The sequence below is a fragment of the Microtus oregoni genome, unplaced genomic scaffold, assembly GCF_018167655.1.
Source record: "Microtus oregoni isolate MIOR12 unplaced genomic scaffold, Mior012 000067F_ref0000223, whole genome shotgun sequence".
NCBI classification, from domain to species: domain Eukaryota; kingdom Metazoa; phylum Chordata; class Mammalia; order Rodentia; family Cricetidae; genus Microtus; species Microtus oregoni.
The window spans coordinates 756,533-828,621 of record NW_024543974.1 but is presented as its reverse complement, the minus strand read 5'-3'; the positions used below and the strand labels follow the sequence as shown (position 1 = coordinate 828,621).

The following is a 72,089-nucleotide window of genomic DNA, read 5'->3' as shown; positions in this document are numbered from 1 at the left end:
CCTGTCCACATACCTTTTTGTCAAATGAGTACTGGATGATGAAGTCGGGTTTTCACCTCATGCAGAAAGCACTTTCCATTCTCAGCCATCTTCCCCTCCCCGGAGACTTCTTACTGTAAATGAGACATTTGCTATTTGTGGGCTGACTTTTTGCAGAAAACATCAGTATCCCAGCTTTTCTCACATTTCAGAGATCAGAGACTTCTGCTGTTTGCAGGAAAGTAGGGGACCTGTCATCCCTTGGAGTCACTGACATCTGTGATGTACTGATGAGGGGCAGCCCTGCCATACCTCCCTGAAGCTCCTGTTTTCTTGTCTGGAATCACAGTCCATGACATATTTTTGTGACTGTGCACCGAATTGGTGCCTCAGTGGGCTCTCAAGTGCAACCTTACACAAGCCCGGTCTTCTTTCTCAGTCTCTGTTCTTGTCTGAATCTCTGTGAAATGTCCTGTGTCCTCCAGCCTGTGCCTCTAGATTCACAGTACCGTTTGCCTCGTATGGGAGAATGCTCAGCGTTAGTCCTTGCTGCTAATTCCTGGATTTCCTTTCTGCACAATGTGGGCTCTTACCCAGGTTAAGAAGATCACACATAGTGTGCATGCTTGTATTTTCAGTAGTGGGACTGCAAAGATAAGAACCCTGGTGCTTGCTGACCAGCCAGTATGGCTGGATTTGCAAGTACTGAGTTCTATGAGGAGACCCTGTCTAAAAAATGAACATGAAGAATAGATGAGGCAGACACGTCTTGTCAGCTTCTGGATTCCACACTCAGAAGTTCACAACAATGAACATGTACAGAAGATTTTTAAATGGATCCACATTTTCCCTCTGTGTTATGAGCTGTTTCTCTGTAAAAGCCATCAACAGTGTAACTCAATCCTTCTTACCTTTAAGAATGGAAAAATCTCTGGACCTCCCTTCTTCCTGCTTTTGACTCCATCTAGAGGAGGAAATAGCAATTTCAATGTGTTACTTTCTTTTCTAAGAGAAGATCATGTCTAAGGCCATTGTGTTCTACTTAGCCATGCACATGGCAGTGCAATGCTCAGAGCCTGCATGTCAGAAATATTCTTACCTGCATATTCAGCCTCTCCTCTGACTTTAACTGCCACTGCCCCTGTACGTTAAGTTCTGAGAACAAAACCCTGTCTCCTCGCCTACCATTCATGGGGCTATATGTCCCAGTAATGCCGTTTTCCTTGCCTACACCATCCTCTTCCAGAGGTTGAAGCCCAACGATGGGGACATGTCATTGCTTGACCTCACTGACACCTGACGAGTACTGATGAGAGGCAGCCTTTTTATGCCTCCCAGAAGCTCCTGTTTACTTCTCTTTTCATTTGTGTCCTTGAGTTTTCTTGGGGACATGCGACTGCAGGTTTCTCACTGTAGACTTTGAAGTGCTTGTCTGATCAATTCTCAAGTCATCTCTCCTGCTCCTTTGTCCTGATTCCTTCTGTAATTCTCATTTGTCTGTAGCCTTTGTTGGATTTATAAGTCCTCCTCCCTGTTTGTTTTATGGGAGAATATTGCACATCAGTGCTTTGGGCTAATTGGTGTGTGTGTGTGTGTCTGTTTTCCTATACACTGAGTTGTCACACACATCATACTTTCTTTTTTATCTTTGGAGTATGGAAGTTATAAAGTACATCCTTGAGCAAGGAGCAGAAGAATACATATGATGCCTTCTGGTGTCTGTCTTTTTATCTGTGTTCTCTGTCTCCTGGTACACTCCTTTGCGTGTGTGCGTGCGTGTGTGTGAGCGTACGTGCACATGCAACAGTAGCACTGCAGTGTATAATGCAGATGAAGCACATGAGGAAGAGCAGGAACGGTGGAGGCAGTTGCAGTCAAGAAGTGCAAGATATAATATCACAAACATGAGAATGTACAAAGTGTTATAATAAAGTACATCATTTTATAAACTAAAACAAATAATTGAAAAAACAGAAGTAGGGAGCAATACATGGAAAAAATTTCCCTTGAAAGTGTGGACCAGGCAGCATTGTGCAGTGGTTACTTCCACTAACACAGTTAAAGCAACCTGCCTGCCTATGGGAACCTCCTCACAAAAGGCCAAATTAATTGCCTTTACTAGAGCACTCCAGATAGCCAACGGCCAAAGGGCTAATATTTATACAGACTCTAAATATGCCTTCTTAATAGCCCATGCCCATTCTACACTCTGGAAGGAAAGGGGCTTCCTTACTATCAAGGGCACTCCCTTAGTTAATGGACCCCTTATAGCCAATCCCTTGGAGGCCCTCCAGGTCCTTGTGGAAGTAGCCATAAATTACTGTCAGGGACACCAATCCTCCAAGGACCCAGTGACCTTAGGCAATGCCAAGGCAGACTCAGTAGCCCTGGGGGCTGGCTTCAAGCTCCTTTGATTCCACAGGACATATTTTGTTCTTAACTCCCTCCTATCAACCTTGTTACAAACCAGAACGTAGGGATGAGCTCATAAAAAGGGGGCCACAAAAACAAAGGGTGGCTGGTTCAATTTAAATATCTGTCTCATTCTTCTTCAAGACCATAGTCGATCATTTCAGACATCCACCACACCTTACACATAGGCCCCAAAGCTTTGTTCCATTTCTAGAGCCACTGTTTGACCCCACCCATCTCCAAGATCATATTTCACAGGTTCACCCCTCCTGCCTGACATGTGCCCAGGCCAGTCCACAAGGGGTCTCCATATATGTCAGTCTCTGCATCAGCTTCATGGGCATCAACCAGGCAAAGGTTGACAGGTTGATTTGTCCCATATGCCTACTTAAAAAAAAACTTTGTTATCTCTTAACACTTGTAGACACTTTTACAGGGTGGATAGAAATGTTTCCAGCCTCCATGGAAACAGCAGATGTGGTGGCTGAGGTGCTCCTGGACCATATAATTCCTCGGTTTGGCATCCCATGGACCATCGAGACGGACAATGGGCCAGCCTTCACTTCCAGGGTCATGGAGCTCGGGTCAGAAGCTCTCAACATCTCCTGGAAATTCCACACCCCCTACCATCCACAATCCTCGGGAAAGGTGGAGAGGGCCAATGGACTCATCAAACAACAACAAACCAAGCTCTCCATTGAAGTCAGGTCATCTTGGCCCTCATTTCTCCCCAATGCCCTTACCTGCCATTTGAGCTCCTTTATGGCAGGCCCTTTCTTGTTAATCACCACCTCCCAGTCCATACTCTTCCACTGGTGGTGCACCTTCCCTACCTCTCCTTTCTAAGTTCCCTCTTCCTTTCACATGCTGACAGCTGTCTCCCTGCCCCACACCAGTGGACCCAAATGCCCCTAAATATGCCCTGCTCTCCCCAGGGGCAGAGTATTCCTTAAACATCTAGCTCTGATGGAGGAGGGTCATCTGTCTATCTGTTGCTTTCATTGGTTAATTAATAAAGAAACTGCTTGGCCTGATAGGTCAGAACATGGGTGGGTGGAGTAGACAGAACAGAATGCTGGGAAGAAGGGAAGTGAGCCAGACGCCATGGAGCCAGCCGCCAGGTCAGACATGCTGAATCTTTCCCGGTAAGCCACCAGCTCGTGGTGCTACACACATTAATAGAAATGGGTTAATCAAGATGTAAGAATTAGCCTATAAGAGGCTAGAGCTAACTGGCCAGGCAATGTTTAAATGAATACAATTAGTATGTTGTTATTTCGGGTGTAAAGCTAGCTGTGCGGGAGCCGGGTGGGATGAAAAGCAGGCCGGTAGCTCCTTCTACATAGCTCCCAGTTCTCTTGGATGGACAGGACCTCACACGGTAATCCTCACCACCCCCTCAGCTGCCAAGCTTCTGAGACACCCATGCTGGTACCATCTCTCCAGACCCAAGCGGGCACCTATTGTGGATACTTGATCTGTCTAGAAGTTAGGACCTTCCACCCTCTGGTTTTCCAAGATGCCATAATAAAGATCCTATCTGCTCCTTGTCCTGGCACACTCATCGTTGTTGGTACAAACAAGACAGGTAATAACAATATTTTTTCTCCTAGCTACCTGCCTTCTTACCTCCCTCAAGAAACAGCTGCTGGAGGTCTCCAGGAAGGCAGTATACTGGATGCCTCTCCAGCCACATCTCTCTCTGAGTGTGAGCCCACCAACTCCCAACTCTCCCCTCTCCCACATCAACAATGCCCGCAGTAAGTAGCTAAACTTGAACCAGCAGCCCTTTAACCGAAAAGACTGTAATGTTTAGTTGGGGGCTTCACCCCAGCTCCCTGGCATTCATTTTGGAATGTTGAGCAGAAAACTCCATTTCAAGTCACCTCCCCTGGGAGTTGCCTCAATCCAAGTTCCACCTCCAAGACAACCTACCAAACAGTGACCCCTCCCCAGAGATGCTCGAGGCCACTCCCACAAGCTATTTACCCCCCACCCCCAAGGAACACCTGGTCTTCCCTTTTCCCTCTCTGGTGTTTATTCCGGTTCTCTTTTCTCCCTCTCCATGTTTTTCCTGGGTCCACCCAGTAACCCTGGCGTCCATTAAACCTGGTTATTTTTTTTAATTCGATCTGATTTGCTCTAATTTGGATTATTGTGTCGGCAGAGACTCTTATTGTGCTGCTGAAAAACAACAGCTTCTACTTTCCAGGTCGCTTTCAAACTGTGAAATTCCATATTCATCACTGCCCCCACAGAGTAAGCCTCTACAGAGATCAGTGGTATGGTTCTTGTCAAGCATGTAAGAAGGCCTAGGCTCCTGTCCTACCACTATCAAAAGTGTGGGCCATGTGCCTCATGTGCAAATATGTTCCTGGAGTTTCATATTCTGATTCTACATGCTGTGGACTTCTGATTCCTTCTGCAGCTCCTGTTCCTCATAGTTCCGAAAGAAAAGCATACTCCTCACTCACTGTCTAATATGTACCTTGAAGTGCTTTATTGCATCAGCCCAGGACTTGAAAAACAAAAAGGCCTACCCACAATTGTAAGCAGAGGTTGTGCTTACGTTTCCTGACTGCCCCGACCCGAATAATCACACAGAAACTATATTAATTACAACACTGTTTGGCCAATAGCTTATGTGTATTCTTATTTATCTCTTATGTCTTTCTTAAATTAACCCATTTCTGTTATTTTATATTTTACCCCATGGCTAGTGGTTTGTTAGTTGCTTGCTTCTTAGGCAGCTACATGGCCTCTGTCTTCTTTAGCAGCTACATGGTGTCTCTCTGACTCCGCCTACTCTCTCTAGATATCTCTTCCAGTCTGGCTATATTCTGCCCTGTCATAGGCCAAAGCAGCTTTATTCATTAGCCAATAAAAGCAACATATATCAAGGATATCCCACATCACCTCCCCTTTTCGATCTAAACAAAAAAGAAAGTTTTAACTTTAACACAGTAAAATTACATATAACAAGTATCAAGCAAGATTTACAGTGACAATATTTCTTTGTGAATCTAAAGTTTTATATCTAATTTATCTTTTATTATAATTAAGGAAAACTATATTCCTATTTATCTTCAATTCCAGCAAAGACCCCAGGAGGATATAAGTGAACAGGAAGTGCATTGTAAGCAACTTGCAATACTCTAGAGCTGACAGAGAGATCTCGCTGCCTGGACAGTCACCCAAAGTTCTTCTGTACCATTGGGGCATCCATCTTCAGTCTACAGGCCCCTAGTACAGACTTTTCCATGAAGCAAGAAATTTGAATATCTGTTCTGTCTTGTAAAGAGCATCAGTTGGTTTATTCTGTGTCCTGTAGAATGTCTGGCAGACTCTTTCATGAAGCAGAAACCCTGAAGGACTGCCTCACCTTCTTTAGTCAAGTTCAGCAATCATTTTTCTATGGGTCCTGCATGTCCAGTTCATACAGCATCCCATCAAGCAGTCCAGGCAAGAGCAGTTTCTTGCCCAAATGGCTAGCCTTGTCACATTGAAGGCAAATTCCATGATGAGTTCCTTCAATGCCTATCAATGTCTCTGAAGCAATTGGTGCTGACAGAAGCAGACATGTCTCACTAGTGAGAAAAGTCTAAGTTCTTAAAACATTTAAAATGTCATATTCTGTAGTCTTTAAAGTGTTGAAGATTATCTATCTAACTGAATTATATCTCTATATATCTAGAAAACCTGAATAACATGACTACCTGTTTGACTATTATAAAAGGCTAATAATCTGTAATTTTTAATTATACATTACTTTTTTAAATGAGCTGCACAAACACAATACCTTAAATAAGAGCAGAATTACATATATACACTGTAACAAAGTCGACCTTAAATATGTATCAATAGACCAAGGTCCCTACCAATGCAAAGTATTCATCTCTATATCATATCCCCCTTCAAATGAAAACAAACATTTATAAACCATCATTTTGGAAATTTGGGAGTTGTTTTCTCCAAATTGATTCCTGCTGTTTGTTGGGCAAAGTATTTTTAGGGTTTATGGAGACCTTTCAGGGGATCTATGTTCCATCATACTACATTAGCCTGGAAGGAACTTAAGGTTCTTATCTTCTGTGGGAACAAATGTAGAATCTCTTTTCCAAAGTAACATATCCTCAGACTCAAATTTGAGGTCAAAATACCTTTAAAATATATATGTTGCTTTAGCTTAGTAGCCCATACAATGAAATATCTCTCTGTTGTTAGTTTATTCACAGTCAAAAAATTTAAAGAAAACACAATAGTATACATAATTCAGACTCTCTGTGCATTTTCCAACCTCGTGTGGCTTTTTTACTCTTAGTTTTTAATATTTATTTAATTATCTTTTCTTCTTAAATCTATGACTGTCTGTACGTACTATTTATATTATTTTACTATCTATACTCTTTTCCCTCTCTTTCCCAAGCCTGTGTATGTTGTTAAACACGCTGTGGCCCATTCAGAGGTTCACTTTTGTCTGAGTCTGTCTTTATTGCATAGCTATTTTTGACAAGGAGTACCTTTTTAAAAAATGTTAAGTGGGCATGGCTAGGACCAACTCCATGGCTCTGCCCATTGGCTCTGCCCTATACAACATGGTGGAGGTATGTTCACTGCCTCTGCAAGCCATGCTCTCTACCCCAGCTCCAGGGATGCAGCAGGTTTATGTTGCCATTAAGCAATTTGTGGTACTCTGTTCACAAACCCCATTTAAGTGTTCCATAGCTGGACCTCCCAAAAGAGCCAGAGGCATTTGTGCAACCAGCACAAACCAGGAAGCTGGCTATTTTTTTTTTTTTTGATTTTTCGAGACGGGGGTTTCTCTGTAACTTTTTGGTTCCTGTCCTGGCACTAGCTTTTGTAGACCAGGCTGACCACGAACTCACAGAGGTCCACCTGCCTCTGCCTCCCGAGTTCTGGGATTAAAGGCGTGTGCCACCACTGCCCGGCTCTGTTGTGGTTTTTAATAGTAGCCATTCAACCCATCTGGGGAAGTCTCACATTGTGGTTTTGCTTTGCATTTCCTATTGACTAGTGATGTTGCGTACATTTTCATATACTTGTTGTCTATGGAGTTCTTTTGTCCATTTTTTAATCAAATTATTTGGGAGTTTTTGTTTGCTTGCTTTTTGCTATTGAGTTGTACTAATTCATTGATATTTGAGATATTAACCCCCATGAAGTTTATAATTCACAAATGTTTTCCCCCAATCCAAAGATGGTGATTTTGTTTGTTCGAATATTTCCTTTTGCTATGCATAACATTTATCGTTTGAGGAAATCTTTTATGCTTTTTCTGTCTAAAGTTTTAATGTGATAACTAAAAGTGCTCCAAGAACAAAGTGAGGGTCAAAATTCTTACTTCTACACATAGATGCATAGCTTTCTGAGTGCTATTTGCTGAAAAGACCATACTTTCCCCAGTTTTTTGTGGGTGTGGGGACTGGTTTCTTATATGTTTTCCCCATCCCATTGATACACACCTTGATGCCAATGCCATACTTTTGTTTGTTTGTTTGAGACAGAGTCATTCTATGTAGTCCTGGCTGTCTTGGAATTCACCATGTAGACCAGCTATGCCTTTAACTCAGAGATCTCCTGCCTCTGCCTCCCAACTCTGTGATTAAAAGCGTGTGGTACTCTTTTGATCATTATATCTGTGTAATATATTATGAAATCAGAAAATATAATGCCTCCAATTTTGGTTTTCTGTCTCAGGGGAGGGTTTTGGCTATTTGTGGCTCCATGGAAATTTTTTTTGGTTTTCTTTTTTCTATATTTTAGTAATCAAAAATGGCATTTAAAATCTGTGAGAACGCTTTCCTAACTGAAACACCCATCAGTCATGAACATTGGGTCCAAGGGCCTTGCTTACTGCTCCATAGCTTCACTTGAGCACATAACTGACGTATCCCTAACTCTTGTCATCCTGAAGTGCCTCCCCACTGAAACCAGATAGCCACTGCCCCCATACACATTGTCAGCCTGCTTTTACCAATTCAAGCCCCCCCCTGCCACCCCCACAGCCCTTCATGTTCTTGCCTTGTACATAAATCAATCTTGCTCCAGTCCAGTCCAAGCCAAGAAAAAGCAGGATGCAACTGTAACATCCGTGAAATTTATTGAACAGATACATTTACTGAAGTCATTGAAGGCGGGGGAATGACAGCACAGAACTTCCCCCAGCTGTTAGAGGCCACAGGTCCCACCTTTTCCTACTCTGTGATTCATTAGAAAGGATCTCATCTACTTGCCACACTGAGGCCTGCTTGCCTAAGCTTCTTCCTTCCAAGGGACCCCTGATACACCTCTTTGCAGAATAATGGCATCTGGAAGTGTTCTTTCTTTTGGGGGAACTCTCTAGAAGAATCACCCACTGTAGGGTGATCCTGAATTATTCTGGACACTGGAAAGCACTGAAAGGAACATCTTGCCAAACTGAAGAACTGTTGTCACAAGTAATAACAAAAGTAACAACAAGAGTGGAACATTGAATCTTGGTTCTCCGAGCCCATCCATCCTTAGTCCAGGTCTTCGTGCCCACCCCAGATTGTAATCAGTCACAAGATGAGCATCAGCCAGTTGCTGATTGCCATCACCCATACTGTTTTGCTGGTTCCAAGGGCTTGTCTTGGGATCTCTGTAGAGCACCTTCTCAGGTAAGAACACACACATCTGCAGGGAACAAGCAGCAAGTTGCTGGCCTGTAAGTATATCAAGAAAGCTGTCCAGGAATACACAACACGAGATAGGAGCAGAGCAAATAGGGCCTTGGCTGGCATGGAAGTTCGCAACACAAGCTGGGCTACGGTAGTAGCTAGCAGGGTAAGTCAGGGACTGATATACTTTGCTAGGGTGTGATGGATGGGAGAGCTAGTATTAAAGTGTGTACTCACTGAATACCTGGGCCACTGTGAGTAGAACAGATAAGGATGAGATTCCAAAGGCAGTGTCATAAACCTGCCTGGAGATGCTAACTGGGTAGAAGAGCCAGGCAGTCAGGACCCTTATAAGAGACTATTTCTCCCTAATCTCTCCCAGGCCAGGGGCTATAGCAGATATCTGCAGGCCCGCTCCTTTACTTTGGGGCTGACCCTTCAGCAATACTTCTAGACTGGGACAGGATGGGGTCTTCTGCCTTATGTTCTCCTGCCTAGGCAAGGCTGCCCAGCATGCAGCCGGGCCCTCCTGGGCACTCTCTAAGATTACTGCCCATCTGTGCTGGGGTGGGAGTCCCAGGGGGCTCATAGGGTCCTGTCTGGCTTGGGTCTACAGGGCCGTGGTCTGAGTTATGGCCTTATATCTCCTCCTCAACCTTGTCCTTTGCCTACTCCTCCACCTCATCTTCTGCCTTAGCACTGGCTCTTCCATCAGCCTGGACAGAAGCCAGATTGCCAGCTTCATCCTCCACCTGGACTACCATGTTGCTGGCTAGTCTTGCCTCCCATTCCTCAGATTCCCGTTTGAGGCCCAACAACTCCAGGAAAGTTGGAGATCTCCTGATCATTCTTAGCCTCCTCAGAGCTTCCTCCAGAGGCTCAGTCAGGTTAGCCCTGGTGAGCATCTGCCTCAGGCGCAAATCATCCGTAGAGGTTCTCTCGAGAGCCCCTTTCTAAATGGCTTTCTGCAGCAGAACTTCTAGCCTCAACACAAAGGCAGAGAGCTGCTCATCTGGCTGCTGTTTTGCAGTCAGACACTTGATTCGAATGGTGGCCTGAGACTCATTGTCTCCAAATACTCGACAGAGCCTCTAGGCACTCCTCTGCAGTCTTTGCCGGATTCTCTGCTAACAGCCCCTGTACAAGGTACAAAGCAGTTCCCCGCAAGCCCTCCAGCAACCGTCTCCTCTTCTCCCTTTCTGGGACCCTTTGCCACACCCAAAACATGTCAGTGGTGTGGTCTAGCCAGGCCTCAAAGGATTCCTCCCCAGGGGCTGGCTGAACGCTCCCAGAAAACATACCCAAACGCTGGTACCGCAAGGTATCCACCCAGGGCTGGATTGCCTGACTAACTGACTGGAGCCTGCACACTCTGTCCAGCTCCAGACCTGGGTCTCCAGGTACACTGTCCACTGTCTCCCCCGTTGCTCCAAGAAGTGGAAAACACGATCAAGAAGCTCCTCGCTGGAGCAACTGGGCACAAAGACCACGTTCCAGGGCCCCCCAGTGCCTAGGATTTCCCTTGGGACCAAAGCATAGTTGATTTCCTGGTCGAGCTCAACCAGGGCTGCAGTGGCATTATCCTCCTCATGAAACACTTTGCCAAGCACAGTAAAGTGGCCCATGGGCCACAGGGCAGCCTGCAGGGACCCTTGGAATTCAGCTTCACTGCAGTCCTCCAGGATGCCCAGGATAAGCAAGCCCCTACGAGCGCTGACACCCATCCACCTGCACCAGTCCTGGAGCATCTCCACCGCCATAATCTGAAAATTTAGCAAAGCTCACACTAGGGGCCGGAAACAGTTTCCCCAGAAGCACATCAGGTTGGGATAGGAGCCTAGGCTAGGACTCAGGAAGACCAGCCTAGCTCTCCACAGCCTGGAAACAAAAAACGGAAAGAGGAGGTTAATGTCTTCCCCACCCCAGCCCCTTCTCATCCACTAGCCCTAGAGCAGAGGTTCTCAACCCGTGCTTCGTGACCCTTCAGGGTCAAGCGACCTTTTCAAGGGGATCTCCAAAGACCGCTGGGAAACACAGGTATTTACCTTATGATTTGCAACAGTAGCAAAATTACAGGTATGAAGTAGCCATGGAAATAAGTTTTATGGTTGTGTGAGGGAGTCACCACAACACAAAGAACTGTATTAAAGGGTCGTAGCATTAGGGATATTGAGAACCACTGCCTTACATGATGCTTCTGCATCCCACTCTGTGCCTCAGACACAGGCCTTCCCCAGCACCTCCCTACAGTCCAACCCAGGCAGGCGTGCTGGTTGAGAGGGGGTTTGTCAGGGCCAGTAATACCCTCCCAGAATTTGGTACCTTCTAGGAGCAGAACCCTTTCTCCTTCAATCGCACAGCAAGGATTCCCCGGGCTGTTCTCCAGGTTCTCCCGCCAGCCAGCTCCCTTGCTCTCTCTAGCCTTATAGCTGCGCACTCACGCAGACCAGTGTACATATGCAAGCTTTTTTGTTTTGTTTTATTTATTTATTTATTTATTTATTTATTTAAGATTTCTGCCTCTTCCCCGCCACCGCCTCCCATTTCCCTCCCCTCCCCTGACCAAGTCCCCCTCCCTCATCAGCTCGAAGAGCAATCAGGGTTCCCTGACCTGTGGGAAGTCCAAGGACCACCCACCTCCATCCAGGTCTAGTAAGGTGAGCATCCAAACTGCCAAGGCTCCCCCAAAGCCAGTACGTGCAGTAGGATCAGAAACCCATTGCCATTGTTCTTGAGTTCTCAGTAGTCCTCATTGTCCACTATGTTCAGCAAGTTCGGTTTTATCCCATGCTTTTTCAGACCCAGGCCAGCTGGCCTTAGTGGGTTCCTGATAGAACATCCCCATTGTCTCAGTGTGTGGGTGCACAGCTCGCGGTCCTGAGTTCCTTGCTCGTGCTCTCTCTCCTTCTGCTCCTGATTTGGACCTTGAGATTTCAGTCCTGTGCTCCAATGTGGGTCTCTGTCTCTGTCTCCTTTCATCGCCTGATGAAGGTTAATATTCAGGAGGATGCCTATATTTATGTTTGTCTTTGGATTCACCTTCTTATTTAGCTTCTCTAGGATCGCAAATTATAGGCTCAGTGTCCTTTATTTATGGCTAAAAACCAAATATGAGTGAGTACATCCCATGTTCCTCTTTTTGGGTCTGGCTTACCTCACTCAGGATAGTGTTTTCTATTTCCATCCATTTGCATGCAAAATTCAAGAAGTCCTTGTATTTTACTGCTGAGTAGTACTCTAATATGTATATATTCCATACTTTCTTCATCCATTCTTCCATTGAAGGGCATCTAGGTTGTTTCCAGGTTCTGGCTATTACAAACAATGCTGCTATGAACATAGTTGAGCATATACTTTTGTTGTATGATAGGGCCTCTCTTGGGTATATTCCCAAGAGTGGTTTTCTCTTTCTATTTTTCTGCAGTGCTGGGAATAGAATCCAGGACCTCACAAACGGTGATGCGAGCTTAACGCTGCTCTCTGCAGTGCAGATTTAGCGCGGGGGTGTGGTGACGCCGGAGCATGGATCCTCTACCTCCTAGTCCTCCAGAAGCAGACTAGCCAGGCCATTGGTGCAGGAGGGTCAAGTGACAAGGCTGTCTCAGCCTGGGACCTCAGGTGACATCACCGGTCCAGTCACTGATGACGTCATCGGCTGCTGACCCCCACCACCACCACCACACATCTGTGCCCCTGGCACAGGGGACAGAGTGCTCAGGGGTCTCCACAGAAGGGCACCAAAAATCTGTGTTGCCCCCTCCAGCTCTGTTTCCTGATCAAGGCCAGGGAGCAGGGACTCTGAGGGTTTTTGCCCTGGTGAGTCCCTATCTGGACCTAGTCTAGTGACAGAGCTGGGCAAGCAACACCTATTCTAGGTAGAGTCCCTGGAATAGATAACACATGAGCCCATACACCCCATCCCATCACTCCCCATGAAGCGTGTACCATCTGGGTGATGCCCATCCCAGTGGAAGGGGCTGCAGGCACTTTCACCACTGTGGGCCTGCATGCCTTCCTGCCCTTGGTGCCAGTGGCCAGCTCACAGGAGGGTCCAGCACTGGCGGGCCTTTCCCGCTCTGCATGCTGTATATCCAGCTTCTTGAAAAGCTGCTTTTCAGATTTGAAGCCCAAACCCTTAGACTTGTATCTTACTGGCTGACTTTGGGCCAGTCCCTTCCACTTCTTGTCGCCGAAAAGTTTAGAGTTTCTGGGAATTCTGCCTAAATTCATATAGGAAGCACTGTGATGGTGGTGAGGTGTTCAACTTTTCCCTGCTTCCAGTGTTGATAGCCTTCCGGGCTCTGGGGCATGACTCTTTCAGTGTGAGGGTGGCATGGGTGGCCGAGATCCCAGAAGCCTCCCTATGGTTTTAACATCAGTTAGTCCCCACCCCCACCCTCCATATCTTCTGCTGCCTGGGCTAGACATCCACTCAGAGCTGTGCTATCCTGGCTCAAAACAGTTTCAGACCCTGCCAGTCTCATCACTCTGACTCTCTGCAGTCACCAAGAGTCCAGGGCCACATGCACAACATTTCTGCCAGTGAGAGAGAGGGCAAGCAGGTTCACAGAAGGTTATTATGCCTCTGTGTATTCTTTCTTGACCCCATTTTCTTTCTTTGGGCGTCATACTCTGGCCACTTGACTTTCACTACTGTAAAGGTTTCCCCAATGGTGTCCATCTCACTCACACTGCTTTGGTTTATTATCAGGGACTCTATTGAGGCTTTTGTCATGTTGGAATACTCCGTGTGCATCAGAGTGCCCATTTGAATGACCCTTACTACTGCCACCAGCATTCTACCTGCTTTCCTGAACCTCTGGCAGGAAGGAAGGCTTTGGGGCATTTGACCAAACATGATGTTGCTGAAACTTGAGCTGTATCCAAGTAGATATCCATTAATCTATTATCTGCCATGGGGGGGGGGCAACCCATGTCCTCTCCCATTAGCAGTGTGGGAGTGCTCATCTGTATCCTACATCCCAAGCAGCCTTTCAGCCTTGACCATCGAACACCCCAAGGGGAGAATTACTATCTCATGCATTGATAAGTGTTTGGTATTTCCTTAATAGGTTATGATATTGTGCATCCTCTTACAATTTCATCTTCCACTCCTGGTTCAGCTTCTGTGAATCTCCTTTGCCCCTTCCTCATGCCCAGCTCTGTCCTACAGATGGGTCTTTGGCCTGTTTTCAGGAGAAAGTTTCTAGTGTCAAACCTGAAGGTACTCTCATTGTGTACATGCAACCAATGCCCAAACAGGTTACTTGATCTCACACTTGGCCTTCAGTTTGTCGTGTGTGGTTCTCTTTCTTGCCCCTGGAATCTCTTCTATGATTATATACAGCCTGAAGTCAAGTGCTTTGGGAACAAGAAAAAATTTTAAATTTTCTGTTACAACCCAACTTTGTCAATTGGCCTAATCACTCCCTTACTCAGCTTCCAGGGCCCACACTGTCTGTTCTCATACAGGTCAGTAACTGCTGTTAATGTCTGATATGAGAATTTCCGTCTAATGAAATTCCCTGTTTGACCTGTCATGGATCATACAATGAATACCTTGTCTTCTTTCTTGGTTTGGAGGTAATTTTCCTGGGGTCTTTCCTCAGAGAAGGCTCTCCCTTGGGAACATAAATATGCAGGATGGTCTAGTGTTACCAGCTGGCCCAGTGGGCTTACAAACAGATAATCAACACATTTCCCAGTTTTTAGGCTGGTCGCTCCTTTCCCTCTTTCCTTCTCTCTGAGAGAGGACTTTGCTTCTTTATAGGGTCATTTTTCTCCCTCTGCTCTAGGACATTGGTAGTGACACCTCAGTTGTCTTCCTTTGTTTCTTCTTTGTATACAATGTCTCTATGTCTCAGCAGGTAGTAGCTTTTCCTTCTCTAATCTCTCCTTTCTTGGTTTCTGGGACACTCCTTCCTGCCTTTGAACTGACCTTCTGCCTCTTTTCCTGCTTCTCAGCTGAAGTTATTCTTCAAACCTCTCCGCCTCTTTTTTTTTCTCTTCCTGTTCCTTTGTTGGAGCTCAGTATAGTGTGGGTGATTTCCTAACTGTAGTTCAGAGATGTTCTATGCTGGTAGTGATCCCTCCTCCAGATCTGCCCATGTGCATCAGAATGTCCATTTGGATGCCCCTCAGGAATTTAACAATTGAGATGTTTCAACTAGGGTGCTTCAAGCACCTTTGCATACCTGTTCTTTCCCTGTGCTTCACCCACCTATACAGATGCCGTCTATCAGGTTACTTCAACAAAGGTGGCAAACATATTCCTTTCCTCTCCTCTCCTCTCCTCTCCTTTCGTTTGTTTTTCCCCTCCAAATACTATTTCACTCACTACCAAAGGTTATCAATTTTACAAACAAGGACAGCCCTTCTTTTCCATAGTTCCTAGCCCGGTGTCCTACTCTTCATGCCTGTACTCTGACCCCTCTACCTGCTCATCCTTCTTAGTAGCACTTCTTTCCATGTCACCACCAGATAAATTATGGAGAGCTCTCTGCTTTTGAGCATTGAGAACTCCCTCCTGGAAAGCAAGCAGGTGCCCTTACTAAAAGGAGCCTTTCCTGTCAAAAATCAGCTTCAAGAAAACTTGTACGTTCCAGGGTAGGAGCATGAGGATTAAAATTATTAGGCAAAAGGAACAGAGATATAGGAGAAATAAGAGACAGAAACAGAACAGCATCGGGAGGGACAGTCAGGGAATACTGAATCCACCTCACTTATTTTCCACAGGCTTATAATTTAGTCCAAAGGTGGAGAGGGGAGATAACAGACTATATTAGCATGACACAAGGAATAGACTTGAATTTTCTGACTTTGGTAGAGGTATCTACTTCAACACTCAAAATGCTAGTTAACCATACCATAGGTCAGCATGTCTCCTTTGTGGACACACCTGCTGTCAACAACTTTGAGAAAGCAAAAATAAGCTCAAACTCTCTGGCCTTCAGAAAAAGTGGAATGGGCTGACATCTATGTGTGCCCTGACATTTTCAGGATCACATTGCCTTGGATGGCAAGTGAGTCTGTCTTCTAGGTTGTAAGAGCCAGTGGCAAACAAACAAACAAACAAACAAACACACAGACACACACACACACACACACACAGAGAGAGAGAGAGAGAGAGAGAGAGAGAGAGAGAGAGAGAGAGAGTTGCTCTGAACATGGGACCCTCATGAGTTCCTAAGAACAAGGAAGTGGTTTCTGGTGGGCTTGCAGTAGAAAATCCTGAGAGCTAGGACATAATCACTAATCAAGGAGAGCACTATATAAGCTGCCCTGGAACATAATAAACTAGCATTCTTGTTTCAAGAGTGACCTACATCTCCATGTGTTCTTTACTCCCCAGACACTTGCCCGACTGCAGTTCTAAGTGCAGGCGTTATGGTGTGTGTGTGGGAACAGTGGGAAATGAAGACATGAGAGAGATAAAATGATGATACAATTTAGCTAGCTTCAAGCTCACTGGAAATCAGTGGTGGATTGATCTTGCCTTGAAGACCATCTGGCTAGTTTCTCAGCCTAGAGAGGGGTGAGTGACCCAACACCCAGAGATGTGAGAGGTAAATTTACAGTTTTCATGTAAGTTAGATCTGCCTTAGGCATTTTGTTACAGCAGCACAGATGGACACAGCAGCCTGATTGTCCAGCCTGGAGTTATGAATATGTAACCCAAGGGCACTTGTTCCTTCTAGCTCAAATTACCAGCCTACATGGTCTGCCTGGATTGCCCTTTTGTCTTGTGGGGTTCGGTGATAGCTACTTTAGGAGTCAACCAACATTCATGAACAAGTCAACATCTTGCAAGAAAGAGGTCTTTATTCAAATGCACTTTTGTGCTAGTCACCTCATGGAGACTCCAGGGACCTGGATTCCTGGGTGATGTGGATTCAATTTTCCACAAATCCACACTCATAAGAGGAAGGCTCTAGCTCTTGTTACCTCAGGATGTAACTTATTGGGAGAGGGTTGCTGGACACTTAATTTAGTTTTAGATAGTTTAGATGCGGTCCTACTGGAAGAAGTTGGGTACCAGAGCAGATAGGAATTTTGGTCTTGACACCTCACAGCAGCAGAGGCAGCTGTTGACCCAGAATAAGGACGGGAAAACCCTACGTGAGGGGAATGCACATCTTGTTGCTGCTTCAAAGGAAGCTGCGGACCCACAGGAGGGACCAGATTTGACACAGGGCAAGACCCAAAGGAACATCGATTCTAAAACCTACGGGAGTGTTCAGAGAAAGGCTAGACATAGAGCCTCTGGTCTAAATCCCCGTCATAGAGGAAAACAACACTGCAAAGTTATTATGACTGTAGTCCTCTTGTAAACATTGTAATTATTCCCAGTGAAAGAAGAAAGGAAATGAGAATTTAAAAAAGAAAAAAGAGAAACTCAGGAAACAAACCAAATCTAGATGTACAAGTCCAGCACAAAACCAAATAAATAACAACAACAAAAATAATATACTTTCTCCAAAAATTGCTGATCTCAGAGTAAAGTTTCTCATTAAGAACAATTTGCAAGCACTTATAGGCAAAGAATTAAAAACTATATTCAAATAACAGAAAGAAATTAATAATGTAAAATCTGCCTTCATCATCCAGTACTCATTTGAAAAAAGGTATGTGGACAGGTATGTTTAATCTCAGCACCAGGGAGACAGAGACAGGAGGATCAAAAGGAGCACACACATACACACTCACAAACATGCACGCGTGCAAGCGTGCTCACACACAGAGAGATAAAGAGAGGGATAGACAGAGAGAGACACACACAGAGAGACACACGCAGAGAGACACTCACACACAAAGACAGGGGGAGTCCTTTGAAATCAGGCTATTCCTAGGGTCACAACATTTCCAACCCCTTCTTTGGCTTCAAAGCACAGCCTCAAAGCACACATGCGTTCCTCTCCTTCAACGTGAGTGAGCCAAGAGGGAGGTAATGGAGAAAGCAATGGGACCTGCCCCATCCAAGGCACCCTAGAGAGGACAGGGAGTAAGGGGAAGAGTCAGAGACACATAGAGAGACACAGTGTCATCAGGAACCTGGTGTGCTGTCTGGGTGCATGGGGTCCGTGCAGAGAGGGCAAGTCTGCGCATAGCTAGCTAATACCCCACCCATAGCTGGTGACGGTCCAGAGAGGAGACCCCAAGGGACTTCTCCACGCTTGGGCACAGGCCACAGAGGGCTAGGCCCGGCCTGAAGCTAACAGGAATTGCCGAATCCATGTAGACAATCTGCAACGTCAAGCACGTTCGTGAACGTTTATTTTGGGGGTCAGGGGGTAGGGGTGGGGTCTGTGTGTGGAGAAACACGTATGCAGTGAGGAGCGGTCATAGCAAGCCCCACAGTCTCCCAGATGGTTCTCTTTTGGAGGTGGAGCTGCAGGGGGTGATGGCAGAAAGGAGGAGGCTCCCTTCTAAGGAGTGGGCGCAGGAGGGTCCCTGCCAGCCCCAATCCTGGCTGCTGACCTCTTCCGGGCCGCCTTTAGGATGGTCTTCTCAAAGAGCTCTTTTTCACGATAGTGCACAGGTGGGCCACGCAGGTACTTCTCTTCTGCCTCCTTGTAGCTGAGCTCATCCAGGGCAGCGATGGAGCAGATGATTGCCTCTGGAAGAAGAACCTCCATGGTGAGCCGGACTTGGTCTCCTCTTGCCAGCGAGAGCAGGGCCTGGTCTGCTTCCTTGGATATTTCTTGCAAATGTCTGGCCACGAGGTGCAACTGGTCTTCATCCTCCAGGTAGGTCTCAATGCAGAAGACTTCCCTCTTTGACTTCCAGAGGTCGTCCAGCCACCGGGACGGTTTCCTGCCCTTCACGATGTCCAGCAGGTGCTGGTCGGCCCCCTTTCTCTTCACGATGAAGTCTACGAGCTTCTGGTTGGCTCTGTCCCAAGCGGCTCTCATGCGGTCAGGCAGGAGTTTCTTGCGGGGCCTCTTCCCACCGGGGGCGGTCTCCTCCTCCCAGTCTTCCAAGTCGGCATAGCTCACCTTGGGGAAATCAATGCGCAGGTCGCCCTCTTGAATGGCTCTCCTCAGCGGGTAACTGGCTCGGGCGGTGTAGTAGTCCATAAAGGAGCCCCGGAAGGAGCCACAGGCGAGGTCCTCTCTGTAGCGGTCGATCACAGAGAGGCACCAGTTGATGCCCTGGCCGTACACTTTGCTGGCTCTCCGCAGGAGGGAGAATCTCTCCCCACAGTCCAGGAGCTTCAGCTTGCGGAGAGGGACGCGGACACCCCTGCGCTCAAACTGCATGTTGCCCTCGATCAGCAGCACCCTGGCCGTCTTGTCGTTCTTGCTGACACTCTTGACCACCGCCGGCCAGAAAGGATGGTCCTGGAATTTGAACCAGACCAGCATCCCTCGTTCGATGGTATTCGTCTCCTGGGCAGAAGCCACACTGGTGGCTTGGCAGTCTTCCTGAACTCCAGGGGCTCTCCTCTTGACCCTGGCCTTAGTCACCTTCGAGCGCACTCGAGTTTCCAGTCCCGAGAGCCCACAATGTGCACACAGCACATGGATCTTCCTTTTCCTGCCAGCAGTGCGGACTGATCTTCGCAGGCTCGGGACTGGAGGCGTGCAGGCTGCCGATGCCCCCTCTGAGTCTGGCCTCGGGGTCGGCGGACCGGGATCCTCCTTGTTCTCTGGGAGGGTGGTCTTCCTTTGGGCTCCAATGGCCTGGATCTCTAGGCCACCACACCCTACTTGCTGCTTGAGAGCTTTGGGCGAGGTAGAGGCGTGCCTCCTCGGTGGCCCAGAGGCAGGTCTATGCTCATTGTTAGCACGGGCACCCTCCCTAGAGGCCCGGGTGCTCAACTTTCTCTTGCCAGGATTATCACCAGCATTTCCTGTTGGCGTCTTGCAGGAACTTGGCCGAGCTCTGGTGCCCCTTAACATGTTCCCTTGCATTTCAGAGTAAGGGGACTCTACAGTGGCATGGGCCTGGGCTTCCCCCCCTTGCACTGCAGGATCATTCCCTGAGCCCATCAACACAGGTCCTGGGCGGCCTCGCTTCCCAGGACTCCTGTGGGAGAGCCCTTGGCCTCTCTGGTTGCGCCCTTGGGGGTGCTGGCGCTGGCGTGGGCTGGAGCTGGTCTCCTCTTTCGGAACCTTGGGAGCCACTGTGCTGGTTCTTCGGCCACCTGCCCTTTCTCCTTGATACAAGCGGGTTCCCTCGCCCAGAACATCCAGGGCCACCCTGAGGGCTCTTCTGTATGCCCTGGTCTGCCCTGGCGGGCCACTGCCCTGTGACTCCTTTCCGGCCAAGGAGGCGATGGTTACGATTTCAGACTTGGTTAGGGGCCTCGCCTCTGTGCTCCTCACTCTGGTCTTCTCACCAACAGAGAGAATTTGGACCTCCAGGAAAGAGGCCCCTCTCCTCTTACTATGGGCCGAGGTCCTGGGTCTGGTCAACACCCTTGCAGGCCACAGCTGGCCCTTCCAGCCACAGAGCACATACTCTGCAGAGTCCATGGCGATGGAACCCTGGGGCTGTTCTGATCAGGGCAGGGTGACCCCCTGCGTTGTGGTGGGCACTGCTCCCTGCTGGTCGTCTCTGTCTGGCCTGGCTCCCCTGCCTGCGGTGCTGTCCTCCCTCCAGAATCTGGTAGACAAGCTCAACCTGAGGGCCTCTCTCAGGGTGATGTGGGCCTGCCCTGTAAGTGTGGGAGAGGGAAGCAGAGCTGCGTTAGGACGGAATTAGCCTTTAGTGGATACTGAAGCAACAGCTCAGTGAGGTGAGGAGAGAGAAAGCAAGGGGGTGCCCAAAGTCTGTCGTTCCACAGGGATGAGGGTGTGTGCCTGAGAAGATATGGAAGGATCCAGAGCAGATGTGTGACACACGGTCACCCACCCTGAGGCTAGGGTGGTGAACTTCCTCCCGGAGAGGTGAGTGTCTTTACTTGGCTTGTGTATTTTCCTGCCCATCCAATGCCTTGGGGGCTCCCCGGGATTCCGTCCGGGTGGGGGGAGCCTCATTGCTTTCTTTCCTAGGGAGCTAACCCCCCCTGTGCCCCACCCCAGGAAGCCTGTGCACACCTAGTGCACCTTGCCTTCTGCACCAGTATGATACCAGGTTGAGGAACGGGGTGTGTGTGTGTGTGTGTGTGTGTGTGTGTGCGTGTGTGTGCGTGTGTGTGCGTGTGTGCGTGTGTGTGCGGAAATCTTCATGGCGATTTGCATAACATGGCAGGTAAGGATGGTTGCTGTCACTGTCATAGCTTCTGGCCTCCCTCCCCTTCCCCTGCCCCCTCATAGTTTGGTTCTGACCTCTTGCTCCCAACTCCGTGCTGGACCGACCTCGCTATGGGATCAAGTGCACGCGTGGCACAAAGGAGAGCCCCCCCAAGGAAAGCACTTCACCGTGGAGAAATGCTTTCTAATTGGCAGACTCAGTAGTGTCAGATGAGAGCAACAGGGTAAGTGTCGCCATTGGTATTGCCCACTCTCCTGCTGCTGCCTCAAGTCCATGGGCCCTGCACACCCATATCTGCTGGCGATGGGCACTGTTCTACCATCAGATCCCAGGCCACAGAACTCTCCTGCCCACAACCTCTGTGCCATAATGTTAATCCACAGGGTCGTCTTAGACAGACAGGAAATCAAAGCAGCTGTTTGATGCCCTGGATGGTCACTTGCCCATCCCTAAGTCCAGAAGGCATGCTTTGAATCTTAAGTGGTGTCCAATCTCATCTGTAGCGTAGCTCTCCCGTCCATGTCCCTCCATTCTCTGCCTCTCCACACAGGGCCTCCCCCGTGCTTCTCAGTGGAGTCTCGTCCCTTTCTGCTCACTGTGAGTGGGTGTGTGTCAGGGGTCTACTCCTTTCCTGACTGCTCTTACCTTGGGTCCGCGCTTTCCTATCAGCAGTGAGCATGCCATGCGTGTCGTGCATGCACTCTGGAAACAAAGCCCACATCCGTCTGATCCTCAGGAGAGGCCCACTGAGGGTGCCGATGACCACACACGGAAGAACCACGGAGGGCTCACAAGCCACAGTCGCTCACTGTTCCTGCCAAGACGCAGGCGGCTTCTGTCATTACCGGGCCAGCACCAGGCACAGCGCTGCAGAGCACTGTGGACCAGGGGGTCCTGAGGCAGTTCCCTGAGGACCCTGGTCATTTTGGGGACTCCTGTTAGCCCACGACCCCTTCGGTAGGGACTCCAGGCCTTGCCTTACCCATGGGAATTCCCGACGGGACAGAAATATGGGAGGCAAATGATATTCGCTTCAGTCCCTCAGCCCTCCCCTTCCCACCCTCTGTATCCATAAACACCCGTCGGTAATTCTAGCACCAGATCCCTATTCACTGCTCAAATGTACAGTGTCCCCTCTGCCGTATTCCCGTTCAAGTCTTACTGACTTCCAATCTGATCTCACAGTGCATAAAGTGGCTCTCAACATGCAGGAGTCTAGGTCTGGCCCAGGCCACACCTGCTGGGTGATGCAATAGTAAATGTGGACTGTGCAATCTGGGGCCCAATTTAGGGATCACCCGCAGTGGTTCTTCCTCCGAGAAATCTGTGTGACCTCACAGGGTTGGCCTGCTCTGATCCAGCCTCCGTGGAGTCCTCGGCCACAGGTATCTATCTGCTGAGGACACAGAGGAAAACATAGGCACCTCAGTTACTTCCGGCTGCCCTCTGCTGGACCTTCCGAGCACATGCTCACCAGCAAGGCTGACTGAGCACCATCTAGCCCAAGCAACCATGCCCCCATCCATATGCGGGTACCACACCTCGGGCATGAGAGAGCCCACCGATCACTCGGTGCCCTTAGCAATCACGGAGGCCCGCGTTATAGTTATAGAATGCAAGCTTTCCACCCCAGGCAGGGGTGCCTGCAGGAGCTTCTGCTTCCCTCAGGCGTGATGTTCTCAGCCTCACACACTTCCTGAGTTAGAAAACATACCCGGGAATATCAAGTTTGTGTTCAAGCCCACATGCCAGGACATCCAGGCAGCATCTGTATCTCAGTCACAGAGAAAAGCGTCTGCACCCATTATCAGGCCACGCTCTTCCCGGCGTGTGTATTCCATCTGTGCAGGCCTACTGCGCCGTGCCTTAGAAAAGCCCTCCGTCTTTCTACAACCTGCTTAAATATTGTCAGTTTTGCCATCCGGCTCCATCGATTCAGGCATCACCTCTAGTGCACTACCTTCGACAGTTACCTTTCCGATGAAAGCAGCAAAGTCTTCCCCAGAGGTGCACGGAGAAGGGTGCAAGATGGAACCCTGAAATCCCTGTCTCAACACATGCTTTGGCCCCGTGCCCGAGGCCTTCTGTCAAGAACTCGCACACGGTCTCCGTGTGCGACATCCATTCACGTTTTGTCCAGATGGGAACTTCCAGATGGCTCCCCTCCCTGTGGTGAGACAAACAGACGGGGCCCAGTCTGACGAGAGGGTGCGAGAAGGGCACAGAGCGTATTGTTCACACGCAGGGGCTGAGATACAGGGAGAGATGCCGATGATGGGCTGCTGGGTCAGAGGGAAACCCCAGCTGCACACCCTGTAACACAGCCCAGCTGATGCTTAACCCATCTGTGAGCAGAGCAAAGACTCTGACCCGGGCACAAACTAACACCCATCGAGGAAACAGACGCTGCCCCTTCTTCAGGTGCTCTCATACCGCACTGACTTTTTTTTTTTTTTTTGCCTCAGTCTGCCTAGCTGCGATTAGTGGCCACTTTAGAGGCGGCTGTCTTTTGGAGGCATTTATTCCCTTCTTGTGTCAGGTCTCCAGGCCAAGAGATCTGGAGACCTCGGCTTCTATCCTCCAAGGGAACTGCCAGTCCTCATCCATGTTTACCTCCTCCTTAAATGCCTTCCAGCTTCTCTCTCTCAGACAACACAAGCTACAACTCTCTCGGGTAAGGTGCCATCGCACCAACACGGCCATTCTGTCAAGAGCACGTGTGACAATCATTGCCAAACAGCGACGAGGCAGCCATTTATGTAGGTTGGCGAGCTATCCTTTCAGAGCCTGAAAGGATAAAGCTGGCACCAACGCGGTGAGGTGTCACCCGAGGACAAAGAGACAGGGCTGGCTGAGCACCAGTCCTTGGGGCTTCGCGTCAAACAGTAATAGCCAGAACCTTTCCTGTCCCACGAAAGAGCCAGCACGTACCCACGGCACACTCACGGGCCCAGCTCACATTCACTCAGGATGGCTGCAGGCACCTACCTGTGTGCCTCGTGTGTCTGTCTAGTGATCCCACGTCTCCGCTCTGTGAGTATCTTTCGCTAATGTATCTGTAACCAGGAAAGAATGGCTTGTCCCCATTGTCATGGCAACCACAGTGTCATAGGAAAAACGTTCTCCCCTAGTAAGAGGCCAGTTCTCGGTAGAAATCAGGAAGGAGGCTGCCTGACTGTTCACTTACATCTCTGTCACCTAGTTCCCCCACCATCCCCTGCAGCTGCACGCATGAAACAGAGTAAGCATGCACACAACGACAGAAGACGATGTTGCCTGCCATTCCAGGGTGCAGGGGCCTTGGTGCTGGGCTTTGACAAGGGGCCGGGACAAGGCAAGACAAGAGCTGACAGGCTCCGTTCTACCTTCTACTATAATAAGATCAGGCAGGGGCCAGGTCTGAGAAGGACACCTTTTCACCTGACAGAATTTGGAAGGCAGGCACTTTGTCTCTCCAGCTGGAAATAAGTGTTCTAGGTCACTTTGCAACAAATATGGAGGACCGGGAACCTCCAGGAAATCAGGTGGCAGCATCATTCCCCCCACCCCGTCCTCACAAAAAAAAATTACACGGTGAATCTCAAGCAGAAAGGAGAGAGAACCCACTTCAAATGGCAGGAAGCTTTGGAAACCTCAAAGCCATGCACAGTGACATATTTCCTGCAGCAGTGCCACACCCCAAAACAAACCCAAACAGCAGCCATCTAGGAGAAAAGAAGTATTCAATATCCCCAGGCGGTGGAGGCTATCTCATTTAAATCAACACACCACACACACTCACACACACACACCACACACACACCACACAAACACACTTATACACAGACACACTCTCACACAGACACCAAACAATACACACACACCACACAAACACACTCAGACACACTCTCACACAGACACCAAACAATACACACACACACACACACACACACCACACAAACACAGACCTCTTACACCTGTTTAAGGTAATGGCAGAACAGAGAACAAAGTTAAGTTTAGGGGAAAAAATTAGGACCAGGGAATTGAAGGGGGCGTTTCTGACTGTTTTTTCCTGGAACTCACAAGAATTCTTAGGGTTTGTGAAAAAAGAAGTTTCAGACATATACATTGTATAAACAGTAGCATATTTATGTCAGAATGGCTGTGACAGATATTATTGCACAATGAAAAGTGTTAAGACTACGGAAGACAGCGTGTGAGAGAAATTTGATAACTTGTGTTCAAACTTGTGTTTATAAAAGCTCACACCTTTATAACCTGCAGGTCTTGTATTTGTATTTACCTGAAATTTGTTTGGTGAGGTTGTCCTTTTAAACTGACAAAACCTCTCAGCTGTCAAACTGCATCAGAGACCTTTGAGAAGGATGAAATTTTACTTGAATTACTGATTAAAAAACGACAGAGGACTTACTTGTTTGGCACCTAGACCTCAGGGTTCTCCGTGGTCACTGAAGGTCGCGTTTGTCTTTTGATGTTTAGAGCAGGGCCTGCCAGGCTCCAGAAGATCCTGCGGGCTACGAAATCTGTAGGCAGACAAGCCTACCTTGACCTGAGCAGCTAGGCTGTCGATTCCAGAGATTCTTTTCGTGTCTGGAGATCCTCAGTTCAGATGAAAGGCAGTTTTTCTCGGTGGTCAGCGCTTGGCAGTCGAAGCAAAGTGTGGATGGACGTTGTTCTGTGCCCATTTGCTTTCTGTCTTCTTTGAAGGAAGTAGAGTGCTGCTGCTAGGAGCCAACCTGTCTCTTTTTGTGAGGAAAAGTTTATTAATAATTAAATATTTAAATGCCATGTCTCCCAGATCTCGGAGCAGTTGTGGGCCGTTTATCAGGTGGAACTACAGTATAGAATCTGCCTGGAGAGCCGGGCCTGAGCTTGACTGTACCGGCTCTTAATTTACCAGGCAAGATTTACATTTGTAAAAAGACAGAAAGAAAAAAAACTGCTTGCAATAGAAGGTTAAGGGCAGAACTGACAATAGTAGAGAACATCTTACTACATTTTAAATGAGGTTTGGATCAAATATAAAGTGTTTTTGTAAGAAACTTAAAAGTACATGCCAGCATAAAACATAAGACTTATTGTTTCTGTAGTCTGAAATGAGATGCAATGAACAGACAATTATAACATTTAACGGTAAACATAGGTGCACCTAAGTTACATGTACGAACATACACACAGAGGGAACAGGAATTGGGCAAAGTGGATGTTCTTGGTGCGGCCAACCTAAGGCGTGCCACTGCACAAAACACACAAGCAACAGAGTCAGCACTGGGGGAGCAGACAGGGAACACTTCAGTAAAGATGACAGGACTTGGTCATCTACCTGGCTCTCAGTTAAGATGTCGGTGAAGTCATCTGACCTCAGTTAAGATGATGGTAAGTTCACCTGACCTCAGTCAAAATGGCAGCGGGACATATAGTGTATGGAAAAGCCACGAAATTTGAGCCGCAGGGATTTTAAGTTTAATAAAAAGAGAGACCCAGAGGCGTGATCCGCCCTGTACCGAACCACCATACCACAAGCCGTGGTGGGGAGCAAAAGGCTGGAATTGAAAACAGCCGCCTCATGGATCCGACCAATCTTGTTGGCAGCAGTAGCGGTGGCAGGGACAGTTTGAGGAATCTCCTTCCGTTTGTTTGTATGTTGACAGTAGTTAGAAAGCTCCCATAAAAGTGGAGCCTGGGGGACACTGGCGGAGTGAGGGAAGGAGCTGAAGAATTAGGACATTAAGGCCTGGGGTCTTAGGGCCTCTAAAAGGCACTCATCCCAGGGAATGGCTGGACTGACGGACATGGATGAAAGCCTGTGAAAATGGTGACACCACAAGGCCTATAGGGGGACATCTCCCATCTAAGGGCGGGTGACTAGGCTTCAGGGCCCGCGAGGTGATCATGGGCCTCACTTCCACCCTGGAGTGGACAAGGCCCAGAAGGGCTGCCTGGGAAAGCTTCCTGAAGGTGCTAGGGACCCCGACGCATGAGCAGGACCGCTTGTATGCCCCTGCAGAGACTCGGGGCCTTCCACATGGCTCGTTCAGTACCCTTTGAGCATTCCCGCCATTCCTCACAGGTCCTTACTTCCACATGTGGGAGCATTGCAAACAGGGAGCAGAGGTGTTCCGGGCACTTTCAGCCCTTCCTAGGTGAGTTTCCAGTTTGTGCATGCACAACCGAAAGCTCCAAGTCAAGTATGCTTCATTGCAGGGTCGGTCTCAAGACGGACCAGCGCCAGCCTGGCTCACATATGCTGACATGGTTTTCTATAGAGGTAGAACACTTCCCCATAGTGAGGCCGACCTGGGATGCCGGCCCCTCCCTCGCCCACCCGGAGGACCAAGAGCTAAAAGGGAGTCTGAGGATTGTGGAGAGCTGCGTCCCTCTGGGTGAGTGAGTAGTTACTGAAACCCAGGTTAGTCTCTGAGATGACGTCCTGAGCCCAAATTCCCCAGTGGAGTGGAGGAGGCCTGGAAGGGCTGTGTGGAAAGCTCTGATAGGAAGCAGGGACTGAGAAGAGTGGGCGGGACGATATGTGTGCTCACAAAGGACCAGGGACCTACCACATGGCCCTTTCTGATGTCTGGGCCAGTGAGACATTCATCCGGGTCCACAGGTCCACAGTTGTGCTGAGTCAAAACACGAGTGTGGGTGTTTAAGGTCCTCCCGAGCCTTAAAGGGAAATTTCCCCTCGACGCGTGCATACGTGTGTGCATGCCTGCGTGCATACGTGCTTGTGCGTGGTTGTGGGCGGGCCTAAAGACATTGGACAGGAGCACGCATGCTCACGCGCCCACGCTTTTCCACAGAGGCCGACGATTTACCGGAAGTGAGAACTAACTGGCTGTGACCACTGCCGAGGGGAAGCCGGGTTTCGGGTCGCCCTCCCGAGGCCATTCCTCTAGGTGAGTGACCAGGTGTTAGGACCCAGGATCTTCCCTGAGGTGGTTGGTGCCTGGCTCCTGAATTCCACACCACATCTCCTCTCCTCATGGCCCAGGTTCCCGGAGGAAAGTCTAGGAATGCTTTGTGAGGGACGCGGGACTGAGAAGAGCGGACCAGAAACAGGGGTGCTTGGGGAAAGACTTAGGGACCTCCCCATGGCCCGTTCCGAGGTCTCTGGGCACTTCCGATGTCCTCCGGGACATCCGTGGAGGGCGGGCCTAGGTGAAAGGGGCGGTGGGTGTTCAGGTTCTCGCAAGCCTTAATCCGCTCTATTCCGGGACACGCGTGTGCCACCCCAACACTCAAGTCACGTATGTGTCATTGCCCCGTGGGCCTAGCTAGGTGTGACGCACCTTCGTGGGTAAGGAGGGTCTGTGGGGATCAACGTGAATCCTGTCCTCCTAGGTTTGTGACGAGGTATGGGGCCCCAGGAGAGCCCGTGATGTCCAGAGCCTCGCTTCTGAATGTGACTGGAAGAGGCCAGATTGAGCAGTCTGAGAAAGCTGTGCTGGGGCCCCACGGCCTGAGGGCACTGGGCAGGGCAGTTTTGCCTGCTGCTGGAGGGACTAGGGACCTTCCAGGAGGCACCTTTTGTACCTCTTGGGCATTTTCCAGATTGGTCCAGGGCAGAGAGCTAGACGGGCGGGCACACCGAGAAGAAGAGGTGCTCTGGGCCTTTCCCACCCTCGATAGTGGGGTCCCGTTTCAGCCATGTGTGACTGCAAGCCCAGAGTCCCTAGACATGATTTCTAGGTGAACCTTACCATAGAAGTGGAAGAGCCTAGGTTAGACCCTTGCCTACCCTCCTTTCCGCTCTTCCAGAATCAGGGATTCTTAGGTTCAGGAAGTGAGGACGAACTAGGTGTGATCCCCCTCGAGTGGAAGGACAGTCTCAGAGGATGGTGGTGAAGCAGGTCCACCTTGGCGAGTGACTGGTCACTAGGGCCCACCATGGTGGCCCTTGAGGTGATGTCTGGAGCCTCCCTTCTGCATCAGACTGCAATCAAGGACAGAGGGGAGATCTGAGAAAGCTCTGTCAGGACCGCAGGGCCCTGAAGGAGTGGGCAGGACAGCATGTGTTCTGGTGAAGGAAGTCCTGTCCCTTCGAGCCCCCGTCACTGCAGTTCCCGGACCAGTCGTGTGCACCTTCAAGTCCAGGTCAACACACAAGCTTCCTTACTTGCATGGGTCTAGTCCTTTAGCTCCTTGCAGCAGGCTCATCCATGCATGCCTGCATGCTTCTCCACCTGATCACACATCATCCCATTCGGGGATGTGGGGCCCACTCAGGTGGGACAAGCTTCCCAAGGGAAGAGAACTCTCAGGGAAATGTGGCTGAAGTGTGGTCACGTTATCTGGGTGGGTCCCTCTTCTGAAGATCTGGTGGTTCCAAAATCAGAGTCAGCCTGGATCCACAGTACTTGGTGCTGTATCACCTACCACACACGCCAGGCACTACCCCACCCCCATTCTGCCACACACACACACACACACACACTCACACACGCACGCACACACACAGACAAACACACACACTCTCCTCATGTCTGTGCACCAGCTGGGCCCACATGCGAGGCATCTCTCATGCATAGGAGTTGTTCCAGCCAGTAGGAAAGCATGCTTGTGGAGGCAGGCAATGTCTAGGTGTTACCTTCCTCTAAAGAGAAAGAGGTTTCTGAGGGAAAGGTCTTGGAGTAGGCTCCTCTTGGTGGGTGACTGCTTATTCTAAGAGAAACTGTGTCAGAGTGTGCGGAGGTGATCAGGCTTGTGCCTGGAAGATCCAAACTTGGCCTGTGAGGTGACTTGTCGAGGGGCAAATAGAAGGGCCCCCGGGGGCTGCACTTCATCACAGAGGGGTGTGGATCGTCATGGGGCTCCCTACAAATGCCACAGTGAAAAGAGTAACGATCCCCACGAGATCAAGATGAAATCTGTGTGCAAATACCTTAGTTATTTAGCAGATGTTGGTTCAAACTTCTAGAGGCTGACCCCAGGCGGGTTGTTTTTGACACGATTAAATAAAGCACAATTTGGGGGAAAAAATTCTTGGTAACGATGATCTCAGTAACATGTGCAGAATGAATATGGAGGCCTGACTACATAGAAACTCTCTTGCAACGTACATGTGACCTCTACCACGAAGATGGGTTCTATAGCTTAGGGACCTGGGGTCTGGTGTGGCTCAGTCACGCGGATAGCGTTGAGGTCACCAGGCCGTAACGTCCATGGGCCATCTCCCCTAAGGATGGGCTCTGTTGACCGAGAAACCAAACTAAAGGTGAAGGTCTAGGGAGGGAGAGTCAAACATAATAATCTGGGAGATCCGGGTGTGGCCTGGCTCTGCAGGCAGCACAGATCACCAGGCTGTTAACAGCATCCTCTCCAGGTCTTCTGGTTGGAAAACAGACCTAGGCATCCCTTCTTTTGACGAGACTAGCCTGGGTGCTTACCGTTCCTAGTTCCCATAGTGCTTGTCTGTGAGCACAGGGGCCTCATGCCCGCTTACAGGCTGTGTGTCACTCCCTGTGCGAGGGTATATTGGCGAACCTCTGCATTTGCCTCCATTGGGTCCTTCAAGGATGTTGGAGTCCATGTGTTGCTTCTGAGACATGCAGACTCAGAGTGGGTAGGGATTTCAGCTGAGTGTTCAGCAGGACTCAAGCGTGAAGTGCAGGGACTTGGCTCCAGTGACCCCATTGGCCGTCAGTGGGCTGGTGTCTGGGTTAATGGCCACTTGGTTTGGGGCCAGCCCAAGCAGTCCTATCCTGGGGCCAAGAAGTCAGCAGAAAGGGCCGAGACTGAGGGCTACAGGGCTGTGGAGAGCTCTGCATTCAGACAGAAAATTGGGACAGAATGTGATTGGATGTTGCGGGATATCGGTGTCATCCTCCTACCTCCTCTTGGCTGCAGCACAGAGAGTGCCAGGACTCATGGCCACAGCCTGTGCAGTCCGGGTCCCTGTTTCCATTGCGACCACGACATTCTTCTCGGTGTCTTTACTGTCTGTGTGCACCAACATTTCAGGAGTCGTCCCCAGCCCCGCAGAGCCCCAGCCATGTCAAGCAAGGAGCAGAAACATACAGAGAGAAGTGCCAAGCGCCCTAGGGTTGATCAGAATCTCCCACCAGATGACTTGCAGAACCCAGGTCGAGTCACCCCCGGTAACAACTGATATGGGGCATATGGGTGGGGGGATCCTAACCGAGAGGGGACATTCTGCTACTCCTCGACGGGTGGAGCACCGGGGTGGCCTAGTACTCACCGGGTCTTTCCCCGGAGTTCCAGGTGTGGGTGTGGGGATTCGCGTGCTGAGAAGTGATTCTCAAGCACGCTCTGGGTTTCTGTCCCCACCCGATGTTCTTCCCCGTGGCTGGGGTGCAAGGGAGTTGGCCTTGGCCAACAGGCCTCTGAAGAACCCGTGGGCCACGGTGGTTTTCCTTGCAAGGCTTGTACAAACACAAGTACCTGCTGTCCCCAGACTCAGGCCTAGTTGAATTTCACCTGGGTGGGACTGGGGTGGGTCATGAGTTCCTGGAAGAGTACTTTAAAACTGCCCTCGGCGATGGACTCTGTGGACCCCAGACTGAAGCTGTTTCCCACGTGGGACCATGAGAACAGCACACTTCATTCACAAAGGTTTTTCCTTTCTTCTCGGTGCAGCAAACAATCCGGCGGCTGATACCAGTGAGATGGGCAGCTGTTCCTCAGGATCAAACGTGCAGGAGGCCAGGTGATGTCTTAAAGCAACTTTGGCCTGACCCAGGAAGTAGTTTCAGTGTTGTTTTCTGCAGAAACTTCTGCCCTTTTCTGGGAGACGGCTACAAACGGAGAGTTTGGTGTTTCGTGAAATAAGCCAGCACCAGAGACGACAGTCAGCTGTTTTCTCTCATTTGAGGATCCCAGATTATAAATAGGTCCATAAAATGATATCACCCGAACTCAGAAGGGAGACTGGGGAGAGGCAGGCAATGGCCAATAGAGGGGAAGGTTTGAGGAGTGGAGGCCGACTCTGGAGGTGGAGTGTGGTCACGTGGCATGAAGGTTGAAGAGACACTGCTGGGTAATAGAGGAGGAGTAAGTAGCGGGAGGGGATTGAGGATGGAGGAGAGTGAATACGGCTGTAGTTCACGAAAGACGGCTGGGCACACCTCTATGAAACCCGTCAGTGCTGTACAGTGAATGGGCTCCGGTCAGCATGTAGTATACCAACCCCTAGGCTGTCACAACATAACACAAAGCCGCTGCTTGCGGAGAGGAGACTCTTTGTGGAGCCCAGTGCAGTTGGGCTGGGAAGGCCAGGGATGCAGTTTTCCTGAGTCATCCAGCACCCAGCCTGAGGTTGGTTTCCTGGGGATATGGCTGACTTTGAGTCACCCACGCTCCAGTAAGTAACCCTTAACCGTGTGCCCATATGTATCTGCAGTGAGCTCTTTGGTTCCCTGTGAAAACCTGAGTAAAGGAGTAAGACCAATGACCCGGGAGAGGCAAATCCGACTTTGCCTCACATGAGCGCTGGTCTCTCCGAAATCGCGTGCCTCGCCTGCCTTTCCTTCAGAGCGAAGTTAGGATGTTTGTCCTCAGTTAAGGATTCTTGTGTGCATTTTCCACAGGGAGCCTGTTCAGAAGAGGATACGGGATTTCAAAGGTGTGTTTGAGCAGGTCTTGCTAGTCCAGGAGCTTTCTTTCCGACCCTACAACTCAAGCGTGGTGAGAACGTGGTCGCCTGTCAACAGGACAACAGGAGTCTGTTAACAGTTCTGTCGCTCAGGGGATGGATTTTTATCATCATTATTATTAATTTTTGGAAGAGTAAATTGCCATTGTCGTCTAGGGGCTACCTTTAGCTTAACTTTTCACTAGCTGCTCTGAACAGGGGGATGTTGCAGCTGTCACTGAGGCGGGGGGGGGGGGGAGAGTGTCCTGCTTCCTGCATTGCACTGGAGATGATGGGCAAGCAGGTTGATCTCTGCTTTTTATCTTACTGCACGAATGGTATGTGGCATTTCGGCAGCTGTTTTTCACCTTCTGAATTAAGTCACTTTTCTGGCTTTCCAAAGTTGCCCTCCTCCAGGAACCCCTGCCCAAGAAGGGCTTGGAGAGCAGCATTTAGGCCGTACACACCCGTGAGCCTGTCAGGGAAGGGTGAAGGCAGCCAGGCCGTGGCCCGGCAAGAAGAGTGTCATGGCGTGCGAACGAACATCAGCATCACGCATGCCACACTAGCTTGTGGTCTGTCGTCCACGGTAACCAAGTCAGAGTACCACACGCCCCTCAAGCTGAGACAGCTTTTTTTTATTACTTGTGTAGGTGACCCTAAAACAGCATTACAAGAGAGACATCGTCAATTCTTTGCCGGTGTATAGAGTCAGTTCATGCAAGCAAGGATGTCCGACAGCATTCCTTCTTTGTGGTACAAATGAACTGCTTGGTTTTTGAGGTTTCCAGAAAACGGTTTGTCAGTTCAGTGGTGGTCACTCGTCAAAGCACGATGCCCCCGTTTCTGTATTGCTAGCACAGAGGAGGTAGAGGCGGGAGAAACCAGAACTGGAGGTCGTGGTCGCTTACCTCTCAGGTTTGAGACCGGCCTGGGCTGCGCAAGAGGCGGTCTAAAATTTAAGAAAAGAAAAATAGAACAAAGAACAAAATGAACACCAGATCTGTACATACTCCTTCCTGTTACCGTGTAGGTGGTATGTCAGGGATGAAAGAGCGCCTCTTCCTGTGGATACTTGATTTAAAGTGATACCATTTCCTTTGTCGACTAGGGGACATTACCCGGTCCTTCCTGGCAAAGAGGAAGCAGTTTGAAAAGGATATACATGCCTCTTTCAGAATCCTGAATGCAAACCTCCACAGTATTTTCAAAGCGCAGCAGAAGTCAAGGTAAAGTTGTGACCGACCCTCTGTAAAGGAAACCTGTACCGCTTTCGCTCTTCCTTCCAAAGTCACTCCCGCCTGCCATTGTGACACTGTGCTGAGTGGAGTCGCTAATGGGACCTAGGTAGCACTGCATTTTCTCTGTGAGCTAGTCCTGTCCATAGCTGGAGGACCGCCCCCCTCGTTTATGCCGCTCAGGTGTGTTAGCTGCAGCAGGACTGGTAAGAGAACAGTTCCTCACCGGTCAGATGACAATACAGATAATGTCCTGTGAGGAAGGCCAGGCCTCTGTGGTCCTCAAAACTGTACCTTTTAGGATGTGCCATCGGCGCTCTCTTTGGTAAATCGTCGTCCCCGTGTGGGGAAATGGTTCTGTGCACTCTTTGTGTATGTGACTCCGAGAAGATGAAGGGTATGTTGCCTTCAGTACACGGACTTGGGCTTTCAGGATATCTAGGTTACTCCATAAGGGGAAGGGAAGATGAATCTAATTTTAAGCCGGAAATGCAATCTTGGGAAACGTATGCCTCCGAGCATCCTCGGCGTGCGAGAGGGAAGACGCACAAAGTGATGACACCGGTAGCAAATTAAGACAAGTTCTTCTGGGACGAGAGTGATATTTCCGCCTCTCAGGAGACAATTTAATTCATGCCCCCTTTCTCTTTTGCGCCTGGCTCTTGTCTCAAAATGTGAAGTGTGTGCATGCGTCCTTGCCGTAGCCTCACACAGCGTGACAGTGCTCAGTAATTGTGACTGTGTTTCACAGGCAAGAGCTTCACGCCATGCACTCCCAGATGTTTGAGTCGCTGCATCAGGGGTGGCTGGACGATGTGGAGAGTTCAAGGAAGCAAGAAGATCACCTCGCTGTGAGTGTCGCTCTTAGCTTGGAATAGAGCCACCTTGTCTGTTTCCGAAGTGGCGGGGCTTTGATGCTTTGATGCTGCATATCGCCACGGAAAGGGACCCGACAGGACAGGACGGGACATGAGCATCGGGAGACAGGGAGGGTGGTGCTTGTGTCCCCGAGAGACTGGCCGTCCTCTCCAGCTTGCTTCTTTTTCTGTGGAGGGGTGGTGTGGTCATGGCTTAGGAGCCAGCATAGGAGGGAGGCGGAGTAGGCACTGCTTGGAGAGCGCAGGAGAAGGTATGGGCTTGGGTGCTCAGAGGGAAAGCTATACCATCCGTGCAGTGCAGATGCCAAAGGTGCAGGACAGGGTGAGGGTGCGGTCCCAGGTAGACTTCTGACACAGTGACGAGGGAGGCAGAGTGAGAGCAGTGCCTGTGGCTGTGGCAGAGCAGGTGGAGGCTTAGCGTTCAGAGGTAGCTAAGTGTTCATGGACACAGACTAGTGCTGTCTTTGAGGAGTCTTTCATCCTGATGGAGGACAGGGCGGTACTCCCAAAGATGCTGACTTCCAAAAGTAGGGAAGCAGAGCCTGGAATCTGAGGGAGATGGAGACAGATTCCAGTCTGGCGGTGAGGAGCATGTTCTCCGGACCCCACTGATTGCCATGCAGCCATAGTCCTGCTGCTTGCTCCTCATGAAAACTCAGAAAATGAGTCACCTCCCTGCCTCAGTTTCCTAGGAGGGTGAAAGCAGAGCCGTGAAGAATCCCCGCCTTTCTAGACTTTGTGTATCGAGTGCTTGCAGTTTTTGACATGTTGCTGTGGAATGTTTGACCGCAGGAGCTGCAGTATGTTTGCTATTCGTCTTCCCTGCCCTTCTTATTAGGTCGATAATACAGTTGATGGGATGATGTCACACTCCGGGGAATGACTGATTGATGAAGAACTTTTGGGGGGGGGAGGGTTGGGAGAAGGGATTCCTTGGAAGCTAGTCCGTGCCCTCGGTGTCTTCAAAATACTTTGTGAATAAACAAAGGAACGTTTTGTGCTTAATTTTGGCGAGTGAGGAGGGAATCCACAGATGAGGTGGGGCTTATGTTAATTTCAAACTGAATAACGATTTTATAGTATTTTTGCACCAGCTAGACGGACTATCTCCCTCTGTGACAGGTCAGGTCTTGTTATGTTGCTTTTGGCACTGAAGGGCATGTCTTCAAACGCGTTCTTGAAATGTCAGCACACAAAACATCACGGGAAGCGATTTCTGTGACTGGCAGCAGGGTTGGATGTTCAGTTGTACTGACATTTTGTCATTATTCTCCTACGTTTCAGCTTATAACTTGGAAGCAGATGAAGATTTTACAGAAAGCTATAGGGGATCACGAAACTACGATTGGAAACGCTAAAGATTTACGTGACACATTTTTGAAGGTCTGGTAGATTGCACTTGTCAACAGAACACACCCCTATGCCATGCCACGTGTCTATAAAAGGAGAAGACAGATTGGCCCTTTCTCAGCTTGTGGGAGAAGTAATTAGTTTTGCAGAGCATGATCACACTCTCTTGGGAAAATTTTCCCCACACCTAGGAGCGATGCTAAGGTTTGTTTGACCTGGGAAGCCGATGACAGTGTCGGGGGCAGCTTTCTAGCACAGGAGCTGGTGACGAGAGCTCTGCTTAGAGAGGATCACAGTGCATCGCAGTGATGAGTTATGGACCTCCGGTGACATTGCGATGGAGATTGGCACGTCTGGGGATCCTTCTGGTTTTCTCTGACTGTTTGGATTGGACAGATCAGTGAAATACACAATGGGCAAGGGTAGCTTTTATTTTCTTTCATACATTTATAGTCTTCCGACATTAGCATTGTTCTCCAGTGTTGGTGGTCATGCGTTTCAGCATCTCCCCAAGAGATGTGGGAAATGAAAAAACTGGTAGAGGGTTAATCCTCTTTGAACTGCGAGCTGGCAGTTCTACCCTTGCTGAAGCTCCAGGTCCTAAGTGACCTCTGTATATCCAGGGATTGAAGCAGCCCTTCAGTGGGAATTCTTTTTGATGCTCTCATTAAAATGCTCTGTGAAAGATCTCTCCTCAGACCCGACTCAGATGCCCTATCTAAAGTGCTCCATGTGTCATAGTAAATTGAATGTTTTCAGGATGCTGGCGAGAAGCTAGGTCTGTCTTCTCTGAGCAAGTGTGAGTACCCCTGTTGGTACCCTAGTGAATATTCCTAGCACCCCCGTGTACTCCAGGAATGTGCCTATAAGCCCAGAGTGGAGAGGGTAGAGACAAAAGGATCCCTGGGGCTTGTGGGACCACCAGAACAGTCAAACTGTAAAGCCTCGTGTTTCGTGAGAGACCCTGCCTCAAAACTTGATGTGGTGAGGGGTTCTGGAAGGCGTAGGTGTTCCCGAGTGCACACGTATGCTTGCAGACAGGTACACGTGAAGGAAATCACTTTGAATTTGTTATGACCTCTGGTCGCCATACTCAGACACATGTGCATGCACACTCTCCTGCACCCCCATGCACGCAGAAATATAAGTTAGTATTCAAGACCTTGAAAGCCACCTACATACATCTAGGCCTTTAGGAAGAGCTTAAGAAAGGGAACATGCAGCTCTAATGCAGCTGAGTACTGCCTGGGAGCCTGTTGGAAGAGCCACCCAGAAAGGCTCCCTTCTAACTGTGGGTGCTCAGTGTGAGCAGCAGCAGTAGCTCAGAGGGAGCCTTGTGACTGGGTTTCTCTGGCTTCCCAGGTGGTCCCTTCTGCCCTGTGCTCGCTCTTCTCGCTCTCCCTCTGCTTCTCCACCCAGGCTTCCCTCCTTTCCTAGTCCTCAGTTCTGCCTCTGAGAGACTGTTGTCCTGAAACACGGCCTTTCCCTCTCCCAGATTTCCCGGTGGCCTTCTTGCTTTGTTCTCTCTGTTTCCTGTGTCCTCCGCACAACACCCTCTAACATACACACACACACACACACACACACACACACACACACACACCACCCACACCTTCTTGAAAGCTTCACTGGCTGCTTGCTTCTGTCTCCCCGTCTTCCCTCCCAGAGTACCAGCTTCTCCTGAAGTGACTCCCATTCCCTACCCATGCTTTGCTTCTGTTTTGTGCCCAGAAAGCACCATGTGCGCTGTCTTCCCTAATGTTTCTACTGCTTGCAGTCGCCATCTGTGTCCTCTTCAGCCGCCAGCCCAGCAAGCTCCCCTTCCATACCTGTGTTCAGCTAGTGTGCAGGTCATCTGTTCCTAAGCTGCTCTGGACCCCGGGAATAGGGCAGGGACTGGACCGGAGTTTTGCCCTTTTCTGGAAAGAGGGCGACACACTTCTTTCTCCTCTGTGTCCACCCCTGCAGTGTCCTTTGAGAGAACAGAGGGATTTGAGTCCTGGCTTGAGCTTTCCTTAGACCGAAGGGTCGTGGGGTTGCACACTGTGTGTTCTTCGGTGAAAATCACATTCTATGGGCATGGCAAATGGCTCCTTCCTCTGGGCAGCCTTGGGGGTGTCCAGTGTGGGAATCCTTGGGGAGTCTCCAATGTGGGCCCATGCCTGGCCTCCCAGGTCTGCCCCACATGAGGCCTTTAACATATCTCCACCCATTTTCCTGATAAGTCCCTTTGCTCTTCTTGTCCCACAATGATACCACCTTAAAATGGGGGACTGGAAGGTTTCCTGAAGTGGAGTAACTCTTTAGATGTGCTGAAGTAGCCACTGTTCTTACTCTGAATTCCTAACAAGCATCCTTTGGCTATGCAAAGTCGGTTCTTTTAAAATTACATGAGGTGAGGTGTCAAGCCAGACTCGAGTGGAGATTTGTTCGTTTGTTTGTTTCAGAAAGCCAAGGACTTGCATGAACATGGCAAAACTCTCATTGGTGGCGAAGAAAGTGAAGTGAAGAAACAAATCTCCAAGGCGCAGGACAGAGTTATCATGGAAAGTGTAAGTCGTGGGTCTGTGATGCTGTGTGCCTCGGAATGGCTTCCTAAGGGCAGAGATGGAACAATGATCCCCTAACTCTCCGTTTTCCCACAGCAAGAGCAGGATGTGTCGGTAGTTGAAACGTACCTTCAGTCCCTGGTCCTTACAGCTGTGAAGAAACCTTCTGAAGCTCACCTGGAGGAGGCACAGGGAGCAATAGCCGTGCCCAGAGGGTGTTAGTAGTAGTCAGTGCAGCTCCTTTCTCTTTACTTTGTCGGTTAGAAATAAGACTGAGACTCTGTTGACCATGAAGTGAACCCCAACAGTTCTGTGAGTAGCAACATTTAAGTGTGGACCCTCCTGACCCTGACATTCTCCCCAGCAGGGCCAGTTACATTCAGGAAGCCAATGTCTTTTGATTCTACGACAGGCTGCTTTGGTTCTCTGTCACCTGCCCAAAGTGAATGTTACCTTGCTTATTTCAGGAAGAAATAAATAACGGTGGGATCCGCCTTTCCGTGCTTGCTTTCATCCATTCATGAGGTCACAGAGCCAACTGCATTGCAAATGGAAAACCAGCCCCACCTGCTCACTCAGACGTTCAGTAGAGCACAACTCTGTAGTTTCGTGCTCAGATGCGCTAGACTGTTAACACGGTTCCCGAGGCAGAGCCAGATCTTCACGTGTTGGCTTAGAGCTTGCAGTGGGGCTCTGGCTTTTCCCAAAGACATCCAGACTCATTTCTGGCATTATTCAACACTGGCTGGAAGATCCCTGCCCTTCCCTTTGGTCAAAAATATTTTATCTGTGAGTGTGTGCATAGGCACTTACAGTTTCAGTATTTTCGGTGGGTGTTTCCACGAGCATTTTCTAGTGTTCTCTTTAGAGTTTAATTTTACTCACGTAGTTCTGCGTGTGCGTGCGTGTGTGTTTGTCTGACTCTTGTGTCATTCTCTTACTCTTGTCCTGTGCTGTATCTTTTGAAGGAATCCCGAGAATCTGTGTTCAGTACATTTGACATTTATCTTCCTTGTTGAGTCTTTGCGAGCATATTCCCAGTGTGTGTCGGTACCAGGAAGGTCAGACTTTAGGCTCAGTTCCCCTAGGGCTTGAGTTACAGGGGGTTGTGAGCTACCCAAAGTCGGCGGTGGCTAGCTGAATCCCAGTCTTCTGGAACCACAGCTGGAGCTCTCAACCATGGAGCCATCTCTCCAGCCCTGTTCAGCACACTTGAAATTGCTTGACCTTTTACCCGGAGTTTGTGAGCTAAGCCTATTCTCTGTGTAGATTACAGAAATGAATCTATGATGGAGAACAAAAGCCTTCTGGGAGGGGAGAGAGGAAGGAGGATCACATTCTCCTGTCCTTCCCGTCCTGTGGCTCTGCCTACCACTCTTTGTCCCAAATTTTCATGGTGAATTCTAGTCTTCCTTTGAAGGCCAACCTGATGGATTTTTTTCTTTTTTACAAAAATGTTACGTGTGTGTGTGTGCACGCACACGCACACGTACACAGATAGGACAGAGGATAGACCTTGGGAGTGAGTCCTGAAGTTGTCGGACCTGGAGATTGGACCCAACTCATCAGGCCTGGTGGAATGTGCCTGTTCAGCCATCTTACTAGCCCATTGACTTTACTACCACATACATCCCTCCATCCCTCCATCCCTCTTCCCTCCCTCCATCCCTCTTCCCTCCCTCTTCTCTCCCTCTTCCCTCCCTCCATCCCTCCTCTCCCTCCCTAGTATTCCCTTCCTCCTCTTGTGTTTCACCCTCACCCCTGCCGTGTGTGTGACTGTGTAGGGCAAAGGCTGACACTGCGTATCATCTGTAACCCCTCTTTTCCCAGACAGGATGTGATATTTATTACTGAACATGATTTAGTAGGGTAGAGGGTAGCACCACAGTAGAAGCCCCGAGGAGTGCGGGGCCCGCCAATGCCCGTGGGACCAGGATTGGTGATGCAGCTGACCCCTCGGCCATCAGGAACGAGTCACTTCTCAGCGACTGTGTCCTTCAGATCAATCTACATTCAGTTTAGTGAAGCCTCACCTCTTTGAGAGAGACAGACAAAGTAGAACTCAGTGAGGACGACCAGGGCAAGAAAGTGGGAGGAAGGGGCTTAATAACACCACTTGCCTCTGGCAGCACGGAGAGCTTGAACTTGGCTTTACTTAGGGCCTCGATCCGATGTTCCTTATTCTGAGGCATGATTCAGGTGGACGTGATGGCCTGGACAGTGAGACCCCTGGCCGTGGTGACCTGAGGCTTCCCTAGGGCACAGCGAATACCTGTCTGGGGCCTAGATTGGAGGCGACATTGAGGTCAGAGCTCGAAGAGCCTTCAGAAGATTGTCTCCAAGGTCCCTTCGGGGAGCCCATACAGGCAACAGGGTGAGGTCACTCCGAACGAGTGTGCTGTTGGCAAGCATTGCACACCAGGCCCCAGTGAGAAGCTGCTGGCAACCGTTGCACAGCGCGCCCCGCTGAGAAAGGGGACCTCCCGTGCAGCTTAGTTGGCTGCAGATTTACCTTATCTTTTAAGACACAGTCTCTCAGTGAACATGAAACTCACTGATTTTGTCAGGCGGAGTGGCCAGAGAGCTTTGCGGATGGATCCAGCAATCTGTCCTCCACGCCAGACATGCCGGCTCTAGGGTTTAAGAGTATTGCTGTGCCTGGATTTTCCGTGGGCGCTGGTGATCTGAACTCAGGTTCTCAGGTTTGCATGGGAAAACCTAACCCACTGAGCCATGATCCTTGCCCATCATTAATTTTATGGTCTGTAACATTAGTGTTAGAAATGAATGACATCTGTGGTGCCATTTCATCCCACGTACACATGTGCATGGATGGTGTGCAGCCTCGCCATACTGCTTCCTTCTCCCTGCTCTCAGATGCTACATCTCACAAATTTTTCTCTCAAGTGCTGGTGTTACAGACACTCACCGTTAGCCTGAGATGTGGTATGTGTGTGTAACTGTGCGTGTGTGTATGTGTCCATGTATGTATGTGCAAATGTGTTCGTTCAGGTTCCCGTGGAGGGTGTCTGACCCCCCAGTGGGGGAGTTATCAGTCAGTCTTGGGACACCTGACAGGGTTCCTGGGATTTGAACTCCGGTCTTCTGGAAGAGCAACAAGTGCTCTTAAACACCGAGCTGTCTCTACAGCACCCTGTGCCGAGGTTTTCAATGGTTCTGGGGATCTGAACTCAGGTCTTCATGCTAATTCAGCAAGCATTTTACCTGCTGAGCCATCTCCCCAGTTCCACGTACATATTCGTTTCATAGGCTTTGAACTCAGAAATTTTATCCGTTCCTTGTCCACACTGATGATGCATACAGAACACATTCTGTGACAGTTCTCATTATTTCACTGTGTGGCATCTACACTTTGCAAATGTGGGTCTGTCTCCTGGGTCACATCTCAGCTCCAATCACAGTGTCCCAGTCTGTGGGGAGCAGGAAGATCCTTGTGCCCACAGATCTCCTGGGAAACCAGGAACGTTAAGCATGCAGTAATGTCTTCTCAACGGAAAAGATGTGAGACCTGTTCTTCCATCCAGAAGGCTGGGGATTGGAGGTGATTAATAGCCTGGTGATCTTCACTATCTGTTGGACCAGGCCATATCAGGCTCCTACAACCAGGACCAGAGATACCAAATAGCCCAGATGTGTTCAGATCTCCAGAACCTTTGAAAACCTCAGCACAAGGTGATGTAGAGACGGCTCGGTGTTTAAGAGCACTTGTTGCTCTTCCAGAAGACCCGAGTTCAAATCCCAGGAACCCTGTCAGGTGACTGATAACTCCCCCTCTGTGGGGTCTGACACCCTCCTTGGGAACCTGAACGAACATATTTGCACATACATACATATACACATACATACACATGCACAGATACGTACACATACCACATCTAAGGCCAACGGTGAGTGTCTATAACACCAGCACTGAAGAAGAGAGACAGGGTAGAATCCTGGCACTCAATGGCCTAACGCTCTAGACCAATCAATGAGCCCCACGGTCACAGCGTTACCCTGTGTCAAAATAAGTTAGGTGGGTGCCTGGAGTATGTATGGCTTCTACATGCAAAATCATATCTGCCAGCATATGCACATGCAGTTGTGAACACACGCACGCATGCGTGCACATGCATTCACGCACATGAGTTCTACACACATGTGTTGTGGGATTCCCCTCTGTATGCTATGAATAGGTTTTACTACCGTTGGTTAATAAAGAAGCTTCTTTGGTCAATGGCAGGGCAGTACAAAGTTAGGTGGGAAATTTAAAATGAATGCAGGGAGAAAGACGGCAGAGTCAGGCAGATGCCATGCACCTGCCAAAAAAGACAGACACCGGAAACTTACCGGTAAGCCACAGCCTCGTGGTGATACACAGATGAGTAGAAATGGGTTAATTTAGGATGTAAGACATAGCTAGGAATATGCCTGGGCCGTCGGCAAAACTGTGTTGTAATTAATAAAGTTTTTGTTGTGACTATTTGGGTCTGGTTGGCCAGGAAATGAACGTGAAGTCTCCACTTACACCTATGATCACATAAACATACGTACCACATACCAAAAGATCTGCACACTCTCTCACACACATATCCACACATGTGTGCTACACATATGAACACATATATATGAACCACATATCAAAAGATTTACACTTGCAAACATACACAGAGGTGGACACATGCATTCAAAAACAAGTGTGTCTACACATAGAACACATATATATGAAGCACATACCAAATGATTTACACAATCTGAAAACATGCAGAGATGCATACATGCACTCACACACAGGTGTGCCACACATATGAACATTTACACATGTACTGCATACTAAAAGTTTTATGCATAAACCTGCATACTCCATACACGTGTATTCACACACACATGTGCTACACATAGGAACACATTTACACATGTACTGCATACTAAAGGATTTATGCATAAACCTGCATACTCCATACACGTCTATTCACACACACATGTGCTACACATAGGAACACATCTACACATGTAGTGCATACTAAAAGATTTATGCATAAACCTGCATACTCCATACACGTGTATTCACACACACATGTGCTACACATAGGAACACATTTACACATGTACTGCATACTAAAAGATTTATGCATAAACCTGCATACTCCATACACGTGTATTCACACATACGTGCTACACATAGGAACACATTTACACATGTACCACATACCAAAATATTCTCTCTCTTTCCCTCTCTCCATCCCTCTCTGTCTCTTTCTGTTTCTCTGTCTCTCTCTCATACACGCAGGAGTACACACTCGAATAATACAAGATTCAATGATAGGGAAATGTATTTTTCATCTCCTACTGATAGAATATCTCAAGTAGGAGATATTCAGTGCTGGAAGCATTACTGAAGGTCCATACGATCACAGATATTTTGAACAAAGGGGGAAGTTCCCCTAGATGATTCACAGTTTAGGAAGTACCATGATTCTGGCCAGAGGGGAAGTTCTCTCATTGACTGTGGAGAAATGAATTCTGCTTGTAGAAAATGAGAGATGCCGAACACACACTTGTTTTTAATGCTTCTGCATCACAGGACACAATGAGACAAGTGGTCAGGACGAGGAGAGGCCCCATGCAGAAACATGAGTTAGCATGGGACCATTTTTGTTTAAAAGGGCATGAAACGTTGGGAAGGGAGTGCAATTACATGACTCATACCAGCAAGTCTGAAACAATTCCATATTTATTAAACCAAATGTTTCCAAGTAATGATTTCCCATGGAGTATGTATGTATGTATGTATGTATATATATATGTGTATATATATATGTATATATATGTATGTATGTATACACACACACACACATATATGAAGGACACCACAGGATAAGAGTCTTAAGTGTACAGAAGACCTTGTCTATCACTGATGTTCACATACTACATGCACAATAAATTTGAATCACAAAACATTCTCAGTTACCGCTATCCATACAAAGGAGGAAATACATAAACCACGAGGAAGTGAGCTATAGGCATACTAAGGATCAACTCTTAATGTGACAGGCAGTTGACATCAGGTAGCAGACCACATTGCATTGAAAGACCTTATAAATTTTGTCGGGAAGTGACATTTTCACATACTCGTCACAATACTTACATCTTTTTTTCTTCAGGAGTTCTAATGAATTCTACCAATTTCACTACTTCTGGGGCACAGTCTTTTCAAGTCTACAGGACGCATTCCCTTTGCAGGGTTATCGTCATTCCCATAGGCTCCATGACTGAACAAATGTAACAGCAGTATACAATGGCAAGAGTGTGCCTCCTTTAACTATTTCTCTGAAGATGACAAGGATGGACCACTCTTGTGCCTTCTAATTTGGTCAAGTGATACTGAGGTACAAGACCCCACTGTATCGACCCCAATGCACTGCTAACCATTAATTACGACGCTACCAAGAAAAACTTGCCATTACGACCCGTGGGCTGGAGGATGCTATAGACATCTCTGGACTGCTGTCACACAAATCCTTCGGTTTACTTGGGTTTTAGCAGAAAGGGGTATCTTTAGGAACAGGAGAACACAAGAAGATGTAGTCGCTGAAGCCGCAAACCACAAGCACCTTCTCCCAGAGAATTTCCATGAGAGAGTCGCTCCCCTCGTATCGACTTTCATTTCTTCAGAGTATTATGAGAATAACAGATCCAGGAGAGACAGTTGACCAGCAGCATTCTCTTGCTGGCGCTGTGAAGCACAAGGACATATTAAACGGACATATTAAAATAAACAGTGCTCGTCAAGCCTCAGTTTACCCTGAAAGGCTCAGTACTTACATTCAGCATCAGAAGTTTTGTTTCCAAGGTGGCTATTAGACGTCTCAGCTCTTCAATGAGGGACTCTCCCCGAGAATCCCTCAGTATTACAAGTTTCTAAAGTGAAAGAGACATGGGCAGAAATCAGCCCCGGTCATTTTGTTTACAAATGCGAACAGCAATATTTAAAAGGGAGTAGATGTGGTGAAAAGACATGGTTTCATTATTCCAAAACAAGCATACAGCATGTGCAACATGGAGATCCGTCACCCACCAAAGAGACACAGACGTTACCACTCCACAACCCACTGCTGAAAGTTCAACCTTGTGGCATTAGCGGGGGGGGGGGGCGGAGGGTTCGGGGGAAGGGTGCTTTGCCTACCTAGCATGGATCCCTCTCCCCGCAAATCAAGAATGAATCCCAATGAAAACAGAGAGCATGAGGCATGAGCTCATTGACTGCCACTCATTTCTTTGGGAGCTGGAGTAGCTTGTCGTGTACCACTGAATACCATGAAATTAAAACTCATGGTTTCCACCCCCACAGTGCCTTCAGTAGTGTGTGAAATAGCACATGCCACATTTAAATGCTTGTGTGAAATGCTGTGGGGGGGGAGCTTATAAAATTTCGCAAGACCTCTTCCCTTGGGCACGCCACCCCTGTGACCTGGTGAACAGCCAGCCCAGCCACAGGGGCAAGCGAGTTGCTGGTTCAGTGAGCCATCCTGAATGATATGAAGGAGAGTGACTGAAGATACCCACGGCTGGCTTCTGACCTTCACACACACACACCCAGAGGAACGTACACGTGCGTGTGCCTCAGTGCACACACACACCCAAGGGAAAATGCACTGTGAAGCAAGAACAGACGGTCTGAAAGGCATCAATGCCCTGTACAATACGAACAACTCTGGATGAAATCACCAAGGCAGCAATTCCTGCTTCAAAGGACTCTACCCACCGTATGTGAACTCTAAAAGTAAAAACTCATTTTGTACTTAGGTTTACATGGAACCATGACACCATGAGGAAAATGCTGGAAGATGCTCTGGTACAATGGTCTTGCACTGTTTCAGTAAAACTCTGACTGGCCAGTAGCCAGGCAGGAAGTAGAGGCGGGGCCAAGAAAACAGAAGAATTCCAGGAAGAGGAAAGTGTCAAGTCTTCAGTTGTGACCCAGTCCAAAAGGAAACAAGATGAGAATGCCTCGCTGATAAAAGGTCCCAAGCCATGTGGCTAACACAGACAAGAATTGTGGGTTGAGATGTAAGATATGAGAGTTAATGAGAAGACTGAGCCAATAGGCCAACCAGTTTATAAATAAAATGTAGGCCTCTGTGTGCTTCTTTGGGACTGAATGACTGCGGGACCAGGCGGGACAGAAACCTCTGTTGACAGGAAGATGTTTACAGGTAACGTTCCGAAGGAATAAGCCAAAGCATGGAAGGAACGCCAGAGTATTCAATGTCCCTGTGTGTGGGTTGCTTTCAGAATGTACAACAGACCTCCAAGTACTGTTCACACAGATCTTTAAATTCTTCCATTCTCTTCTTCTGAATACCCAGAGACTGATGAATAAATTTTTGCTGCTCCTTGAAGATATTCTGAGACACAGACAGTAAAAGATGTAAGAACAATACAGGGAAACTCAGAAATATTACAAAAACGTGACTCTGTATCATATTTATGCAAAACATATACAAGGAAATCACTAGCAATTTTTCAAGCACGATGACCACTTCACACAAGTTATCTAATACTAAAATATTACCATAGTGATGAGAACTCATTCATTTAATGGAACGTTTTCCTACGTAACAGTATCTAAAACATTGCTGTTAGTTTCTGAAGACTTGAAAACCCATCCATTAGAGACTGTCATAGCTGGTGAACCCTCTGTGTTTACAGAAATTACCCTGAGATGGCCCCAGTGTCTCTCACTCCCTACATAGGAACCCACTCCCTTTTGTTCTTGCCAGTAAGAGTAGAGTCCACAGCTGGCCTGCTTAACAGGCAAGGATTCTGTAAGACTTACGTCGGATACTGTCCTGGACCAATATAAGAATGCACATCTAAGAGTCTTTTGAAACCAATTCCATGAGATGGGGACCTTAAGTATCTCTCCTCTCACACCTAGCAATCTGAGACACAGAGGTAAATTATTTTCCCCAGTGAGCGTGACTAGCAAGGGACTGAACCGTGACTGCGTTCCAACTGGTGGGAATGCAGAATGCAGGGGCCATACTCCTGCCCACTTGACTGGACGGGGGGGGGGGTCGCCTCCATCTCCCTCCACATCCCAGCCTCGGCCTCCCCACTTTGGAAGTCAGAATCTCCAGGAGGGCAGCTCCATCCTACACCAGGAAGGAAGATTCCCTCAAAGATGGCACTGTCCGGTGTCAGGCATTTATTTGTGCCCCAAAACTCATAAAAACCTCACTCAAATCTCCAGGTTAAAGGAGAGTCAGTCATCCCATGGCTATCACGGATTGAAGCCTTGCCTTCTTCACCTCTGGGAGTGGGCTGGTCTGAACTCCAAGCACTGAAGGCTAAGCCTCCACCTGCTCTGCCGCAGCCACAGGGACTGCTCTCACTCTGCCTCCCTCGTCACTGTGTCAGAAGGCTCTGGTGGGCCTCCTGCTCCTGGTGTCTGCACTTCTTGGGTGGATCAGAAAGGGCTCCCTCTTAAGATACAATCCCATACCTTCTCCTGCACTCTCCAGGCAGTGCCTGCTCACCTGCTACCCCCCCCCATGATGGCTGCTAACCATCACTGACCTTGTCATCTCTCTGTGGGAAAAGGAACAAACCAGGGGGAAACGGTCAGTGGCCAGTCTCTTGTCACCACATCCACCACCCTGCTTGCCTCCCTAAGTTCTTGTCTCGTCCCTTCCCTCCAGACTTGCTGCAGGAAGCCCTGCTACTTCTGATGCTGACACAATGGATTCCTTGAAAGCTAAGCTGCTTGACACTCACAGCGAGTTTTTTTGCACGTTTCTTGACTTCAGCTGCATCCTCGGATAACTTTCTTTTCAAAGTCTTCATCTGAAGAGAATATTCTTGATAAAGTTTCTGCCTGTGAATGATATAGCAAGGAATAGTGCCATACTCCATCCCAATAGGAAGAAAGTACATTTGAAGCACGACTGACTTGCCCTCACTAACGCTATTGGTGGAGGATGTGGAAATGGCCTCTAAACTATGCAGACAGGGAAAAGGAAGCTGACTGGATTATTTCATTTTACATCACAGCATTTGCTCCTCCCTGCTGAGAGAGAAGTACCTTCCCACGCCTTTGTGCCAGAAAGCTCAGGAAGAACTATTGTTTTACTATCATTCCACAAATATTCGTCTGTCTGACAGACACAACTTGTGGTTAGTTCTCTCTTTCTGAAGAACAGGTCCAAGGAGCATGCACATCCGCTCCCATCAGAGAATTCTGCGGTGGCCTACCTGCTTGCTCTTCCTCACGCTGTGCCAGTGTGGATCTCGGTACAGTAGCACAGTGAACACTGCTCCTGATAGCTATAAGGCTTTGGAGGCATGGGATTTTCATTTCTATGGCACCGAACAGAGGCTCGACCGACTGTGGGATGAATGCTTTGAGGATTTCAAGCTCCAGGTGCCCAGCACGTTCACGTGATGCATACTGTTCCACTGACTCAACAGCAATGTGTCAAAACGGTCATCATAGCCGGGCGGTGGTGGCGCACACCTTTAATCCCAGCACTTGGGAGGCAGAGGCAGGTGGATCTCTGAGTTTGAGACCAGCCTGGTCTACAAGAGCTAGTTCCAGGACAGGCTCCAAAAAAAAACCACAGAGAAACTCTGTCTCGAAAAAACCAACCAAACAAACAAACAAAAAAAAAAACAACAACAAAAATAAAAAACGGTCATCGTAATTCATGGCTAGGAAACGCAGCTGACTTCGGTGATGATGTGAGGCTATAACATGACTAAAGAAGTCTACCCTATACAGAAATGCCAAGCCGAACACGTTCTCCTACTGAGCTTCTGGCCCGTGGGGGTCACGGCTATTCCTCAACCTCTAGCTATCGTGCTTACTAACCAAATGTCAAAGCGTCCGGGATAACAGCACCAAGAAGCAACAACCGTACCTTTGCTCACCCTGGATTTTTAGAATATCCTCAAATTTCAGCTCCAAGGTTTCAGAAGACTCCATGATGATCGCTGTGAATCTTTCGCTGTTGCCCTGAAGAAAGTTCTTATTGGGTTCTGTATCGAAACACATTCTTGAAACCATTACTGTAAAGTTCCGCCAGCTTTAGTTTTCTACTTAGAAAACCACTTGCTATTAATAGAGGGAAACAATCTGTCAATGGCAAGAATATCTGCCTCCTTTCTTTCAGTCAAGAATTTCAGTGGTTATGACCTTGAGGTGAGATTGGAGAGCTGGACTTCAGTGTCTATATCTTACAGACAAAACACAGTGAAGGGAACTTAGCAAAACTGGCAAGAAAGGGTTTCAAATCGCTGTGCAATTTCCTCATGGGGCATCATTAAAAGGTAAAATTCAATCAATGTACATATTTATGCTCCAGTTCAAGGACACATTCTGAGGGACTGTTGGGCCGCTTTGTGCAAAACACAACAGTAGTCCGTTTACAAAGATCTCCAAAGGCTCCGAGATTATTGCACAGTCAGATGAAAATACTGTAACTATTGTAGCCATTGGAGCTTTTAGGCAAATTTGACAGGGTAGACACCCTGAATATTCTAACGGGGGAACCACACTGATCGATAAGTCTGTGGTACTGGGGATGGAACCCAGAGCCTTAAGCATAGAAGGCGAGTGCTCTCCCACTCAGCTACCTCCCTATCCTGATTCCTGAAGTTTCCAGAATCGATTCTCTGTCAGAAACCTCTACAGAGCTCCTAGAACGTTCTCGGATTGCAATGTTTTTTTTAACTGTTTGTGTGACTGACTTCTGACAGAGACATTTAAAGCAGGACTCAGTCTGCGCATACAATGGTCCCAGTGCTGACTTCAGCTCCCCACTGCATGTACCATTCTTTACACACTAAACAGTGGTCAGGTATTTAAGGGAGGCTGGCCACCACCCCTACTCACACACACGCAACACACACGCACATACGAACAAACACACAGGGAGAGAGAGTGAGAGAGAGAGAGAAAGAGAGAGAGAGAGGAGACAGAGAGCTGGACTGAAATACAAACAAGTAAAGTAATATGTGGTATTTTGTTTGGATTGTTTTTAGAGACAGGATTTCTCTGTGTAGCTTTGGTGCCTGTCATGGAACTAGCTCTTGTAGACCAGGCTGGCCTCGAATTCACCGAGATCTGCCTCCCTCTGCCTCCCAAGTGCTGGAATTAAAGGCATGTGCCACCACCGGCTGGCTTCAAATGTGATATTAGAAACAGACATATCACTTGTGCGAATCAAAACCTTGAAGACAGATAATTACATCTAATTTTCAAAGATCCCACTGTTAGTAAATAACAGCATCCACACCACAGGTGCCATGTTCTCAATATTGGCAATTAACGTGAAGTAGAGAGTTGGTAATCTAATAAATACTATTTGACACTGTTTGAGAACAAGGCAGTAAACACACTCTCTTGTCTGCCAAGCGATACCTCCCTCGCCTTGCACTTCTTTGGTTGAAACAATTTTCTCAAATTCCTGATATCTCCTAGAATGTACCTTCAAATTCTTCAAATAAATTCTGTATTTTCTTCCTGCAAAGAAATTACCTTTTTACTTCGATGTACATAAAAGGTCATTCTTGTAGTGAGTGGAAGAAGTGGAGGGTGCCACACAGCCTACATACAATTCACATTTCAAGAACAGGCCACCTTATTCCTGTCAGACAGGCTCTATGACAGGATCCGTACTTTGTTGGAGGCATGAGATTTTCATTCCTTACCACATTGAACATCTGATCTACTGTAGGATGCTGCTTTGAGATCCTTCAGCTCAATGCACCCAAGTACATCCACGTGGTGCATGCGCCTTAGTTGCTACATTTACTTACTTACTTACTATCTCCGTTTATTCTGTCAGTCTGGCAATCAGCAAGGACCCGGAATATCCCCCAGGTTCTGCCATGCCTCAGCCCTCACTTCTGGGCTTAAAGGCTGGGTGTGGCCACGCATGGCTTTATCTGTGGGTGCTGAGGGCCTGAACTCAGGCTCCTGTGTTTGCACCTTAAGCACTCTTCCACTGAGCCCTCTCTCCAGCCAGACTTTTCTAAATTTATTTCGTGAAAACATGAAAACGTATCACCTGGCCTCTTGCCCTTCTGTTCCAGAGGAAGTACCGTCCTCACCACTGACATCAATGACTTCTCTTCCTGGTGTTTTAAAACGAAAGAGGAAAACTATTTTGAAACAAAGTGTGCTGTTCTCATCATCCCCCACGGAAAGCAGTGTCATTATAGTGTTTCTAGATTCCATAGCCAGCATCTGTTCCTTACACTTTTTCAATAGTCATCCGTGAAATCATGAACACACACACATACATGTCACATATACATCACACACAGAGACACAGACATACAGATACACAGACACACACATACATATCACATATACATCACACACAGACACACAGACACACAGAGACACAGAGATACACACAACACACACACCACTTTAGGCTTGACTGTCAGACCAGTTGGTCCAGGCACCTGTACAGGCCTTCCAGAGAGTCACTGTGACCCATGTGCTCCCGGAGAGGCATGTTGACTAGGCATGTGGCAGGTTTCCTGTGTGGCAGAAATTTCAGGTGGGGGAACCTAAAGGCCCCAAGAAGCTTGAACAAGAGTTATTAGCATCTGAAACCTCCTGCTATTCCAATAAAAGTTCATGCACATAATCCACTCAGTGCTCCACCCACCAAGAGATTTTAGGATGTCCCCCGGGGTGGACACAGCCCTACAGGGCCCTTCTGTTTTTGTTGTTGTTGTTTGATTTTTTTTAACCTTGGGTGATGAAATCTGGGGTCTTGGTGTCATGCAATGTGATATGCATGAGCCTTGGATGTGTGCCAGCACTGTCAGGAACTTTCCCACCCACCAAGAGATTTTAGGATGTCCCCTGTGGTGGACACAGCCATATGGCAGCCCATCTTGTTTCTTCAAACCTGGAGTGATTGAATCGGGGTTCCGGGTGTCATCTGACATGAGAATCAGACCTGCCTCGGATGCGTTTCAGAACTCTCAGGGGCTTTCCCACCCACCAAAAGACTTTAGGACGTTACCCAGGTGGACAGAGCCCTACAAGGCCTATCTGGCTTGTTGTTGTTGTTGTTATTGTTTCTGGTTTTGTTTTTTACCTGGGGTGACTGCATCTGGGTTCTTGGTGTCATCCCACGTGGGATTCGGATCCAGCCTTGGACACGTGCCAGCACTCTCACGGGCTTTCTTCTCCCCGCTTGACATGGCTAGAATCTTCTTGGGCTAGACAGGACTCCGGCCACTACAGATACCAGGAGGAATTACAGGATGGCAATGGGAACAGGGACTTGGACTCCACAGGATGTGGCCAGATGCCCTGGCTCTTGTACTGCAGCAAGGAGAAGGCAAGAGGATGTCACCACAGTTCAGTTCTGCACCATATCTCTATCTGAACGTGGAGCTCTCAGACCCACTACCTCTCAAGATTGGTCCTCTGCTGTGTTCCCGACCCTTGGGTAGGAAAATCCTGGGCACTGCCGGTGTAGGAGGGTCATCTGTCTATGTGTTACTTTCATTGGTTAATAAAGAAACTGCCTTGGCCTTTTGATAGGCCAGCCCTTAGGTGGGTGGAGTAGACAGAACAGAATGCTGGGAGAAAGAAAGCAGAGTCAGGCAGATGCCATGAAGCTCCGGCCCGAGATGGACGTAGGTTAGAATCTTCCCGGTAAGCCACCACCTCGTAGTGCTACACAGATTATTAGAAATGGGTTAATCAAGAAGTGAGAATGAGCCAATAAGAGGCTGGAACTAATGGGACAGGCTGTGTTTAAATGAATACGATTTGTGTGTTGTTATTTCGGGTGTAAAGCTAGCCATGCGGGAGCCAGGCGGGAGGAAAAGCAGGCCAGCTTGCCTCATCACTACACACTGCCTCCCGCCTGCCAAACAAGGCACCAAATGCCCGTGTCTGGTTGGGAACGCCAACGCATTGAGGGCCTACTCAGTCACCTGGGCCACGTCTCCCAGCTCATAAGCTGTCCCACTCAGCCTGCCCAATCCCTGTAGCCCTCTTGACCCCTCCCCAACCTTGCACTCTGGGGCCTTGCTCAGTCCCATTTAGAAGCAAAGCTCCTGAGATCACCCCACAGGTTTCCCTCGGTCCTGCCTCTTTGAGATCCCACTGTCCTGGTGCATGAGCTAAGTAAGGTTCCTCTCGGATCCCTATCACAACTGGGGAGACTCATAACAGAGTTACTCAATGGCAAATCATCCATGCAGGTATTCTCCCACCCTGGGAGCCTCCTTCTCCTCAGCGAGTGGCTGTGCCTATCTAGGCCCCACCTCCCAATGCACATCTCTCTGACGGGCTGCAAAGGCATACACGGCCAGGATTAAGTGGCCTGAAATGGCACTTGTGAGATCTGGATGCAGAAGTTGCCCAGACGTTGGATGCAGAAGGGGCCCAGTCCTGCCCCACCCCCTGCAGACAGGCATTTCTGTCGAGGCAAGGCCCTTGGGTGCATGTCAGTGGGCCCCAGATGTCCCTTGAGGACTCCAGCTGGACACAAGGAGGAAAACATGGACAGTCACTACTTCCCCTTCTGTACCTCACTGCCACACCCAGCTCTCTTCAAACCTGCCACCCTCAGAACCCCTTCCTCTACTGCCTTCAGCGTCCTATTTCACTACCAGGCAAAAGTGGGTCTTTCAAACTTCACCTCACAGATAAACCTGCGCCCTTCCTCCTCAAGATCCCGCTCTCCTCCCCCAAAGGGCTGTGCATCCCTGCTGACCTGGGCTCGCGATCGAGTCTGCTATTTACCCTGTCCACTCACCTCGGTGACCACACTTGAGAATGCCCCTCTGAGAGGCTCCTTTCCCGCCCCTGTCAGACAGAGGCCCCACCTCTGGCACTCCTGAGGCTGCCTGCAGGCCCTCGCACAGGTGTGACGCTGTCCATCAGTCGCCCATTCCCGACTCGGGCCCTACAGTTGCCTATGTGCTTGATTAAAGTGCCCAGAGTTCCCTTTCAGACCGGTGAGCCTGTCGAACTCTTGCCAGTGGAAGCATCGCAGGAGGACCCAGTTGTCCTGTCAGGACCCACAGACCCCAGGAAGGAAAGGAACACAAAACAGCAGATGTGGAGAGTCCCTACCGCCTCTCTCAGGCCCCTGACTCTGCCCCACCCAGTGTTCTAGGGCTCAGCTGCCTTCATCACCTCTTTTCATTCTTGCCTCTGGTGCCTCTTGCAGCTTGAAGTGGAAGTGAGGCTCCCAAAGTCACCTCACAGGCCACCCTGACCCCTCTCGCTCTGTGGTCCCTCTGTCCTGCGTCAAGAGCTTTCGTCTTCCTGATCCCTCTAAACCACCCCAGGAGCACTGGCACGGTACCCCGAAACCCCCAAAACAAAGAAACAAAAAACCCCGCCACTCACCTACGTGCCTCGGCTCCGCTAGACAGCTTCCCTCCACTCAGAGGTTGGCCACGTTTAGTCTGGCCCCACCTCCCAATATAACACTCTCTGATTGGCTGGCCTGATACCCCTTGTCGCACGCGCAGGGGCGGGCCAACATGATGCGCATGCGCCAAGGGGTTCAGCACGCCTAGCTTGACCAGTCACGCCCTCCCCTTGAGGCATGGCCCACGGCCTCATTTCATTGGGCCGTGGTCACAGCCAGTTAAGCCCATCTTCCTGTGTATGTGTCTGTCTCTGATTGGATGCCACCGGAAGGGGCGTATATGTGCCATGGGGGCCAGTGGGTCCCATGGGCTGCTCTCGGGACATGAAACATAAGCACTTACAGGGAGAGGTCAGGCGAGACTCCAGGGCTGGGCTGATCTATCAGTCAGAGACAGGCGTTTACCCTGGGGCACAGCAGTTGAGCATGCCTGAGAGGTCCACTGTGCTTTTCTCTCCAAATGGTGCTCTGGTTGCTGATGGCCCGTGGCTGTATCTCAGAGGTCTCAGGTGTTCATCCTGCCCCCGAATAGTACACAGGGGCCAGCTGTTGGATACCGCACGTCCCTCCTCTAACACCCTGTCCGGCTAAGGCCTCCCAGGCCCTCTATTTCTCAAACCTCGCCTCTGATGCTCCAGAGGTGTCTAGTCCAGTTCGAGGCTAAGGCCAGACACAGGCACATCACATCACAGGCCCTCTTGAGCAAGCCTCCCCGGGATCCCCACCATCCAACCCCAGGGGCTGTGGTTCAAGCATTACTTGCCTAAAACCTCGCCAGAAGATGCCCTTTCACCCAGTTATTCACTAGGTGATCCTAACCCAACCACACCTTCGAGAGCTTCCTTCCCTTCAGAAACCAGCCACAGATAGTTAGTCCCAGCCTTTCCGATGGACATGCACCCCTTTTTGGCTGGAAGGGCGTGCTCACACGCGAGGCAGGTACAGCATGGTCTGATGAGTACGGTGGCCTATCCAGGCTTGCATGCATGCCTGACGGATGGCCATCAGGCACGTCTCACGATGCACACTCTGCTCCCCAAGGGCTGTAGAGGAAGGTAGTCTCTGATTGCCACGGCTGGAGCCTCACCGTGGAGTCCCTTAATGGTCAGTCACCTTCACCACCCTGATCCAACAGAGTAACCTCAGATGCTTATTTCTATTTTTATAGACATGAGGGTCTCATGCAGATAAAGGCCACCTTCCAGAGGATACAGTTAGGTTTGCTGACATAGCACCCATGCGTGGGACCGAACCTTTGTAGTAGGAAGGGGGCCGCTAGTTCTTCCTGCCTAGACCCAAAACAATCACACAGAAACTGTATTAATTAAATCACTGCTTGGCCCATTAGCTCTAGCTTCTTATTGGCTGACTCTTACATCTCGATTTAACCCATTTGTATTAATCTGTGTATTGCCATGTGGCTGTGGCTTATCAGGTAAAGTTCCCAGCTTCTGTCTCTGGTGGTGGCTCCATGGTATCTTTTTGACTCCACCCTTCTTTCTCCCAGCATTCAGTTCAGTTTTCCCCACCTAGCTAAGTTCTGCCCTGCCATAGGTCCAAAGCAGTTTCTTTATTCATTAATGGTAATCACAGCACACAGAGGGGACTCCCACACCAGCCCTTCAGGTCTTCTATCAGGCTGTCTTAGTTAGGGCTTCTATTGCTGTGATACAATCCATAACCAAGGCAACAACAGAGAGGAAAGAGTTTATTAGGGGTTTATGCTTCCAGAGTGGTAGGGTCCATAATGGCAGGGAATGCAGGTGGCACACAGGGCACCTCCCGCTGGAAGCTGGAGCTGAGGGCTCCCATCTCAAACTGCAACCCAGGAAGTCAAGTGAAAAAGGAGGCTTTTGAAACCTGAAGGCCACCCCCCCCTTACACACACCCCAGCGACATACTTCCTTCCCTCAGCAAGGCCTCATCTCCTTAGCCTCTCCAAACAGCCACCAGCCACCATTGGATTTTAGAGAGGAAGGAAACTAAAGGCAGGAAGGAGACCAAAGTCTGGCATCAACAGGTAAGCCTGACTCTGTTTAACCCAAGGACAGGGACTCTCCACCGGATCTATCAATCCCTGCTAAGTCACAATGTAAAGAACCTGGTCTGGGTGACCAGTTTGGGGACGACAATCTATTTCCTCTACCCCTCTGCCGGCCAGCCAACATTGAAAGTAGGCCATTCAACAGAGCAAAATGTTACCCACTTACGCTACTTCACAGTCATGCTAGCTATTGTTGTTCGCGGTGTCCTGCATGTCCTGCCAGTGTGCAAGGGTTAAATCCAAAGGAGCAGAGCAAGTCGTTCCCATGTTGTTGGTTATGCTAGTTCCGGGTCTGGGAAGATAGGGAAATATCCCACAAAGGAAGCGAACGAGAACAATCACAAGACAAATTAAGACGACCAGACTCCCAAGGCTTCCTGGAATTCCGGGGGAAGACCATCCTTCCTCCAAGGTGGGATATGCCCAAAGACACTCCAAGTCAAAGGTATAAATTCCACAGGTGGCTCCCTATCCTCTCCCTCCCCAATTCTGTCCAGAAGCTTCTGAAAGCGAACAGTCAGACCTCAGGTAGAATCTCTCAGGGGTCCCTCCTGGACCCTAACCCAGTCTACGGATCGAGACAAAAGGGTGCGATATTCAATAAGCGTATCATTACACAAATGAAGTATGGACATACGTATGTCCTTGGTTGGCCGGTTCCTATCTGTCCTTGGGGTATGTAGATGAAGCATACTTTGGACATATTTTTAATTGGCCAGTTCTAGGCTATCCTAAGGCAATGCTCTCCCATGTGCTACTGTCTCCTACTAGATGGCCCTTGTCACATATGAAATGTTTTAGCCTAGCCTAAACAGCGTGGTGGGAAGCAATTAGATCAGTCTGACCGGTTTTTCATTTCTCTCATTACCCGCAAAACCTCAGCACAGCATCCCCCAATATCCGATCACCCACCTAGCCATTATCACCCCAGTGCCTTTCTCCTCAGAAAGAGGACATATGGAACCAGTCCCTCTCCTCCCCAAGATTGCATCTCTATGATTGGCTGGGAGAGGGTGTTCCAGCAGGTGGGGCCTAGCACATGCCCACGTGAGTGGCGGGCTTAGCAGGCATAAAGGTGAGCACAGCAAGCTCATGCGTGAGCCATGCCCGAGAGATGCCTCAGAGGCGTGCCTGCATGAGGCAGACCAGGAGAATGTGTGCTCACGAGGGAGGCTGTCCAGCACATAGATGCATGCATGAAGCAGGGACCAACAGGGCCCATGTATTAGATTCGAGGAGGCTTTCCAGGGCGTGTCCCCCCATAAGGGCCCTTATCGTGAGGCTTGATTCATGGCTGCAATGCCTTCAGCCGCATTAGGGCTATGGTAGTCAGAAGGGGATGCACCTCCATAGTCTCAGATATTTCAATTCTTGTTCCCGAGTTGGTGTTGCTTTTGGGGAGGCTCAGGAAGGGTGGCCTTGTGGGCAGAGGTGTGTCACTGGAGGTGGGCTTTGAGAGTGTAAAGCAGTGGTTCTCAACCTTCCTAATGCTGCAACCCTTTAATACAGTCCCTCGTGTTGTGGTGACCCCAACCAAAACGTCGTTTTCATTGCTACTGCATAACTCTAATTTTGCTACTGTTATGAACAGAAATGGAAATATCTACATTTTCCGATGGCCTCGGGCGACCCCTGTGAGAGGATCATTTGACACCCCACCCCCGAGGGTCTGCAGCCCTCAGGTTGCAATCCATGGGTTTTAGGACTCTCAAAAGGTGCCATGTCGAGTTTGCTCTCTCTAGTCCTGGCACCAACGTGGATGGCTGAAGGGACTCTGGCTAGCGTGAAATTGGTGTGCATGGCTCTGGCAGGCTTTGCCCTTCTCTCCCATTCCCTCTGCCTTGCTGAATACTGTTAGATGACATTCCTAAAGCTAGCCACCAAGGTCCATTCACTCATGTGGTCACTTCCTCTTCCTGAGGTTGACTACCAAAGTCCAGCAATCAGAAGCCCCCTTTGCTTCACCTAATGAACATGGCCAATTAAACTTAAACCCCTCATCCTAACACACGCATAAGAGAGAATCCGGTATAAGTCAGGGCTGTCTAGGTGAATAGAACCAATAGAGAAATGTACACACACACAGACACAGACATACACACAGACACACACACAGACACACACACACATTCACGGGGTGGCTGGAATTCTTTGAATGCCTTACCCAATTGGGTGCTGGATTGTCCACAAATGGCTTTCTGCATGCCAGACAGTGGGATAATTCAGTATCAGCTAAACTGACAAGCTGGAAGCCTCGGCTCAAGGAGAACAAATGATGTAGCTGCAATCCAGGCCTGGAAGCTCCCTGGACTGTAGCTGCTGTGCATCTCCATTAGATGGCTGGAGGCTCTGGAGTCTTGTGGCCATGAGTGATGGTGACGGTACTACATGCTCTTGCTCAGGAAGGATGGAGTTAGGCTGCCCTGGCAGGCTTTCTCTTCTTTAATTCTGCCTGGGCTCCCAGACTACTGCATGGAAAATCCACACCCAGGGAGAGACCTTCCCCTGTTACTCTCCTGGGAAATCCGTCCTCTCTGACAATGGTTCTAGAACAGACACACCAGAAGTGAGCTTCCCTAATTCTACTCTAGACGTCTGTCAGTCCAGCCACACTGACAACATAAACCAACAAAGACACGCTGCCTTGTAGTTAGAGGAGACATTGAAAAGCTCAAGGAAGTATCCTGGGTGGCCATCAACGAATACGGCATGAAGAAAATGCTGTGTTACATACAGAATACAGTATTTAACACATACATGACATGGCACATTCGCATGAGGGACAAGCAAAGGAAAGCCTGTCATCCACAGGCAAATGGATGCAACGGGACATCACAGAGCAGCAAGAGAGCCACGCCAAGTGTCACATGTTCCCTTTTATCTCATAATGAAAACCAACCAACCAAACAAACAAACACAATGAAACCCAGGGAGCAGAAAGTAGGATAGGCCAGGCTGTGAAGAGGTTTGTGAGTTGTAGCATCTGAGAGCAGGGAGAAGGTAGCAGTATGGCGAGGCTGCACACCATCCATGCACATGTGTACGTGGGATAAAATGGCACCACAGATGTCATTCATTTCTAACACTAATGTTACTGACCATAAAATTAAAGATGGGCAAGGATCATGGCTCAGTGGGTTAGGTTTTCCCATGCAAGCATGAGAACCTGAGTTCAGATCACCAGCGCCCACGGAAAATCCAGGCACAGCAATACTCCTAAACCCTAGAGCCAGCATGTCTGGCGTGGAGGACAGAGTGCTGGATCCATCCGCAAAGCTCTCTGGCCACTCCGCCTGACAAAATCAGTGAGTTTCATGTTCACTGAGAGACTGTGTCTTAAAAGATAAGGTAAATCTTCAGCCAACTAAGCTGCACGGGAGGTCCCCTTTCTCAGCGGGGCCCGCTGTGCAACGGTTGCCAGCAGCTTCTCACTGGGGCCTGGTGTGCAATGCTTGCCAACAGCACACTCGTTCGGATGACCTCACCCTGTTGCCTGTATGGGCTCCCCGAAGGGACCTTGGAGACAATCTTCTGAAGGCTCTTCGAGCTCTGACCTCAATGTCGCCTCCAATCTAGGCCCCAGACAGGTATTCGCTGTGCCCTAGGGAAGCCTCAGGTCACCACGGCCAGGGGTCTCACTGTCCAGGCCATCACGTCCACCTGAATCATGCCTCAGAATAAGGAACATCAGATGGAGGCCCTACGTAAAGCCAAGTTCAAGCTCTCCGTGCTGCCAGAGGCAAGTGGTGTTATTAAGCCCCTTCCTCCCACTTTCTTGCCCTGGTCCTCCTCACTGAGTTCTTCTTTGTCTGTCTCTCTCAAAGAGGTGAGGCTTCACTAAACTGAATGTAGATTGATCTGAGGGACACAGTCGCTGAGAAGTGACTCGTTCCTGATGGCCGAGGGGTCAGCTGCATCACCAATCCTGGTCCCACGGGCATTGGCGGGCCCCGCACTCCTCGGGGCTTCTACTGTGGTGCTACCCTCTACCCTACTAAATCATGTTCAGTAATAAATATCACATCCTGTCTGGGAAAAGAGGGGTTACAGATGATACGCAGTGTCAGCCTTTGCCCTACACAGTCACACACACGGCAGGGGTGAGGGTGAAACACAAGAGGAGGAAGGGAATACTAGGGAGGGAGAGGAGGGATGGAGGGAGGGAAGAGGGATGGAGGGATGGAGGGATGTATGTGGTAGTAAAGTCAATGGGCTAGTAAGATGGCTGAACAGGCACATTCCACCAGGCCTGATGAGTTGGTTCCAATCTCCAGGTCCGACAACTTCAGGACTCACTCCCAAGGTCTATCCTCTGTCCTATCTGTGTACGTGTGCGTGTGCGTGCACACACACACACGTAACATTTTTGTAAAAAAGAAAAAAATCCATCAGGTTGGCCTTCAAAGGAAGACTAGAATTCACCATGAAAATTTGGGACAAAGAGTGGTAGGCAGAGCCACAGGACGGGAAGGACAGGAGAATGTGATCCTCCTTCCTCTCTCCCCTCCCAGAAGGCTTTTGTTCTCCATCATAGATTCATTTCTGTAATCTACACAAAGAATAGGCTTAGCTCACAAACTCCGGGTAAAAGGTCAAGCAATTTCAAGTGTGCTGAACAGGGCTGGAGAGATGGCTCCATGGTTGAGAGCTCCAGCTGTGGTTCCAGAAGACTGGGATTCAGCTAGCCACCGCCGACTGTGGGTAGCTCACAACCCCCTGTAACTCAAGCCCTAGGGGAACTGAGCCTAAAGTCTGACCTTCCTGGTACCGACACACACTGGGAATATGCTCGCAAAGACTCAACAAGGAAGATAAATGTCAAATGTACTGAACACAGATTCTCGGGATTCCTTCAAAAGATACAGCACAGGACAAGAGTAAGAGAATGACACAAGAGTCAGACAAACACACACGCACGCACATGCAGAACTACGTGAGTAAAATTAAACTCTAAAGAGAACACTAGAAAATGCTCGTGGAAACACCCACCGAAAATACTGAAACTGTAAGTGCCTATGCACACACTCACAGATAAAATATTTTTGACCAAAGGGAAGGGCAGGGATCTTCCAGCCAGTGTTGAATAATGCCAGAAATGAGTCTGGATGCCTTTGGGAAAAGCCAGAGCCCCACTGCAAGCTCTAAGCCAACACATGAAGATCTGGCTCTGCCTCGGGAACCGTGTTAACAGTCTAGCGCATCTGAGCACAAAACTACAGAGTTGTGCTCTACTGAACGTCTGAGTGAGCAGGTGGGGCTGGTTTTCCATTTGCAATGCAGTTGGCTCTGTGACCTCATGAATGGATGAAAGCAAGCACGGAAAGGCGGATCCCACCGTTATTTATTTCTTCCTGAAATAAGCAAGGTAACATTCACTTTGGGCAGGTGACAGAGAACCAAAGCAGCCTGTCGTAGAATCAAATGACATTGGCTTCCTGAATGTAACTGGCCCTGCTGGGGAGAATGTCAGGGTCAGGAGGGTCCACACTTAAATGTTGCTACTCACAGAACTGTTGGGGTTCACTTCATGGTCAACAGAGTCTCAGTCTTATTTCTAACCGACAAAGTAAAGAGAAAGGAGCTGCACTGACTACTACTAACACCCTCTGGGCACGGCTATTGCTCCCTGTGCCTCCTCCAGGTGAGCTTCAGAAGGTTTCTTCACAGCTGTAAGGACCAGGGACTGAAGGTACGTTTCAACTACCGACACATCCTGCTCTTGCTGTGGGAAAACGGAGAGTTAGGGGATCATTGTTCCATCTCTGCCCTTAGGAAGCCATTCCGAGGCACACAGCATCACAGACCCACGACTTACACTTTCCATGATAACTCTGTCCTGCGCCTTGGAGATTTGTTTCTTCACTTCACTTTCTTCGCCACCAATGAGAGTTTTGCCATGTTCATGCAAGTCCTTGGCTTTCTGAAACAAACAAACGAACAAATCTCCACTCGAGTCTGGCTTGACACCTCACCTCATGTAATTTTAAAAGAACCGACTTTGCATAGCCAAAGGATGCTTGTTAGGAATTCAGAGTAAGAACAGTGGCTACTTCAGCACATCTAAAGAGTTACTCCACTTCAGGAAACCTTCCAGTCCCCCATTTTAAGGTGGTATCATTGTGGGACAAGAAGAGCAAAGGGACTTATCAGGAAAATGGGTGGAGATATGTTAAAGGCCTCACGTGGGGCAGACCTGGGAGGCCAGGCATGGGCCCACATTGGAGACTCCCCAAGGATTCCCACACTGGACACCCCCAAGGCTGCCCAGAGGAAGGAGCCATTTGCCATGCCCATAGAATGTGATTTTCACCGAAGAACACACAGTGTGCAACCCCACGACCCTTCAGTCTAAGGAAAGCTCAAGCCAGGACTCAAATCCCTCTGTTCTCTCAAAGGACACTGCAGGGGTGGACACAGAGGAGAAAGAAGTGTGTCGCCCTCTGTCCAGAAAAGGGCAAAACGCCGGTCCAGTCCCTGCCCTATTCCCAGGGTCCAGAGCAGCTTAGGAACAGATGACCTGCACACTAGCTGAACACAGGTATGGAAGGGGAGCTTGCTGGGCTGGCGGCTGAAGAGGACACAGATGGCGACTGCAAGCAGTAGAAACATTAGGGAAGACAGCGCACATGGTGCTTTCTGGGCACAAAACAGAAGCAAAGCATGGGTAGGGAATGGGAGTCACTTCAGGAGAAGCTGGTACTCTGGGAGGGAAGACGGGGAGACAGAAGCAAGCAGCCAGTGAAGCTTTCAAGAAGGTGTGGGTGGTGTGTGTGTGTGTGTGTGTGTGTGTGTGTGTGTGTGTATGTTAGAGGGTGTTGTGCGGAGGACACAGGAAACAGAGAGAACAAAGCAAGAAGGCCACCGGGAAATCTGGGAGAGGGAAAGGCCATGTTTCAGGACAACAGTCTCTCAGAGGCAGAACTGAGGACTAGGAAAGGAGGGAAGCCTGGGTGGAGAAGCAGAGGGAGAGCGAGAAGAGCGAGCACAGGGCAGAAGGGACCACCTGGGAAGCCAGAGAAACCCAGTCACAAGGCTCCCTCTGAGCTACTGCTGCTGCTCACACTGAGCACCCACAGTTAGAAGGGAGCCTTTCTGGGCGGCTCTTCCAACAGGCTCCCAGGCAGTACTCAGCTGCATTAGAGCTGCATGTTCCCTTTCTTAAGCTCTTCCTAAAGGCCTAGATGTATGTAGGTGGCTCTCAAGGTCTTGAATACTAACTTATATTTCTGCGTGCATGGGGGTGCAGGAGAGTGTGCATGCACATGTGTCTGAGTATGGCGACCAGAGGTCATAACAAATTCAAAGTGATTTCCTTCACGTGTACCTGTCTGCAAGCATACGTGTGCACTCGGGAACACCTGCGCCTTCCAGAACCCCTCACCACATCAAGTTTTGAGGCAGGGTCTCTCACGAAACACGAGGCTTTACAGTTTGACTGTTCTGGTGGTCCCACAAGCCCCAGGGATCCTTTTGTCTCTACCCTCTCCACTCTGGGCTTATAGGCACATTCCTGGAGTACACGGGGGTGCTAGGAATATTCACTAGGGTACCAACAGGGGTACTCACACTTGCTCAGAGAAGACAGACCTAGCTTCTCGCCAGCATCCTGAAAACATTCAATTTACTATGACACATGGAGCACTTTAGATAGGGCATCTGAGTCGGGTCTGAGGAGAGATCTTTCACAGAGCATTTTAATGAGAGCATCAAAAAGAATTCCCACTGAAGGGCTGCTTCAATCCCTGGATATACAGAGGTCACTTAGGACCTGGAGCTTCAGCAAGGGTAGAACTGCCAGCTCGCAGTTCAAAGAGGATTAACCCTCTACCAGTTTTTTTTATTTCCCACATCTCTTGGGGAGATGCTGAAACGCATGACCACCAACTCTGGAGAACAATGCTAATGTCGGAAGACTATAAATGTATGAAAGAAAATAAAAGCTACCCTTGCCCATTGTGTATTTCACTGATCTGTCCAATCCAAACAGTCAGAGAAAACCAGAAGGATCCCCAGACGTGCCAATCTCCATCGCAATGTCACCGGAGGTCCATAACTCATCACTGCGATGCACTGTGATCCTCTCTAAGCAGAGCTCTCGTCACCAGCTCCTGTGCTAGAAAGCTGCCCCCGACACTGTCATCGGCTTCCCAGGTCAAACAAACCTTAGCATCGCTCCTAGGTGTGGGGAAAATTTTCCCAAGAGAGTGTGATCATGCTCTGCAAAACTAATTACTTCTCCCACAAGCTGAGAAAGGGCCAATCTGTCTTCTCCTTTTATAGACACGTGGCATGGCATAGGGGTGTGTTCTGTTGACAAGTGCAATCTACCAGACCTTCAAAAATGTGTCACGTAAATCTTTAGCGTTTCCAATCGTAGTTTCGTGATCCCCTATAGCTTTCTGTAAAATCTTCATCTGCTTCCAAGTTATAAGCTGAAACGTAGGAGAATAATGACAAAATGTCAGTACAACTGAACATCCAACCCTGCTGCCAGTCACAGAAATCGCTTCCCGTGATGTTTTGTGTGCTGACATTTCAAGAACGCGTTTGAAGACATGCCCTTCAGTGCCAAAAGCAACATAACAAGACCTGACCTGTCACAGAGGGAGATAGTCCGTCTAGCTGGTGCAAAAATACTATAAAATCGTTATTCAGTTTGAAATTAACATAAGCCCCACCTCATCTGTGGATTCCCTCCTCACTCGCCAAAATTAAGCAAAAAACGTTCCTTTGTTTATTCACAAAGTATTTTGAAGACACCGAGGGCACGGACTAGCTTCCAAGGAATCCCTTCTCCCAACCCTCCCCCCCCCCCAAAAGTTCTTCATCAATCAGTCATTCCCCGGAGTGTGACATCATCCCATCAACTGTATTATCGACCTAATAAGAAGGGCAGGGAAGACGAATAGCAAACATACTGCAGCTCCTGTGGTCAAACATTCCACAGCAACATGTCAAAAACTGCAAGCACTCGATACACAAAGTCTAGAAAGGCGGGGATTCTTCACGGCTCTGCTTTCACCCTCCTAGGAAACTGAGGCAGGGAGGTGACTCATTTTCTGAGTTTTCATGAGGAGCAAGCAGCAGGACTATGGCTGCATGGCAATCAGTGGGGTCCGGAGAACATGCTCCTCACCGCCAGACTGGAATCTGTCTCCATCTCCCTCAGATTCCAGGCTCTGCTTCCCTACTTTTGGAAGTCAGCATCTTTGGGAGTACCGCCCTGTCCTCCATCAGGATGAAAGACTCCTCAAAGACAGCACTAGTCTGTGTCCATGAACACTTAGCTACCTCTGAACGCTAAGCCTCCACCTGCTCTGCCACAGCCACAGGCACTGCTCTCACTCTGCCTCCCTCGTCACTGTGTCAGAAGTCTACCTGGGACCGCACCCTCACCCTGTCCTGCACCTTTGGCATCTGCACTGCACGGATGGTATAGCTTTCCCTCTGAGCACCCAAGCCCATACCTTCTCCTGCGCTCTCCAAGCAGTGCCTACTCCGCCTCCCTCCTATGCTGGCTCCTAAGCCATGACCACACCACCCCTCCACAGAAAAAGAAGCAAGCTGGAGAGGACAGCCAGTCTCTCGGGGACACAAGCACCACCCTCCCTGTCTCCCGATGCTCATGTCCCGTCCTGTCCTGTCGGGTCCCTTTCCGTGGCGATATGCAGCATCAAAGCATCAAAGCCCCGCCACTTCGGAAACAGACAAGGTGGCTCTATTCCAAGCTAAGAGCGACACTCACAGCGAGGTGATCTTCTTGCTTCCTTGAACTCTCCACATCGTCCAGCCACCCCTGATGCAGCGACTCAAACATCTGGGAGTGCATGGCGTGAAGCTCTTGCCTGTGAAACACAGTCACAATTACTGAGCACTGTCACGCTGTGTGAGGCTACGGCAAGGACGCATGCACACACTTCACATTTTGAGACAAGAGCCAGGCGCAAAAGAGAAAGGGGGCATGAATTAAATTGTCTCCTGAGAGGCGGAAATATCACTCTCGTCCCAGAAGAACTTGTCTTAATTTGCTACCGGTGTCATCACTTTGTGCGTCTTCCCTCTCGCACGCCGAGGATGCTCGGAGGCATACGTTTCCCAAGATTGCATTTCCGGCTTAAAATTAGATTCATCTTCCCTTCCCCTTATGGAGTAACCTAGATATCCTGAAAGCCCAAGTCCGTGTACTGAAGGCAACATACCCTTCAAAGAGTGCACAGAACCATTTCCCCACACGGGGACGACGATTTACCAAAGAGAGCGCCGATGGCACATCCTAAAAGGTACAGTTTTGAGGACCACAGAGGCCTGGCCTTCCTCACAGGACATTATCTGTATTGTCATCTGACCGGTGAGGAACTGTTCTCTTACCAGTCCTGCTGCAGCTAACACACCTGAGCGGCATAAACGAGGGGGGCGGTCCTCCAGCTATGGACAGGACTAGCTCACAGAGAAAATGCAGTGCTACCTAGGTCCCATTAGCGACTCCACTCAGCACAGTGTCACAATGGCAGGCGGGAGTGACTTTGGAAGGAAGAGCGAAAGCGGTACAGGTTTCCTTTACAGAGGGTCGGTCACAACTTTACCTTGACTTCTGCTGCGCTTTGAAAATACTGTGGAGGTTTGCATTCAGGATTCTGAAAGAGGCATGTATATCCTTTTCAAACTGCTTCCTCTTTGCCAGGAAGGACCGGGTAATGTCCCCTAGTCGACAAAGGAAATGGTATCACTTTAAATCAAGTATCCACAGGAAGAGGCGCTCTTTCATCCCTGACATACCACCTACACGGTAACAGGAAGGAGTATGTACAGATCTGGTGTTCATTTTGTTCTTTGTTCTATTTTTCTTTTCTTAAATTTTAGACCGCCTCTTGCGCAGCCCAGGCCGGTCTCAAACCTGAGAGGTAAGCGACCACGACCTCCAGTTCTGGTTTCTCCCGCCTCTACCTCCTCTGTGCTAGCAATACAGAAACGGGGGCATCGTGCTTTGACGAGTGACCACCACTGAACTGACAAACCGTTTTCTGGAAACCTCAAAAACCAAGCAGTTCATTTGTACCACAAAGAAGGAATGCTGTCGGACATCCTTGCTTGCATGAACTGACTCTATACACCGGCAAAGAATTGACGATGTCTCTCTTGTAATGCTGTTTTAGGGTCACCTACACAAGTAATAAAAAAAAGCTGTCTCAGCTTGAGGGGCGTGTGGTACTCTGACTTGGTTACCGTGGACGACAGACCACAAGCTAGTGTGGCATGCGTGATGCTGATGTTCGTTCGCACGCCATGACACTCTTCTTGCCGGGCCACGGCCTGGCTGCCTTCACCCTTCCCTGACAGGCTCACGGGTGTGTACGGCCTAAATGCTGCTCTCCAAGCCCTTCTTGGGCAGGGGTTCCTGGAGGAGGGCAACTTTGGAAAGCCAGAAAAGTGACTTAATTCAGAAGGTGAAAAACAGCTGCCGAAATGCCACATACCATTCGTGCAGTAAGATAAAAAGCAGAGATCAACCTGCTTGCCCATCATCTCCAGTGCAATGCAGGAAGCAGGACACTCTCCCCCCCCCCCCGCCTCAGTGACAGCTGCAACATCCCCCTGTTCAGAGCAGCTAGTGAAAAGTTAAGCTAAAGGTAGCCCCTAGACGACAATGGCAATTTACTCTTCCAAAAATTAATAATAATGATGATAAAAATCCATCCCCTGAGCGACAGAACTGTTAACAGACTCCTGTTGTCCTGTTGACAGGCGACCACGTTCTCACCACGCTTGAGTTGTAGGGTCGGAAAGAAAGCTCCTGGACTAGCAAGACCTGCTCAAACACACCTTTGAAATCCCGTATCCTCTTCTGAACAGGCTCCCTGTGGAAAATGCACACAAGAATCCTTAACTGAGGACAAACATCCTAACTTCGCTCTGAAGGAAAGGCAGGCGAGGCACGCGATTTCGGAGAGACCAGCGCTCATGTGAGGCAAAGTCGGATTTGCCTCTCCCGGGTCATTGGTCTTACTCCTTTACTCAGGTTTTCACAGGGAACCAAAGAGCTCACTGCAGATACATATGGGCACACGGTTAAGGGTTACTTACTGGAGCGTGGGTGACTCAAAGTCAGCCATATCCCCAGGAAACCAACCTCAGGCTGGGTGCTGGATGACTCAGGAAAACTGCATCCCTGGCCTTCCCAGCCCAACTGCACTGGGCTCCACAAAGAGTCTCCTCTCCGCAAGCAGCGGCTTTGTGTTATGTTGTGACAGCCTAGGGGTTGGTATACTACATGCTGACCGGAGCCCATTCACTGTACAGCACTGACGGGTTTCATAGAGGTGTGCCCAGCCGTCTTTCGTGAACTACAGCCGTATTCACTCTCCTCCATCCTCAATCCCCTCCCGCTACTTACTCCTCCTCTATTACCCAGCAGTGTCTCTTCAACCTTCATGCCACGTGACCACACTCCACCTCCAGAGTCGGCCTCCACTCCTCAAACCTTCCCCTCTATTGGCCATTGCCTGCCTCTCCCCAGTCTCCCTTCTGAGTTCGGGTGATATCATTTTATGGACCTATTTATAATCTGGGATCCTCAAATGAGAGAAAACAGCTGACTGTCATCTCTGGTGCTGGCTTATTTCACGAAACACCAAACTCTCCGTTTGTAGCCGTCTCCCAGAAAAGGGCAGAAGTTTCTGCAGAAAACAACACTGAAACTACTTCCTGGGTCAGGCCAAAGTTGCTTTAAGACATCACCTGGCCTCCTGCACGTTTGATCCTGAGGAACAGCTGCCCATCTCACTGGTATCAGCCGCCGGATTGTTTGCTGCACCGAGAAGAAAGGAAAAACCTTTGTGAATGAAGTGTGCTGTTCTCATGGTCCCACGTGGGAAACAGCTTCAGTCTGGGGTCCACAGAGTCCATCGCCGAGGGCAGTTTTAAAGTACTCTTCCAGGAACTCATGACCCACCCCAGTCCCACCCAGGTGAAATTCAACTAGGCCTGAGTCTGGGGACAGCAGGTACTTGTGTTTGTACAAGCCTTGCAAGGAAAACCACCGTGGCCCACGGGTTCTTCAGAGGCCTGTTGGCCAAGGCCAACTCCCTTGCACCCCAGCCACGGGGAAGAACATCGGGTGGGGACAGAAACCCAGAGCGTGCTTGAGAATCACTTCTCAGCACGCGAATCCCCACACCCACACCTGGAACTCCGGGGAAAGACCCGGTGAGTACTAGGCCACCCCGGTGCTCCACCCGTCGAGGAGTAGCAGAATGTCCCCTCTCGGTTAGGATCCCCCCACCCATATGCCCCATATCAGTTGTTACCGGGGGTGACTCGACCTGGGTTCTGCAAGTCATCTGGTGGGAGATTCTGATCAACCCTAGGGCGCTTGGCACTTCTCTCTGTATGTTTCTGCTCCTTGCTTGACATGGCTGGGGCTCTGCGGGGCTGGGGACGACTCCTGAAATGTTGGTGCACACAGACAGTAAAGACACCGAGAAGAATGTCGTGGTCGCAATGGAAACAGGGACCCGGACTGCACAGGCTGTGGCCATGAGTCCTGGCACTCTCTGTGCTGCAGCCAAGAGGAGGTAGGAGGATGACACCGATATCCCGCAACATCCAATCACATTCTGTCCCAATTTTCTGTCTGAATGCAGAGCTCTCCACAGCCCTGTAGCCCTCAGTCTCGGCCCTTTCTGCTGACTTCTTGGCCCCAGGATAGGACTGCTTGGGCTGGCCCCAAACCAAGTGGCCATTAACCCAGACACCAGCCCACTGACGGCCAATGGGGTCACTGGAGCCAAGTCCCTGCACTTCACGCTTGAGTCCTGCTGAACACTCAGCTGAAATCCCTACCCACTCTGAGTCTGCATGTCTCAGAAGCAACACATGGACTCCAACATCCTTGAAGGACCCAATGGAGGCAAATGCAGAGGTTCGCCAATATACCCTCGCACAGGGAGTGACACACAGCCTGTAAGCGGGCATGAGGCCCCTGTGCTCACAGACAAGCACTATGGGAACTAGGAACGGTAAGCACCCAGGCTAGTCTCGTCAAAAGAAGGGATGCCTAGGTCTGTTTTCCAACCAGAAGACCTGGAGAGGATGCTGTTAACAGCCTGGTGATCTGTGCTGCCTGCAGAGCCAGGCCACACCCGGATCTCCCAGATTATTATGTTTGACTCTCCCTCCCTAGACCTTCACCTTTAGTTTGGTTTCTCGGTCAACAGAGCCCATCCTTAGGGGAGATGGCCCATGGACGTTACGGCCTGGTGACCTCAACGCTATCCGCGTGACTGAGCCACACCAGACCCCAGGTCCCTAAGCTATAGAACCCATCTTCGTGGTAGAGGTCACATGTACGTTGCAAGAGAGTTTCTATGTAGTCAGGCCTCCATATTCATTCTGCACATGTTACTGAGATCATCGTTACCAAGAATTTTTTCCCCCAAATTGTGCTTTATTTAATCGTGTCAAAAACAACCCGCCTGGGGTCAGCCTCTAGAAGTTTGAACCAACATCTGCTAAATAACTAAGGTATTTGCACACAGATTTCATCTTGATCTCGTGGGGATCGTTACTCTTTTCACTGTGGCATTTGTAGGGAGCCCCATGACGATCCACACCCCTCTGTGATGAAGTGCAGCCCCCGGGGGCCCTTCTATTTGCCCCTCGACAAGTCACCTCACAGGCCAAGTTTGGATCTTCCAGGCACAAGCCTGATCACCTCCGCACACTCTGACACAGTTTCTCTTAGAATAAGCAGTCACCCACCAAGAGGA

General features: G+C 49.2%; 3 pseudogenes; 1 reads left to right on the top strand and 2 right to left on the bottom strand.

Annotated features, from left to right (window-relative positions):
- Positions 1–9,718: 9,718 nt before the first annotated feature.
- On the bottom strand, positions 9,719–10,810 carry LOC121440423 (annotated as a pseudogene).
- Positions 10,811–41,186: 30,376 nt separating this feature from the next.
- Positions 41,187–41,362, bottom strand: LOC121440492 (annotated as a pseudogene).
- Positions 41,363–60,678: 19,316 nt separating this feature from the next.
- On the top strand, positions 60,679–60,853 carry LOC121440509 (annotated as a pseudogene).
- Positions 60,854–72,089: the final 11,236 nt, after the last annotated feature.